The 72,089-nt window shown below is 40.0% G+C and overlaps 1 protein-coding gene across 3 annotated transcripts; it reads right to left on the reverse strand.

Annotated features, from left to right (window-relative positions):
* Nucleotides 1–16,878: 16,878 nt before the first annotated feature.
* On the reverse strand, nt 16,879–38,210 carry DDX59 (DEAD-box helicase 59). 3 transcript variants are annotated; one of them, XM_059413058.1, is made up of 8 exons: nt 38,120–38,210; nt 36,078–36,886; nt 34,897–35,064; nt 31,431–31,520; nt 25,252–25,503; nt 24,004–24,156; nt 23,376–23,504; nt 16,879–17,376 (listed from the first exon to the last, which is right to left on the reverse strand). In XM_059413058.1, the coding sequence occupies exons 2-8, from the start codon at nt 36,873–36,875 to the stop codon at nt 17,113–17,115; spliced, it is 1,854 nt and encodes a 617-aa protein (XP_059269041.1). In that variant the 5' UTR covers nt 36,876–36,886; nt 38,120–38,210; the 3' UTR covers nt 16,879–17,112. The 3 variants fall into 3 exon arrangements, with proteins under 3 accessions (XP_059269041.1, XP_059269042.1, XP_059269040.1); XM_059413059.1 differs by lacking the exon at nt 38,120–38,210 and adding an exon at nt 37,699–37,789 and having other exon boundaries at nt 36,669–36,886; XM_059413057.1 differs by lacking the exon at nt 38,120–38,210 and adding an exon at nt 37,699–37,789.
* Nucleotides 38,211–72,089: the final 33,879 nt, after the last annotated feature.

Below are 72,089 nucleotides of genomic sequence, written 5' to 3' on the forward strand. Positions count from 1 at the left end.
ATTCTTTTCTTTCTCTCCTTTTTTTCTTCCTTTCCTCCTACCTCTCTTTCCTTCTCTCTTTCTTTCTCCTTTCTTTTTCTTTCTTTCTTCTGTTTTTAAGATTTTATTTATTATTTTTTTTGAGAGATGGAGAGAACACAGGGAGAGAGTGAGAGGGAGAAGCAGACTCCCTACTGAGAAGCGAGCCCTATATGATGCGGGCTCGATCCCAGGACCCTGAGATCATAATCTGAGCCAAACACAGCCACTTAACCAACTGAGCCACCCAGTTGTCCCGCATTCCTTTCTTTGAAACCACAGACCCTTAGCCCCTTTTCCTTGGTACAAGATAACAGATACACTTCATTTAGCCTGATTGTCCTTGGAATTTTCATGTCTATGTACATCCTTCGTTTATGTAGATTCTCCATATATATGCTCTTCAATTTGATTATCTCCTGTTCATCTGTCTCATATCAATTTGGTTCTTAGTCCAGCTAAAAAGACCTTTAAAGAAACTCCCCAAATAGGGGACAAGACATTCTTGCTCCCCAGAACTGTAGATGCTTTCCCAAAAGGAATGAAAAATAAGACTAACTTATCTTTCAACCAGTATAAAAAGTGATTAGGTCTCACTAAGGATATTAAATGTGTATAAATCACTCAGCTGTCCATATTAACCCCAAAATAGTTTAAAATCCCATTTCTTTTATTGGTTCAATTGCAATGGTAGTACTGTCCAGAATGCTGAGAATGGTCTAGAATGACATAATCACTCTTCAGTTCGTGTGGTCTCATAAATCAGTTTTCCCATTTAAAAAACAGCATAAAAAGGATTGTGCCAAGTGATTGCTTCTCAGGGTTGCAGTTTTAAAAGACCAGCTGCCAAGTAAGCAGGCCACCTGGATTAAGAGAATCATCTACATCCTCAGTCTTTCCAGAGGGGAGAAGAGGGAGTGTCTCTCCAGTTTTGTAGCTTCATGAATAATTCCACACCCATCCACATGCCCTTACCCGTATGCATAAGGCTTATTTTTTAAATTTTTTCTTTTTCTTTTTTTTTTTAGTTTAGACCACAGTCTGTTCTCTGACTCACTCAGGAAAAAAAGAAATCCACCAACAGAAAGAGTTCTACAAGGTTTTTTTTTTTTTTTTTTCAGATGCAATGATCTGGGGCACAACAGAGAGTTTAGTGTTCTATTTGGATTAACATTTTCTCAGTCTCCTCTAGTGTACAAAGATGAGTAAAGGATGGCATTTTGCTGTCTTCTGTGAAGAACAGTGTTTCACAAGCCATGGTGAAGGTTTAGATGGACTTTATGAGTTTAATTCACATGGAATTATGCCCAAATAGTCTTGTTCACTGTGCCCTTTATTTCTGCCCAGCTGCATTTCTTAAATATTATTAATTAAATTTCTGTACCATGAGGCTTTCATCGGCCCCAAACATCTGCTTTAACTAACAACAGTTCGGCCTGAGCACTTCGAGATTATATTCCTGAGAAAAGAAAATGAAATCAGACTCCTCGTTCGTTTATCAGCTTGCTCCCCCCTCTCCAGAAATCTAACAAGGGGAATGCAAACTGCTACCCTAGACGTCTATTTCACTACTTGAAAATCTAAAGCAGGCTGTCCCATATAGTATAAACTACATGCGAATTTTAAATTCTTTAATAGCCATTAATTCATTTTAATGAATTATTAATGAGTAATTCATTTTAATAATACATTTTATTTAACCCCACATATCAGACTTATCACTCAAATACACAGTCCACATAAAAATTATTTTTTTGAAGGTTTAAATGTTTATTTTTATACATAAAAATTATTAAAGTAATTGTGCTAGCTTCGGCAGGACATATACTAAAAAGCTATTAATGAAATTATGTCCTTTTCTGACATCCAGTGTGTATTTCCCACTTATGGGAGCCACATTGGAGTGCCCAACAGCCAGCATACAGGACAGGGCAAGTCTAAGGAATTTCTCTTTCTCTCATTGCATATAGGAATGAGAGAGCAGGGCTTTAAAACGTGGGTTCAGATTTTATTTATTCAATCATAAGACAATTGCACTCTAACCGGATGAAAAGGGACAGAATTCTATGGCTCCCCATCTCTCTGGTCACATCTTCATGGCCTCTCTCTTCCTCTTCCTGGGACTTCGTTGGTCCCTGCTGGTGATAGGTCTGTGCTTAGAGGCTGTTTCTGGTTTCACAAAGTTGTAGCTCACTCTGCACTCATGTGTTCTTGACTGTGCTCAAATAGTGCTAACTTCAAAATTATTCCATTTCCTTTTTCTCTGCTCAAAACTCCTGCTCTCTCCCTGCAATAAATTTAGAATCCTTATCTCAAAAATACACAACAAAGTACCGAGTCAGCGAAAGAGTGAGGACAAAGCATGAAAAGAATTGTGGGGATGCCTATCCAAAACTCCAGACATCTGAACCAAAGTTTATTTATTTTTATTTTTATTCTTTTATTGAGTAAACTCTATGCCCAACATAGAGCTTGAGCTCACAACCTGAGGTCAAGAGTCACATGTTCCACCAAATGCCCAGCCAGACACCCTCTAAGCCCTGAACCAAAGTTTAAAGATTCTTCCTGCACTCAGCTCAGGAAAGGAGTGAAACAGTCCTTTTAAAATTATTATGGCACATTCCTGAGCTCCAGATCAACCTTTCCCATTGTTTCCCTCCCCCTGCAACCCCCACCCCGCTGGCCTTTTTTTTTTTTTTTTTTAACACAGTGTTCATTTTGGCATAGCTACAAGCTCAGGATTGCACCCAGGATTCTAAATGAGATATAAGAGACTCATTTACGTAGACGAACCATTGCTTCCTCTGCTCTGTGAGGAAATCCCCTGTTTGTAACTAGACTCTTGATGATTTTTTATCTAGCCCTGGGATCCTTTCCTCATTATTGCCAGCAATTCTACCGATTAAGGCTTCATTTAAATATATTACGGATTCTACTTTAATGCATGATCTTCCAGCTTTGCGAGACTGAATTTCATTAGCCTCGTTTCTGCCCATTCCCCTAAACTGTTTGAATCTTCAGTAATCTGGCCCATTCCTGGAATGTAGCAACTGATACTCCTTCATCACGGGTTCATCTGTAAATTAGCCTTCTAGCCTGAGCACACAATGCACTCAGTTCTCCCATTGTGTTAAAAGGCACCTAGCTCGGGGTAATGAGAATGCCACACAGGGGCCCTGATTTTGGGGGAGGTGGTGTGTGTGTGAGGGCTGAATGTGGGGTACCTGGTCCGGGCCCTCCGAGCTGTGCTGCCTACCTCTCCCCACTCTGCACCTGGGAGTTGTAAACAGGGAGGGGGGCCCCGCTTTTCACACTGGCAAGTACTCCCTTAATTCCAGTCTCTCCGCCCTGCTATAACCCTCAGCGCTGGCCACACTTTCATTTCTGCTTCCATTTCTAGGAAGGGAAGAGGTTTTCATTGAGAAATTAAACAGAGGCAGTGGGTGTGGGGATTCCCTCTCTCTTGGCTGTCCCTCCCAGCCCCTCCCTGGCCCTCCCTCTTCCCCCCACCCACTCAGAGGGAGGGCAGAAATGCCAGCTTTAATGATGGCTGCTTATGCCTCTGGGGATGGAGTTTGAGGTTGGTTGGCCCGGGTGCTCTGGGCTGATGCTTTGTCCGCCTCAGTCCCCAGGGCTGAGCTTTAAACCGGGGTGCTGGTCTCACCATCCTCCTCCCCCATTTTGTGTTGAACCACAATGGCTGAGTCTGTTTGGTGACAGAATAGTAAAACCAAAATTCAAATCCAGGCCTTTGGGCTCCAGGCTTGTGCTGAGATCAGACCCAGGCTTTGAAGAAGATGAGCAGACAAGCGTGTGATTGTGAGCTGTGGGCAGGAGCCCGGGGTTGGCGGGGGTGGCCGAGGCAGGCGTGCCACGGAAGGTCACTGTGTCCGTTCAGTTGGGAGGTAATGATGAGCCTGGTTGACAGCGGGGGTGGGAACCAAGCCAGCGGTGGATGAGACATCCTGAGGTTGAGGATCAATAGCATTTGGGAACAGGTTATATGAAGAGAAGTAGGAAAGAGGGGGTGAACAGCTGACACTTTAAGATCACTGGACAGATCGTCGGGAAATGCCAGGAGGCCCAACCAAATCCATTAAACCTGTTCTATTCTGTTTCATCAGTTGTAAACTGAAGGGGTTAGACAAACTATCTCTCAGTTACTTTCTAAAGCTAGAGCTCTTTGGCTTGAATAGATGTCTGTACACTTGGGCTCTCCTCAAAAAACATTAAGCATGAAGCAGTGTCCATCTTGTAAGCTTTTTTTTTTTTTTTTTTAAGATTTTTATTTATTTGTCAAAGAGAGACAGAGAGCGGATGCCCAAGCCGGGAGAGCAGCCAGCAGAGGGAGAAGAAGGATCCCTGCTGAGCGAGGAGCCCTGGTGGGACTCGATCCCAGGACCTTGTGGTTATGACCCGAGCTGAAGGCAGATGCTTAACTAACTGAGCCATCCAGGCATCCTGTCATCACATAAGCTTTGTTCTCAAGAAACCGGCCAGTCTTCAAGAAGATGTAAGCCTCATCTAAGTGATATGGTCCGTGGGCTTCCAGGAAGCGCTCACACAAGAGGTATCTCCTGCCCCTTCCTTTCTTCCTCCCTACCCTTCTTCCTTCCTTCCTTTCTTTGGTTAAAGATTTCTTTATTTATTTGAGAGAGAGAGAGAGAACACATACGAGTGGGTGAAGAGGCAGAGGAAGAGAGTATCTCAAGCAGACTCCCTGCTGAGCACAGAGCTCTACTGTTGGCTCAATCCCAGGACCCTGAGATCATGACCTGAGCCCAAACCAAGAGTCAGACGCTTAACTGACTGAGTCACCCAGGCGCCCCTTGCCTCTCTCCCAGTAGATGTTAGGAGTGAAGCTCAAAAGCTACTTAGATCTGGGCATCATAATTAACTCCAATGTGCCTCAGTTTTCATCATCTGTAAAATGGACGTGATAATAATAGGGACTCCCATAGTGGGTTGTTATAAGGATCAAATGAATAAATATGTTTGCCTGGCACACAGCATTCCATACATTTAGTTATTGTCATTTCATGTTTCTTGGTCCCTGAGATCCCACGATTTACAGTCTATCCAGATATGTTTAACTGTTCCTTCAAGGTTGGGGGGGGGGGGGGGCAGGAAAAAAAAAATAACATAAGCCGTTTTCCTGAAATCACAGCATGCATTAACTCATTAGAGTCCTTCTGATGGGAGCTAGAGCAAATCTTGATCGCAGGGAAGCCGGAATGATGGATGTGGGGCACTGGTGTTGCTCGGGCAACAGCAGGAGAGCAGCAGCCTCCGAGGAGAGAGGGAGGTCGGAAGTAACACTACAAGGAGAGAGAGGGTACAAAGGGACCTTTGCTTCTCACACACCAGCCAGGGTGTAAGAAGGTGTGTGGAGAAACGGTCGCAGCTCTTAGAAAGCCGGGGTCCCTGCGGCCTGGCCGCCCCTCCCTCTGTTACTCTGGCTGCTGGAGGACTGGCCAGTGGGGAATGTAACGGGGCCTCTTCTCTCAGTGGCTGTAAAGAGAATGAGAAGGGGCAGTAGTGATAGCAAAGGGAAAAATAAGAGAAAGGGCCCACGTGGCCAACGTCTCTGATAAGCTATGGCCTCCACCTGCCTTCCCCCGCTCCACCCAAAATAAACAGGAATAGATTGAGGGACAACACAGTAACCACAGCCCACTTCCGGGCTTCCCCATGAAACTGCTCATCTTTCGAGGGCAGGAAATAGATGTCACAGACTTTGTCAACCACAGCATCCAGAGGCGTCATTGCTGGAACAGGATCTGGCCCAAGATCTCTCCGGATGAATAAAAAAAAATAACTTTCAAGACAATTATATACAGTTCGTCACAATCATTACAGAATAGAATAAACCTTTAGCGGCGCGTTTCTAGAAACTTGGAAACAATCCTTCCAGATGTTTAATTTTTAATTACATCCATTAACAAACACCTCATCTTCTCAGATGTAGCTGCTGGTGTCTGAATTCTAGCTCATTCCGCTGTCATGAGCCATTTTTAAAATTCTCGTTTTGAGCTTGCAATTTTAAAAACCACGTAAGAACATGTGAGGCAGTAGAGAACAAAAGGCACAGGTTTCATAACCATCCAGAGCGGGGCTTCAGTCCATGCCGTACTATACCAGCTGTGTGATCTTGGAGAAGTTCCTTAACCTCTCTCTGCTCCGTTCCTCACCTACAAAATGGGATAATAATAGTTCCCACCACATGGAGCTGTTGTAAGAATTGCCTGGTCAGTCAGGGTGCCTGGTTGGTGCTCTCCATTAAGCGTGTGACGCTTGGTTTCAGCTCAGGTCCTGATCTCAAGTATTGGGCATCCAGGGCTGTGTCCGACTCCCTGCTCAGCTCAGAGCGTGCTTGGGGTTCTCTATCTTCTCCCTCTGCCCCTTCCACTTGCTCGTGCTCTCTCTCTTTTTTTCCTCTCTCTCAAATAAATAAATAAATCTTAAAAAAAACAAAAAAACAAAAAAAAAAAACACAAAAAAACATAATCGCATGGGCCACCTGGGTTGCTCAGTTGGTTAAGCAACTCCCTTTGGCTCAGGTCATGATCTCAGGATCCTGGGATCAAGCCCTGCATTGGGCTCCCTGCTCAGCAGGTAGCCTGCTTCCCCCTCTCCCTCTACCACTCCCCCTGCTTCTGTGCTTTTCCTCTCTCTCTGTCAAATAAATAAATAAAATCTTTAAACAAAAATAGTCACATGGTCAGTGAAACCATTGGCACATCTTAGGTCATTAGTAAATGTGATCTCCTTTTTCGACCACCGTACAGGTTCCCACAAATCTCAGGGTTCTATGGCAATAATGTGGTATAACAAACACCTCTAAATTTCAGTGGCTTGAAACAAAAACTCTTCCTTTTCTTGCTCACAGATCTGTAAGTTGTTGAGGTGGCTCTCTCTACCTCAGGCTGCTGGTGAGAATCAGGTCTGGTCTTTGTGCCTCTCTTTCCAGGAATAGGTTGAAGGGATAGTGGCCAGCTTGGGTGCCTCTCACGCTCAATGGCAAGGTCATAAGAGGGCAAGCCAAAAACCAGCAAGCTCATTTAAAACCTCTGCTCTCGTCAAGTCTGCTCTTGTTCCATTGGCCTAAGCAAGCCACAGAGCCAAGCCCAGAGCAAGCAGGGCAGAAAGGTATATGCCCCACCCCATGAGACAGAGGGGCAGAGAAATGGCTATTTGCTGAATAGCAACCTAATCTACCAAAACTGAGCATTTAATTTTCATAAATTTCTGAATTATATACCAACAAGTGAAGAGAGCGAAAGAACCCAGATCAAGTTTCCACTTCTATTCTTTTCCTGATATTTTAGGAGAAAAAAGCCAACCCAGAATTACATTGAAGTATAATATGGACACCTGGTTGGCTCAATCAGTTAAGCATCTGACTCTTAATTTCAGCTCAGGTCATGATTTCAGGGTTGTGAGATTGAGCCCCAAGTTGGCTCTGTACTGAGCGTGAAGCCTGCTTAAGAGTCTCTCTTTTCTTCTTCCTCTGCCCCTCATCCATCCCTCTCTCCCTAAAAAAAAAAATAAAATAAAATAAAATAAATAAATAAATTAATATATATATATAAAAATTTATTTATCTATATACACACATATATAAAAAATACAATTTGTTTATAAGTATTAAAATATAAGGAAGAGTTTGGGAACTATAAAGCACAGTCTATATATCAAAAGATTATTTTTCTATTTTATTTCATGATAGTTATTCACTTTTATGGATGTTCTCTATAAATTGCCAAATATTATAGCTAGAATTCAGCTTTCAATGATCGTTCCATAATTTTAAAAAAGGAATAGAAATACTTTGTTATTTATAGTGTTTTTATTGAGTTATTTTATGTTTTAATAATATATTAATAGATTTTATGTTTTATTTTAAGTCATAGGCTATGTACATACTTGTCTAGGCATTCACTGAGAATATAGTACAGCATTGTTCTGAGGGCTCTGGGGACTAATAAAATCTGCAAAATGAAGTCATGGAAGAAATCAAAAGACTTGGACTCTGGTCCTAACCCTCCAACAGCCCGTGCATATTCACACTTTCCCTCTCTGTGGGACGTGGGTGTGAAACAAGAAGCTGTCAACAAGGTCTCTCTGGCTTCAAATGTTTCGTTTCTAGAGGATATATGGTCCTTGCTTTGAGAAGAACTGGGACTACCGGGGCAGAGAGGAAGGAACTTGCCTGTCATTCTCTCTACCAAAACTCAGCACAGGGATGTTGGTTCTGCACAGAAATGCTAGATCCTGGCTGTCTCGGCTTGAGTCTTGGCTCTGCCACTTACCTTGGGCATTTTAGGTAACCCCTCTGAACATTTGTAAAATGTTCATTAAAAAAAATAGTACCAGGGCACCTGGGTGGTTCGGTCACTTGAGTATCCAACTCTTGATTTCAGCTCAGGTCTTGATCTTAGGGTCGTGAGTTTGAGCCCCGCACCGGACTCCACGCTGGGCATGGAGCCTATTTATGAAGAAAAAAGAAAGAAAGAAAGAAAGAAAAGCAAAGAAAAGTACCTACCTTTTAGGGCATTTGCAAGGATTAAATGAGTTAATCATCAAAAGTAGTTAAACACTGCCTGATACCCGGGAAATGCTAGAATAGCATTAGTTATTCATTGTCTCCGCTAAACGGTTTAGAAGTTTGTATGGTTATTTTGTTCCTTAAAGAATCACTAAGAATTTTAATCTACAATAGTTCCATTTCATTCCTCAGAGAAACAGGGTCTATTATCTAGGAATTCTAAGTCTATTATTTTAGAAGTAATTTAATCATTAGCACCTCCAGTAGCTTCACATGGTGGATGAGAACCAGAGTATTCAAGAGAGTAATATCACCTCAACTTCCTGCCATCCATCACAGCCCCATCTAGGTCCCTATGTTTGTTTTTCCCTCCCTACTAGTGTTAGTTAGAAAAACCAATCAGAAAGAATATCAGTAATTCTTTTTTTAATTTGTTTCTTCCTGTTCTTGACCTTTGATTATGTCTTCACTCACCTCTGCTCCCACTGACTAGTGCTTTCAAAAAGTAATTGTATCCTTGGTTTCATTTTGCATTTTTTAAAAGCTTAGAAACTGGCCACCTAAATACTTATTGATGATATTGACCATTGTTAACAATTTTATTAAATCTACAGATCCATTTTCATAATTACCCTTTTTCTTTTTAGCACTTAAAAAAATTATTTTAGAAGACATATTTATTTATTTATTTGAGAGAAAGAGCACACACGTGAGGAGGGGGATGTGAAAGAATCCCAAGCAGACTCCGCACTGAGTGCAGAGCCCCAAGTGGAGCTCAACCGCACAGCCCTGAGATCACCACCCAAGCTGAAATCAAGAGTCAGATGCTCAATGGACTGAGCCACCCAGGCTCAGTTTATTTTAAATGCAATAGGGTAATGAAATTGTGTTTCTCCATCACAGCAGAAAATTTGTCAGTAGTTGGCTCCTATCTTGCTCTTTCAACCAAGTAAGACACTGTCTTCATGTTTACATTTAGGGATTCTGTTCTCTCTGATGACAAAGAAACATCATGAGCACAAAGCCGAGCCTTGATGCTCATAAAATTATGATAAACTTGTTCTCCTTTGTTGTCGAATAATGTCTGCCCTTCCATACACACCCATACCCACCGCCAACCACAGGGAATCACCAGTTCTGTGTTCTGTGCTGCGTTCAGCGTGCTGGGATGCACTGTGAATACTAAATGGTAAGCCTATACAGCACTGTAACCAAGGAGCTCAGCGAAGCCATGACAGGGGAAATCACAGCCGCCCTAGCTTGTGGCCAGCGCACTGCTGCCCAATATGCCAAAGCATGTGAAGGGTTAACTGCTCAATCAGCATTCACTTCACCGGTTGTCGGTAAATACTCTAAAACTCCCAGCGACTTTCTTGCACAACTCAAGTAGTTATGCTGCCCAGCAGCCTTATGAATTTGTTTTTATTTTCCCATTCTGGTTGGCTTTTGTAAAGACTTAAAAAAAAAAAAAAAAAAAAAAAGGAATTCCATCCACTAAAATCCTCCAGTTACCAGCATTTTCTCAAGATCAGAAAAACAGGGGCACCTGGGTGGTTCAGTGGGTTAAGCCTCTGCCTACGGCTCAGGTCATGATCTTAAAGTCCTGGGATGGAGCCCAACAGTGGGCTCTCTGCTCAGTGGGAAGCCTGCTTCCCCTTCTCTGTCTGCCTCTCTGCCTACTTGTGATCTCTCTCTCTGTCAAATAAATACATAAAATCTTAAAAAAAAAATCAGAAAAACAGGTAATGAGACTCATGCAGATCTCAGAGACATGGTCTTTCCTTTTAAAGCTCTTGGTCTGAAGCTTTCAGAACTTTCAAGAAGCTTGACTTTTTGCCAAAGACGTGAGCACATGTTAATCCTGGGCATTAAGGATCATAAGGTCTAGAATATCATGAAATGTCACCATCATAGTCTATCCACATGGTGCTCGGCAGCAATAATATGGTCTGAATTTCTGGCAATTTGATAAATATGTAAGTAATATGATTGATTTTAAACCTGTGCAAGACTGACCATATAAATGCATTTATACATCAGGAAAAAACAATCTTCTAAAAGACTGGGTCCGTATTTTAGTATTGGAAAATTTTGTTATCAGAATCAGGTATCTGATTTTGTGTTCGCATTTTTTAAAAAATATAAATTGATTGAGTTCATTAGTCTCACAAAGGCTACCTAGGCTTTTAGTTTCTTAATAAAACTGGAAAAAGCAGTTTTGCAAAACAAAAAGAAGATTAATAACTTACTTGAGAATAAATACTATGTATACAAGATGAAACCACACCCAAAAACTAATTAAGAAAAGCTACAGAAGCTTCAATCACACATAAAAAAAATTGAAATCCTGAGAATCCCATTCTATAGATTTTTTTTTCAAGTAAGTATACAAAGCAAACAGAGCCCACTATCATCCCCAGTATGCATTGAATACAAGAGGAGATGGCAGAAAAAGTCAAGTATCTGTCCTTTACCTTGGGGCTTGGATGGACTCCTCAGTTCCTGGACTGATATGCCCAGGATACCTTTAGTCTGGTTTGTTTCTTTAAAGCCCATGCAAAATTTTCCTTGCATCGTTTACAATGATGTCTTATCTTTAAAAAAACTTACAAAATGCATCCCCACCCAATAATACCTCTCCAACAGCATTAAGCTAATTATTTAATTTGCTAGCAGTTTGAAATGAATTTTAATTTTATGTGTACTATTTCATATCTGTTAGTGAGAGTTCAAGTATATAAACGAATTTCTTAAACACAACGCTATCTTTCCCAATAAACTGAAATTGAAATACATTCCTTTTTTTTTTTTAAAAGATTATTTATTTATTTATTTATTTGACAGACAGAAATCACAAGTAGGCAGCGAGGCAGGCACAGAGAGAGGGGGAGGCAGGCTCCCTGCCCAGCAGAGAGCCCAATTCGGGGCTCGATCCCAGGACCCTGGGATCATGACCTGAGCCAAAGGCAGAGGCTTTAACCCACTGAGCACCCAGGCGCCCCTGAAATGTATTTCTTACAAAACACATACACACATAATCCACACTTCCCTACCACCCCCAAATCCAAAAGAATTTTAAGGAAATTGAACAGTCACGTATAAATAAATATGGAAACTGCCCTCTATTTTAGAAAGATACAGTTCTAGCTCTCTCCTCCTCATGGGCTCTCACATCTGCTTTCCTAATATTGTTCCAAAGATACTTCCTAAGTGCATGCATACATTTTATGTAAAATGCTATTTTTGATTAGGAATTTTCAGTCTATTTTTGCATTCATAGAAGTCATAAACTGTTCTGCGTGAAATGCCTTAAAAATCATAATAAGTCTTTTAAAATGTTGGGGTGTCTGGGAGGTTCAGTTGGTTAAGCAACTGACTCTTGATTACTCTTGACTCATGATCTTGGGGTCTTGGGAAGGAGCCCCATGTAGAGCTCACTCACAGTCAGCGGGAAGTCTACCTCAGGATTCCCTCTTCCCCTCCACCCCGTCCCCCATTGCACGTGCTCTCTTTCTCTCTCTCTCTCTTAAATAAATATGTACATCTTTCAAAATAAATAAGTCCTAATTTCCTTTCTCTAAAGCATGACATTAAGGAAATGCACACAGTCCTCTAACTCCTATATCAAAGCAACTCTTGTCAGTTCTAAAATGCTGCCTTAAGGATGTCTGGGTGGCTCAGTCAGTTAAGCATCTGCTTTTAGCTCAGGTCATAATCCCAAAATCCTGGGATCCAGTCCCTTATAGGGCTCCCTGCTCAGAGGGGAGCCTGCTTCTCCCTCTGCCTACTGCTCCCTCTGCTTGTGTGTTCTCTCTCTCTGACAAATAGATAAAACTTTTTTAAAAAATAAAAACAAAGACGTCTGGGTGGCTCAGTCCGATGTCTGCCTTTGGCTCTGATCATGATCCTAAGGTCCTGGGATTAAGTCCCACATTGGGCACCCTGCTCAGCAGGGAGTCTGCTTCTCCCTCTGCCTCACGCCCCACTTGTGCTCTCTCTCTCTCTGCTCTCTCTCTCTCTCAAATAAATAAATAGAAATAAAAACATAAAATGCTGCCCTAATTTTACAGTCCACTTTACTATTATTAACTGATTCCAAACACCTAAAAGTTCTCTGGAATTCCAAAGAAAATATTATCAGGATTCAAAATAGAGAAAACATGCGACAAACATTCCCACCCTAATTAAAAGTGTCCCTCCACAAGCAGATGCTTCGCTTTTCTTGAGCTGTGTTGGGTGATTGAGAGCTCAGCCAGTGACATAACGTTCAGGTTGCCAGCAGCTAATTACCGGTACTGTGAATGTGTCCGCGGAAGCTCTGAGGAACTGCTTAATCTTCCAGCAGAGGTGTTCAGTGCTGTTCTAGTGGGCAGAGAAAGCCATAGCAGATGGTTCGGGCTTGGGAACAGTGGGAAGAAAGCTGCCGAGTGGACTCAGATGAAGGAGGGATTCGGACCCCAGCCAGAAGAGCGCAGATTTGACGTTGCTGTCAACAGGAAACTGCTGAAGGTTTCTGAAATTCTACTCTAAAAATATGTTCCTGCTCTGGATTGGAGGAACACCAAGTGCCGGGGGCTTGCAATTAGAATGGCCAATTCAGAGGTGCAAGTAAAATTTAGATTTGGGGTGATGGAGCCCTGGTCTTTTGTGGCAGCACAAAAATGGGGGCATCTTGGGGCACCTGGGTGGCTCAGTCAGTTAAGTGTCTGCCTTCGGCTCAGGTCATGATTCCAGGGTCCTGGGATCAAGCCCACATCGGGCTCTCTGCTCTGCAGGGAGCCTGCTTCTCCCTCTCCCACACCCCCTGCTTATGTTCCCTCTCTGACTGTGTCTGTCTGTCAAATAAATAAAATCTTAAAAACAAAAATGGGGGCATTTTGAAAGAAAAACAGGTAGGACTTGGTGAGTAAGCAGATACGGAGACTAGGGAGAGAGGTGAGTCAGTGATGACACCGCAGTTCGGAGCATGACTTGGACATGGTAGCACCATAGGGAGTGGGGAAGTCTGGAGGGAATTTTATTTTTGTCAGGAAGCTGATGACTTTGGCTCTAGAGAGGCAGAATTTCAGCCAAGGTTGGGGGGAAAATTGAAGATCTGTAACTAGGGCACAAGTCAAAGGATAGGATTGGAAAGTTTATATAAATACAAAATCTGTATATGTGTGTGTGTGTGTATGTTTTAATTATGGAATATTTCAAACACATCAAACCTAGGCCGAATAGTAATGAACCCCCATGTACCCATCATCACCTGGCTTCAGTCATGACGGGCTCTTCGCCAACTTTGTTTCATCCAGACTCCCCGCCCTGCATTATTCTGAAGCATATTCCAGACATGGAAACTATGAAGTACAAAGGCACCTGCTGGCTCAGTCAGTGAAACATGTGACTCTTGATTTTGGGGTGTGGGTTCAAGCCCGTCGGATATAGAGATTATTTAATAAAAAAGAGAAGTTAGGATGCGGGGGTGGCTCAGTTGGCTAAGCGTCTGCCTTTGACTCGGGTCGTGATCCTGGGGTCCCGGGATCGAGTCCCACATTGGGCTCCTTGCTCGGCTGGGATCCTGCTTCTTCCTCTACCTCTGCCCACTGCTCCCCTGCTTGTGCTCTATCTCTTTCTCTCTCTCTCTCTCTGACAAATAAATAAATAAAATATCTTCAAAAAATTACTTTTTGTAAACATTTTATGAAACTATTTGTAAACACCTTTAAAAAGTAAACATTTGTCTTATAATCCCTTTATGTGCAATTTTGTCAATTAACACCACAGACACCATACATTATAAAATAGAACAGTAACACTGGTCCTCACACTAACCTCACAGAACAAGAGAATTGTGTTTACTTAATTATCAGTGGTTGGTTTTCATACTGTGGCCCTACAGCCTCTGGGGTCACTCTAAGTGTGCCTGGGAGACAACAAAGGAGTCCTATCTGTCTGGAGTCAGTTTACTTTTGGCTGCCAGGAAAGTCACCTCGAATGACACGTCACCTCTCGTGGCAGGCCTGCCTACATTTGTGGCGCAAACTCTGTGTGGACTGTGGTGAGCAGAAAATGCAACAAGGCAATAAGAGGTGCGTTGATATTAATCTCATAAAAGGGCGCAAGCCGAGTAACACTGACTGCCAAAAAAAGTACAGTTTTAGCAGAAAATAGGACACTTCATGGATCCAACTTAGATTTATAAAAGTGTTTTTAATAAAAAAATTATTTTTAAATTTAAATTTAATTTAATATAATATTTAATATAATTTAAAATATTTAATATAATAAATATTTTTTAAAATTTATAAAAGTTTTATAAAGATGAATCAGTGTGAGAATTGAAATACGTGGCAATGTTCTTTGTGAAGATGTGAGGAAACAAAAAAAAGAACTTCAAAAAAAAAATTCTGATTTGATCCTGTAAGCCTGGGGCTCTTGCCCCCACCATTGCCTCATTCACCTGCTGCCTTAAGGGAAGGGCGAGTTCCGAAGAGGGCGGTCAATAATGCCCAAGGCAATAGGACAGTTCAAAATGAGAGCAGGCGGGACGTCAGGTTGTAAGAAGAAAAATGAAGGACAGGAGTGCTGGTGGGAGCAGAAGCCGGCCAGCCAGCACATTAAGCTGACCAGTGAGGTTACGTTATAGCCCAATACTACTGATTTTTAAAAAAATATGGTCTTCTAGGGGTGCCTGGCTGGATCATGCATTAGAGCACACAACTCTTGATCTTGGGGTTGTGAGGACAAGCTCCACATCTGGCACAGAGGTTAGTTAAAGAAAAAATGTTAGTGCTCATTGGTGATGGTTTAACAAATTTGATAAAGGGACACCTGGGTGGCTTAGTCAGTTAAGTGTCTGCCTTCAGCTCAGGTCATGATCCCAGGGTCCTAGTACTGAAACCCCATGTCTGGCCCCCTGCTCCGTGGGGAGCCTGCTTCTCCCTCTACCTGCTGCTCCCCCTGCTTGTGTTCTCTTTCTCTCTCTGACAAATAAAATCAATCTTTTAAAAAATACAGTCTTCTAAATATGTTGACTTGCAAAGCTCTCTTATAATTATACTGCTTTTATTTATAGGCAAGTTTGAGCCTAGTGAAAAAGTGCCCTTTCTCTAGTATTACCAGCACTTTTAAGCCCCCCCCCCCTTTTTTTTGGACAGAGAGAGATCACCAGTAGGCAGAGAGGCAGGCAGAGAGAGGGGGGAAGCAGACTCCCTGCTGAGAAGAGAGCACAATGCTGGTCTCGATCCCAGAACCCTGGGATCACGACCTGAGCTGAAGACAGAGGCCTTAACCCACTGAGCCACCCAGGTGCCCCTTAAGGCCTCTTTTATACGTTGAGCACTGTGCTGAGGCTTTGAGTTCAGGCTCTAAATGCACCTCTGCTAGCTACAACACTCTGGGACCTTAATGGTTGCCTTATCCTTGAAATCAAACATGCTTATCACTTGACAGCAAACTCAGAAACAGGGTAAAGAGAGCCAGAGTCTTGAGGGTATGAACCCTCAAGACTCCTGACCCCCTGATTTCCTTTGGGTGGAGACAACATTAAGAAACTATCTACATGTAGACTCTAGTTAGTTATATAAATCTCTGCTACAGGGTGCCTGGGTGGCTCAGTGGGTTAAGCTTCTGCCTTTGGCGCAGGTTGTGGTCTTGGGGTCCTGGGATCAAGCCCCGCATCGGGCTCTCTGCTCAGCAGGAAGCCTGCTTCCCCCTCTCTGCCTGCCTCTCTGCCTACTTGTGATCTCTGTCAAATAAATGGAAAACAAATCTGCCACACCCCTTTGGGGAGGATGTTTAGGATATCCTAATGTTAAGTGTCCTAAATGTTAAATGTCAACATTTATGTAACATACTAGTTAAATCCTGCAAGTGAACTGACACCAGCAGTTTACAAAGAAAGGAAAGTAGTGATGCATCAAGTACTTATCCTTTCTTCTAGCATTTAATATTAGTTAATTCGCAAACCAAAATTAACCTAAAACTGTAAGTAGCAACATCAACATGGCTTGACATTATTTTGATAAGCTCATATTAAATATAACATAAACTTTTATTTACCAAACTGAAGGGAAAACTAAGAATAGGATAGATATTTCATATTTATCTTTTAAAAGCAGCACTGACCATTTCTTCCAGTTTCCATCATTTACTTTCTTCCTAACATTCGTTTTTTGAACAATGATCCAAGCACTGATAGGCTTGCAGCGCACGGGGGAACACTAAACAAAAGCATCACCATTCTGAGTCTGACTCCTCATTGTTCAGGTTCCTGGTTCTGACAGCAGCTCCAAAAAAATTTATTAAGGAAAAACTGAGGCTTTGTCTAGACAGAAAAAATTTTACTTTATTTAGCAATTCATTTTCTGATTTTTTAATTTATGAGAATTAAAAGGGAAATAAATACAATACTGCAGTATAAATTTGAGATACAATTTAAAAAATTTAAATTATGTTAAATGTTTTTGTTTCGTGTACATGTCTCATTTACTCAAACCATACAATTATACAGAAATTTCACTGGTAATACACAATAAAAAATTGTTCAGTGGTATCACAAGTCATTTTTGAGAATTACTTTTATCATGTTTTCTAATGATGTCCATAAGATTAGCTCCTGTAACCAGATCATTCTGTGTCTGTTTATCTTTCTGTTGTTCCTTTCTTTTTTGGTCATGAAGGTAGGGGGAATTTAACAACTGTGGGGGAAGAATGGATCCTGTGGGTTTCACTCTTTTTGCAATATCCCAGAAGAGTCTTTTTGAATTGTTATTGATGAAAGTAATCGCTGTTCCATGTTGGCCTAATCTTCCCACTCTTCCAACCTGAAATGAAATGCAAAGAACATTTCCAAAATGTTCACATAAAACCTCAATGTCGCCTGAAAGAAAATGAAGATTAGTATTTAAAGAGGCTTTACTAAGATTAACATTCATTCGCGTAGCATGTTTTTGAATTGCACATCTCAATGTAGTTTGTGAAACCAATTTAGTGGACTGCCACCTGCATATTTTTTAATGAAATAGCTTGAACAGAAAATAACAAAGCACCCACACATAATACCAGTAAGTACTGCTTGTTAAATGTTTGTTTCAGTTACGTATCCTGTGTGTGCATGTGCGTGTGTGTATGTGTGTAGGGTGGTAATGACACGAAGATGGTTCTTATCATCAGAAGGTTAGGGTAAAAGCTTTTTGAAAGCTACTGTTTTTAGAACAAGAAGACTATTTGCTTTAGAGTACTTCAGTGCCTCTGAAATGTGAGATTTAAGCAAATTCATTTTTTGCATCATTATTTCTGATTTTGATAAAATTCAATGGATACAAATTGGTGATGGAAACACACAAGAAACAAAATTTGCTCATTTCCAAATATACTGAGAAATTTTTCAGAAGGAGAGGGTAAATACACAGTCATGGGTAATTATGGCTCCTTAATTTAAATGTAGAACTTAAAATCTATTTTCAGAGTTATTTAAATGAATAGTTGCTGCCAATATACAGGACATTTTAAGGCTTAAAACAAAACAAAACAAAACATGGCCCTCTAGGGAATGAGACTGGGAACAAGTAAGGGAAGGAATGCTATTTTATTTAATTATGTTACTGAATTTATCCAATAAGGCTAAAAATTAATATAAAATATAGCTGCACTCACATACTGGAAGAAAATATTTGCAAATCATGTATCTGGTAAAGGTTTTCTAATATATAAGTAACTTTTACAACTCAGTAACAAAAGGACAACCCGATTTAAAAAGGGGCAAATAATTTAAACAGACATTTCTCCAAAAAAGATATACGAATGGCCAGTATGTACATGAAATCATGTCCATTTGTCGTTGGGGAAATTCAGATCAAAACATAAAAGAGAAGGGGGCCTGGGCGGCTCAGTTGGTCAAGCACTGAAGTCCTTTTTCAGGCTCAGCACCCAGCACAGAGTGCCGCACTCACTCTCTCTTTAAAATAAATAAAAATAAATAAAAATAAAATCTTAAAAGAACACAAGACAAGGAGGTATCACTTCACACCCTAGCACGGCTATAGTTAATAAGATAATAAGTGCTGTAAAGATTTTGAGAAATTGGAACCCTCATACATCACCGGTGAGGATGTAAAATCATGAAGCCGTGTTGGAAAAGGGTCTATCAGTTCCTCAAAACGATACACACAGAATTACTGTATGATCCAGCAATTCCATTCCCAGGTGTATGCCCAAAAGACATGAAAATGAAGAAATGTTGGCGAGGATAAGCAGAAAAAGGAAACCTGTGCTCTGTTAACTGGAATGTAATCTGGTATAGCCTCTGTGGAAAGCAGTAAGGAATTTCCTCAAAAAATTAAAAATAGAATTACCACATGATCTAGTAATTCCACTACTGGGTATTTACTCAAAAGAACAGGAAAACACTAATTTGAAAAGATAGATGCACTCCTATGTTTACTGCAGTATTATTTACAATAGCTGAATTACGGAAGCAGCCGTGCCACTTCTATGGAAGTGTCCATCCACGGGTGAATGAATAAAGAAGACATGATCTATATATGCCAGAGAGTACTACTTGGCCTTAGAAAGAATGGAATCTTGCCATTTGTAACAACATGGATGAATCTAGACAGTATAATGCTAAATGAAGCCAGTCAGTCAGAGAGAAAGAAATACTGTATGATTCCACTCACGTGGAATTAAGGAAACAAAACAAATGAACAAATTAAAAACGACAAAAACCAAAAAAGAGACTTAACCTTAGAAAACAAACTGACAGTTATGGGGGTGGGGAGATGGGTGAAATAAGTGAAGAGAATTAAGAGTGCATTTGTCCTAATAAGCACTGAGTAATGCACTGAATTGCTGAATCACTATATTGCACACCTGAAACTAATAAAATACTGTATTTTAACTGTACTGGAATTAAAACAAAAGAAATGAAAACCTACGTCCACATAAAAACTTGTATATGAATGCTTACAGCAGCATTATTCACAGTAAAAAAAAAAAGTAGAAACATGCTAAATGTCCAGCAACTCTTGAACAAAGGTGGTATATCCTTACAATGCAATATTATGTAGCAATAAAAAATGTACTGATATATGTAGATGGGTAAAACTTGAAAACATCATGTTCAGTGAAAAAAGCCAGAGAAGACCACATACCATATGATTCCATTTATACGAAATTTCTAGAAGAGATAAATCTATAAAGACAGAAAGTAGAGTAGTGGTTGCTTAAGGGATGTGTGTGTGTGTGTGTGTCTGTGTACACGCATGTGCGCATGTGTGAGAGATGAAGGATGAGGAGTGATTGCTGATGGGTTGGGTATGGGGTTTTCTCTTGGGGATGATAAAAATGTTCTAAAATTGTAGTAATGGTTGCACAACTATATGAACATACTAAAACCACTGAACTGTACACTTTCAAGTGGTGAATTATATCAACTGAGACATAATTTATTCTAAGATATTTTATACTGAGATATAAGCTTTTTAAAAAAATAACTACAATAGTCTACAAACTCTAAAAAACTTAACAAATTTAAAATTATTTCCCCAGAAGCTCTCTGCCCCTAAATTAGAAGCAGACATGCAGGGGCACCTGGGTAGCTCAATTGGTTAAGCAACCGCCTTTGGCTCAGGTCATGGTCCCGGAGTCCCGGGATCGAGTCCCGCATCAGGCTCCCAGCTCCATGGAGAGTCTGCTTCTCCCTCTGACCTTCTCACCTCTCATGCTCTCTCTCACTGTCTCTCAAATAAATAAATAAAAATATTAAAAAAAAAAAAAAGAGTCCGACTCCTGGTTCCACAACTCAGGACACGATCTCAGGGTTGAGACTGAGTCCCGCATCATCGAGCTCCATGCTCTGATTCTGTCCTTCTCCTTCTGCCTCTCCCCCCAGCTCATGCATGGCTGTCTCTCTCAAATAAATAAATCTTTAAAAGCAGGCACAGAGGAATACCTACTATAATTTAAAATACATATATCCTCGGGGTGCCTGGGAGGCCCAGTCAGCTGAGCATCCGACTCTTGGCCCAATATGGGTCCTGAGAGTGAGCCCCAAGTAGGGCTCTGCCCTCAGCGGGGACTCTGCTTGTCCCTCTCCCTCTGCTCCTTCTCCCACTCATGCTCTCTTTTTCTCTCAAATAAACAAAATCTAAAACCAATCAATCAATCTTAAAAAAGTCCATGTATCCTAAAAAAAACAAATATAAATAAAATGGAATTAAATAAAATACACATATCCTTTGACCGGGCAGGTCTCCTACACATTTACCTTACAAATACACTGCATGAGAGGCATAACTATGCAGGTGGATGTTCAGTGCAGCGTTATTATTATTATTTTTCTAAATAGGCTCCATGCCCGATACGGAGTCCAACACAGGGCTTGAACTCATGACCCTGAGATCAAGACCTGACCTGAGATCAAGAGTCAGATGCTTAACTGACTGAGCCACCCAGATGCCCCGTGCAGCATTATTTAATAACAGAATATTAGAAACATGTGATTTCCATCAAATTCAAAGGGATTCATCAATTAAATTAAGATAATCCATATAATAGGTTACCATGCAGCCATGAAAACAGATCAAGCCCTATTAAACAAATAAAACCATTTAAAGAGTTTAGAATAAGGCCTCCTTGTCATATGGGAAGCATTTCATACACATTAATATTTTTAAAATGATACCTATTATGTATGCTAATAAGGAAAGATGCCTAATACATATTTAATAAAGAAGGCAAGGCATAGACAGTTGGTGTAATATGGTCCCATTTATGTAGTAAGTGCAACTAGGTATGCATATACACGTATATTTGTGTATAAATAGGCATTTATATTTTCTGCACTGTTAACTGCAATATCTACTAAAAGGTAGGAGGGCTACCTTACAAAGACCTATTTTTTATCTTGGGGTCCTTGGGTGGCTCAGTCAGTTGGACATCTGACTAGATTTTGGCTCTGGTCACGATCTCAGGGTCGTGAGATTGAGCCCCACATAGGGCTCCATGCTGGGGAGGGAATCTGTTGTGGAGTCTCTCTCTCTCCCTCCACCACTCCCCCTGCATGCACACGTGCACGTTCTCTCCCTAGAATACACAAACCTTAAAAAAACAAAAAACAAAAAAGGGTGCCTGGGTGGTTCAGTGGCTTAAAACCTCTGCCTTCAGCTCAGGTCATGATCCCAGGGTCCTGGGATCCAGCCCTGCATCGGGCTCTCTGCTCCAGGGAAAGCCTGCTTCCTCCGCTCTCTCTGCCTGCTTGTGATCTCTGTCAAATAAATAAATAAAATCTTTTAAAAAAAGAAAAAGAGAAAGAAAGAGACTTATTTTTCATTTTATATCTTTTGTTGCTTGCATTATTTCTTATTGTGCATCTTCATACTTCACTTACTGAAGCAAGTGAACAAACAATACACTGATACAGAACCAGAAAAGCAGGAGGATATGGGGCCATTCTGAGCAGATGTTAGAAACTCTACAAACATCAAGACCCCCTGAGGACATAGCTCAGGGTACATGGTGAGTAACTGAGAGCCACAGGACTGACCTTGGGATGGCAAGAAAGAGTTAAATAATTATAATCAGCATATTCTACTTAAGAAGCAAAGGAGTTTCTTAAACATGTTAATATTTTAGAAAGATTACACCCCAAATCACTAAAAGTTTGGAAGAAAATAAGCTTCAGTGATCTGAGCAATCAATTCCTGTGTGCGAGTCAGTTCCGTGATGCACAGGTAACTGAGGCAGCACAGACAGACAGAGGCTCTGCTATATTATTACTAAGTAAAGACACAAGCAACAATGCCTTCAAGGCACTGAAAGCATTTCAGTGGGTGATCCCAGCAAATGCGGCATTCAGAGGTAATTCTACGAACATGACAGAAAGGCTTTACTTGAAGAGTCTGTAAGTGATGCCGGAGAAGGAAGACAGGTAGCAGTCAGGGAGATAAGGCGATGCTAACAGAAAGCTCTATTTCTGCTCGAAAGAAGAGCTGCTGTTATCTCTGGCAGCAAAATAAAGAAACAAAACTTTAATAGGTGAAAGTCTAGAACAAATAAGGATATGAAGAAGAGATGAAGACAAGATTTCTAAAAAAAAAAAAACAAATACTTTTAATGGATCAGTTTTATTTTGGCCAGATATATTAACTTAAAACAAAGCCTTTTTTCCCCTTGGTTATAAAAGCCACTTAATATGCTTACTGAATAAGAAATACAAAGGAAGGAAAAATAACCCCAAAACTAGCTACTTAAAATTTTTTTACACTAACATTTTAGGTTATTATTTCTAATAATTTTAACCCATTTTAGGTATACATATAGTTTTTTAAAACAAAATTTAGTTTATATCCATATATACCTATTTTTAAATATTTTATTTTAAAGTAATCTCTACTCCCAACAGGGGGGTCGAACTCATAACCCTGAAATCAAGAGTCACATGCTCCACCAACTGAGCCAGACTGGCACCCCCATACATAATACGTTTTATTTTTTTATTTTTTAAAAGATTTTATTTATTTATTTGACAGAGATCACAAGTAGGCAGAGGCAAGCAGAGAGAGAAGGGAAAGCAGGCTCCCTGATAAGCAGAGAGCCTGATGCGGGGCTCGATCCCAGGACCCTGAGATCATGACCTGAGCCGAAGGCAGAGGCTTAAACACACTGAGCCACCCAGGTATCCCTACATATACGTTTTAAAAACAAAATGATGTGAGAGTTTTTTTATGTCTATGATAAAACTTTTTTATCTTTTTAGTTACCATTCTACTGACAATGCCTCACCCAAGAAAACTCACGGTGGAAACATATAAAATCTCTTTACCTGATGCACGTACTCGTCCATACTTGAAGGCATATCGAAATTGACAACCAGCTTGACACTGATCAAGTCCAGGCCTCGTCCCAGGACTCCTGTGCTCACCACAACTTCGTAGTCTCCTTCAAGTAATCCCTTCCCGACAAAGCAACACAATTCATTATTCAGAATTTATCTTACCTGCTTTGATACAATTCAGACATCTTTTCTTTTTTCAAAGCTTTCTTCATCAATATTGTTGTTGCCAAATCTTTTCAATAAGTTAAGGTCTTAATATAACTGAGGAACATGTGTAGTTTAATTCTTCCCAAACCCTCCCCATTCCTGGTATCAATTTTTTTTCTACTAATGTATTCTGGCAAACATTTCCAAGGGTGAATTTATTGCTCTCCCCCAGTCTAAACTGACTTGATTCCAGAAATGGTGGATTCTGAATTAGTAATCTATGTAGTAATCTACAATGTTCCCCCATAGGGAACAGACTTATTGCTCCCAAAACACAGAAGCCTGAGCAAGAGGAACAATTAGCTCACAGTCCTGCCTGCCTGAAATTCTTGCAGTCATTAAAAAAGTCTGCTTTAAAAACCTGCTGGTAATATGGGGTCCCTTAAGAAGAGAATGCTGAGTGTCAAACCTTCAATATGTTTTTCCTTTCTGTTTGTGATTTTTCTGAATGTATAGATACGCTTTTTAAACCTGTGATTTTCTGCACTGCCTCGCTTAAGAGATCTGCTCCCAGCTTGCAGTCCACAAATACTAACACTGGAGGCTTGAAGAGCTTCTTATCCTGAAAAATGAAAAACATGTATTTAAAATTATTCATAGAACATAAATCAAAATGGGAAGTTTTTCTGAAAGCATTAGTATAAGCTAGTTATCAAAAGGTTTATAGAGGAAAAATGAGTGTTAAAATGAGTGTTTTCTTTAAAACATGCACAAACAAAAGCACAAAACTCTACTGCCCTTCATGTTTCCTCCATCATTTCATTAATATTGCAAAAACAATTTTAAAATTTTGAGTGTAATTTAAAATTATAAATACTGTTTATAAGTAAATACAAACTGTATTTAACTTACTACTTTATTTCTTTAATTAATTTTTTTTTAGAAAGAGAGTGCCCAAGCAAGCTGGGGAAGAGAGAGAGGGAGAGAGGAAATTTTAAGCAGGTTCCACGATGAGCAAGGAGCCCAACATGGGGTTCAACCTCAAAACCCTGAGATCATGACCTGATCTGAAACTGAACCCAATGCTTAAGTGACTGAACCACCCAGGCACCCCCTTTCTACTTTAAGTAACTGTGCTTACACATTACGACCCACTTAATAAATTTCTGTTTAAACAAGTTACTGCTGGGACAACCTGCGTGGCTCAGTCAGTTAAGCATCTGCCTTCAGCTCAGGTCATGATCTCGGGGTCCTGGAATCAAGTCCCGCATGAGGATCCCTGCTCAGCAGGGGAGCCTGCTTCTCCCTCTGCCTACTGTTCCTCCTCCTTGTGATCTCTCTTTCTGACAAATAAATAAATTAAATATTTTTTAAAAATGAGCAAGTTACTGCTAAAAAAAATTATATTTCTCAAGGACAGAATGGCCAAGAAAGAACTTGTCTTTATCTAATATATAAAACTACTAAAAATTTTTGAAATAAAAATATTATTTAGGAATAATCTTGATATTTATGTCCTTCTATAATACAGAAAATGAAAAACAACCCTGCATCCATACAGTATTTATTTGATCCCCACAGAATTCCAAAGTAAAGCAATTTATTATTAAATATCTAGACAAATTACCCAAAAGCTGTATCTAAAAATCGTTATCTTAAGAATTGTAAAAGATGCAAACACTGTCTACAAAACAGTGTTGCGTGGTTCACTACTCACATTTAAGATTTCAAATAATTTCTTCTTTTTGGCTGGTTCTTCCACCCACAAAATAATCTGGCGCACACTGGAACAGGGCAGGTTCTTTTCCCCAGTGATAATTCTCACAGGATTCTGCAGAAGCTGGCTTGCTAGTTGTTCTATGCTAGCTGGAATTGTAGCTGAAACCAAAATGGTCTGACAATCATTAGGAACGTTTTCCAAAATGTCAAGCACTTGCTGTTGAAAGCCCATCTTTAACATGGTATCGGCCTAAAATGAAATCATTTTAAAGTTAGTCCTACTTGACATTAAAACCCTGAGCCACCCAAGGAAAAAAAAGATATGATTAAGAACATGAAAAATTAAAAACTTCTTCACAGAATATACTACAATGTCAAAATATAAAGAATTGGGAAAATATATATTTATATAAACTTATACATTGTATAATTACATGTTTTTAGTGATATACAAAGATTTTTATGGCATTATTAATACTGGCAACAAATGTATAAACCCTAAATATCCATCAATAGGGGATCTGGGAAATAAAATATGGTAGAGCCATATACTACAACACTGTGCTATCATTAATTATGAGAAGAAAGTCCTTTATTAAATGATACTCACTGCTAGGAGGAAAAAAGCAAAGTGCAGAACACTATGTATAACGTGGTACCATTTGCATATAAACCCAAGAAACTCAATTGCTAACTCTGGGGAAAGGGCCTGCAGGCTGTGGAAGGGAAGGCAATAAAATTTTTCATTTTATAGCTTTTAGCAAAGTTTGGGGTTTTTTTTTTTTTGTTTTTTTGTTTTACCATGGACATATATTTATAAAATATTAAATAAATTTAAAAAATTTAATGTTGAGGGCTTTTGCTTCTGTATATATTTCTGCATTGCTAGTTTTCAAAAACGATTTATGTATTACTAAGCAAACAAGAAAAAATTTTGTTAGTGCTGCTTTAAAATAATGAAAGATAAAGGCTATCTTGATTTTTTAAATACAATCCAGGTGTCTATAATTTTGAAAATTAAGATATTAAACTATTTCAGTGTATTTAGACTAAAGCATTGTATTTTTGTTGTTATTTCTTTGTTTTGTTTTTTATTTTTTAAGTAGGCTCCATGCCCAGTGTGGGGCTCAAACTCATGTCTCTCAGATTCGGAGTCTGATGCTCTACTGACTGAGCCAGCCAGGCATCCCTAAAGTACTGTATTTTTAAGTGTCCATTAATGTGGAAGTTTAAACACTCACTTTAATATTATTCATTCTATGATATTTAAAAAATCTAAAATAAACATGATGGTCTAGGTTTGATCCTGGCTCTACCTAGGACCTTAAATTAAGCATGTTAATGAATGGCTATACGCCCTAGTTTTTCCTTTTACAAATGGGAGTGATAATGGTTACCACCCCATGGGGCTGTTATGAGGATTCATGAGATAAAATACTTAAGACCCTTGAGACCACACTCACAGCATGGTCTCTATGTTTCAATTTACCATGAGACACAGAGCATGTGCATATGCACATGGCAGTATGTCTTGCAAACATCCCCTGCTTTTCCTCAATAATCCCACTAAGCCCCTCTCATTTTAGGAGATGGCCTCGCTTCTCCCAGTTCAGAAAAGAGAGAAGCCATCAGAAATAAGTTCGCCCTGTTTCTTTCACCCAAGCTTCCCCACATCTAACCTGTTCACACTAACATGCCCCAAATCCAGCTGTTTCTCTCCAGCTCACAGTTGTAAGACCCCCCCCCTCATCCTGTCACCCCCATAACAGAAGCCATCCACCTCAAGCACCCAGCTTGAACATAAACCGTATCTTCTAGTACAGAAATCATATCCGCTACTCCTCTGCTGAAACCCTCCAGTAATTTCCCATCACATATAGACTAAAACCCAACAGCCAAAAGTCCTACAGTTTTCATCTTCATCCACTTCTCCGACTTCATCCCCTACCATTCCACCATGTCACACCCCACGACCCTATCACACCAGCCTTCTTTCTGTGCTCAGCTACCTAATGCTCGCTCCCACGTTAGCTCCTGCACACTGGCTGTTTTGTTTGAAGCAGCCTTTCCTCCAGATGGATCTCTGCGTGGCTGGCTCCTTCTCATTCAGGTTTCAGCAGAAATGGCGTTCAGGGAACCCTCCTCTGATACTAACCTGTGTACCAACATTTGTCATGGCTTATCTCGCCTTCCACTGTATCCTCAAAACCAAGGATAGTGTCTATCATGTAAAAAGCCCTAAAAAGGCATCTGATGAACAAATAAACACTCATTAAATCTGAGCACTGAAAAAGCATTGTCAGGCAGCATGCTAGTCAGTGTGTCCCAAATCTCCCTGAAGACAAGAATCACCCAGAAAGAGTTTTTACATATTCCTGGACTCCAACTCAGGCCTACTGAATCAGTATACCCAAGGAAGAGGTGTGGACTTCTATTACATTCACTGAACACACTGGATGATTCTTAACCATTAGAGAAACTTGGACCAACACGGTGCTTGATTGTAGGGATATAGCAAGGAACATAACACAAGAGAAATGATAACAGTCTATATCCAGGTCAACAGAGCCTAGAGGAAAGAAGGCCGGAAGTCTATCAGGAGAACTGATAGAAGGTTTCAGAGCCATGGACACATAAAGAAGGAAGAGGGGACAGGAGAGAATTCTAGGCTAAAGGACAGATATGTGGAAGACACAGAAGAGTAATAGAGCAGATTTTTCTAATTCTAAAGGAATTCTCTTAGTCTCCATGCCTGACCATTTCGGTATCTTCACCCTCCTCTCGAAACAGTGGCTTCTCTCTTCAGGGATATTACTCATTCCCAGTTCCTGCTTGGTCTCTCAGACTACTTCTCTGTTTACTACGGACTCATCTTCAAACTTCACAAGCAGACACTTAGCCCCAGACCTTGTCCCTCCCTCTCATCTTTCTCCCTTGGAGAAACCAGTGTGGCTCACATGGGTGCTGATGCCACACGGTATTTCCCCTTCATGCACCATTCATAAGAAATTCAACATCTCTAAAACCAACTCAAATATTGTTAAGCCCAACCCATACCCACTTGTCCTTTACTTAAAATTAAAGGCACAACCAGAATTTATAGAGTCTCCTCAACCACCTTCTCCATCTTCTCTCATATTCAGTCATCAGAAGATTCATGAATGATTGATTTACAGTGATTGTCAAATGTACTCATGCCTCCCACTGCCTCCGCCCTGTCCCTGACCCTGCTCACCTCTTGTCTGGGTTGCTAGCCATTCTGTCCCACAGATTCTTTCTTCTTTAATTTCTCTTTCATGGAGCAGCAGAATAACCTTGCTAAACCACCACTTTCCACATGTGACACCCCAACTCAATAATTTAGAAAGCCTCATTGTTTCCCACATCAAATCCAAAATCCTCTGCCTCTCTTTCAAGGCCCTCTATAATTTGGCCCCACCCTAACTACCCAACTTTACTTCCTATTATTTCTCAGGACGAACGCATCAAGCTGGCTGGTCCCTCCGTGCTTTGTGCTTGGCCTTTCTGGCTCTGCTCATGTTAGCCTTTTCACCTGGAATACTCGATATGTTCCCTAATTTTCTAAATCCTATTCCATCTGTGGATGACCAGGTAACACCCCATGACATCGGAGAAGCCATTTTTACGGTGCCAATCCACACATTCTCTCATTTCTCCTTTTCACCTTAATTGTCTTGAACAATTAGCATATCATACACAGTGCCATTATTTTACTAACACTTCGTATCAGGAGTCAGCAAACTAAGGTTCTTGAGACAAACACAGGCCTTTATGTGTTTTTGTAAATAGAGCTTCAGGAGAAAGCAGTCACACCCGATTATTTACCTACTGTCTCTGGTTGTACTGAGACGTAGCAGCAGAGACCATGTGGCCCCCAATGCCTACAATATTTCCTGTCTGGTCCTTTACAGAAAGAGTCTGCCATTCCCTGGCCTGCACTACACCTTTTAGCAGCACTTCTGGGTGTCAGTGTAGGTGATAATGCTCTTGCCTTTACTTCAAGTGGTTGTGTATTTTTCTCTAGTAGGTCTTCAGCACTTTGGAGGTCGTAATAATATTTAAAATTTCTTTGTGATGCCATCCGAACTGATCCAGAGTTGGTCAGTCTGTACCTAAATAGCACTGCTGGGCCAAAGTCAGTCTCAGTACATGATCAGTTATGTAGCTTACCAGTTCATTTCCTGCAATGCTGGAACAGAGGCTGCACAGGACAAGCACTTGGCACAGGTTTGCTGAATGAATACTCCTTTTGTATTCTGAGCACAGCACTGAGGTGCCCTGTGGTGGCTCATTCATTGGCAAAAGTGAAAATGTCGTGGGGAGAAGCAAGCAGAAATGGGATCTCACTTTAAAATCTGAGGATCATTTCTCCGGCTCATAGCAGGGTGAGGACGTCAGAACACATGGACTGAGCAACAGCGGGAAGCCCACCCGTACTTGCAGGTGGAAATCAGTCCGACGATAACCGGATGCAGTAAGTCAGCTGACACTAAAGACACACCAGGCAAGTGCTGACTTAGCAGTACTTTTTAAAGGACTAAATAACAGTTCACAATAGCCAAGGTAGAGAAACAACCCAAGTGTCCATCAGCGGATGAACAGATAAAGAAAATGAGTTGTATATATACACAATGGAGTATTATTCAGACTTAAAATTCTTTCCTTTTTTTGTAACGTGGATGGACCTGAAGGACACTATACTCAGTGAAGTGAAGTAAGCTAGACAGAAAAAGACAAATATTATACAGTAACACTTACATGTGGGATGTAAAAAAGTTAAAAATAAGAAAATAAAAGTCAAATTCATAGAAATTAGGAGAAGAATGATTGCCAGAGGCTGGAAGGTGGGTGAAACAGGAAGAGATCTAGGGCTAAAGGGTAAAAACTTACAGTTATAAAACAGATAAGGTCTGAAATCATAACAGTTACCATAGTTGGTATCACTGTATTGTATAATTGTAATTTGCTAAGGGAGTAGAATTTAAATGCTCTCTCTCACATACACAAAAATAAATATGTAAGAAAAAAACACAAAAAACTAATAAAGGACTGAATAACATTACATTTACACAAGACTTTCCAGGTCTATGAGACATGTTCACAATCATTACTTCATCCTTGCCACAACTCTGGGAGATTAAATGACTTGCCCAGCATCCCATAGTGGGTGGAGAAAAGGCTCAAATCCTCATTTCGCGGATCTTACTTATGTGTTCTCTCATATCCTCTGGTACCCTACTGCTACCTCCTGGGACCCACAGTAGGGGGACCACGTTACCATCACTGGTCAGCCCCTGGACCCCACATTTCTGATCACTGCTGGGCCCCTGCTCTGTGACTGCTGTTGGGACATGTGTGAAAGTGGGCATGTGATGTGTATCACATGCAGGCCGAACCAGCCCTTGCCCAGGCTGGGCGGACACATGGCTTTCTGTCCTCATGCCGGTTCACGTGCTGGAATATCATCAGATAAAAACATATTTATTTCACCTTACTAAGCAAACCAAAACAATAAAAACGCCTATATGCTCTATGTCACACTGAAAATCACAACGACAGACACCTATGTCCACACAGAAAAAAATGCAAAAGGTCATCCAACTAAGCATGATGAGTTACTTCCAAACTCCCTCTTGATAGTTATTGGCCAAGGACATGTTTATTTTTATAGGCAAATGACAGCCAGTGTCAAATGTTTAAAAAACTTATCACTGAGGGATGCCTGGGGGGCTCAGTTGTTAAGCGTCTACCTTTGGCTCAAGTCATGATCCTGGGATAGAGCCCTGCTTCGGGCTCCCTGCTCAGCCAGAGGCCAGCTTCTCCCTCTCCCCCTGCTGTGTTCCCTCTCTTGCTATGTCTCTCTCTGTCAAATAAATGATAAAGTATTTTAAAATAAATAAATAAATAACTTATCACTGAGAGTATAGTAGATGTTGGATTTGTGTTTTCTGTCAATTAGGAAAAAAACAGCTGGTTGTATTTGTTAACGTGGTTAAATTTGGGTGCACTACAGGTTAGGGGCAGTGCCACACAGGAGCCAGCTTAAAACTGACTACTGCGACTGAAAATGCCTGAACACACGGTGAGTTTATAGAAGAATAATATACTTTTCATAAATTAAACTATATGACTATGTTCTAAACAACAATTACTTACTTCATCTACTACTACAATTTTTATACCACGGAGTTCTACAGAGCTCTGTTTTATTATATCCAGAAGTCGCCCAGGAGTTGCTATGATAACCTGAAGAACAGAGAAAAAGAAAAAAAAGTTAGATAATACTCCTTCCTTTCTTCCTTCCTTCCTTCTCTCTGTCCTTACTGAGTGGCTACTATGTGCCAGCCGCTGGGCTAAGTACTCAGAATTCAATGATGATTAAGTCACACATAGTCTCTGCTCTCATGAACCTTGCAACATAAAGGAACAGAAAAAACAAACAAATACCCATGAGGTCAGTAGAGTAATAAATGGAGGCATCTATCCAGCCCTAGCTAACATGTAAGTTAAAACCTAAAGGAATAGTGGAAGCCAGTGAGGAGAAGGCAGAGGGAAAACATTCAAGAACCTTCTGAAGCTGGAAAACCACTGAGGTTTCCACTGGGTAAAAAAGGGGGAGAAGACCTGGGTGAGGCTTGAAAGGAGGCAGAGGCCAGACCAGAAAAGGTCTAGCAGGCAGGCTGACTGCTATCTGGTCTGTAAACAAAAGCAAATCCCTGAATCCTTCTGGGCCTGCTATTCTGTTTTTAAATTAAAAGGTTGGACAAAAGGATTTCTAAAGTTGCTTAAGGCTCTTAACACTTAGAACATAATAGTTGAAGCAGTGGTAAAAAGTAGGGCCTGTTTGGTCAAACTTCAGTAGAGATCTTAGCTCTAGCAATTGATAATGGTGTGAGTCTCTGTTCTCACGTTCATAAAATGGAAATGATAGTAATTACTGTGAGGATTAAATGAGACCGTGCCTGGTGTAAAGTATAGTAGTTACAAATGATCTCATAAATTTAATTGTATTCCACTTTTCAAGGACACACCGACACAATGGTGAGACAGATCATGGAGAATGATAAAATTTCAGGGTTGTAGTAAGGATCTATATCTATAGAACTATAGAGTTCCGCTTAGTTTCTTCGGAAATACCATAAACATTTAAATCTGTTGTAGTTATTTTGAACTGAGCTCATCCCTTCTATTTCTATTTATTTCCCCCCCCCCTGCTTTTTTTTAATAAACCTTTCTTTAATGAACTCCCCCCCCATTCTTTTAGTGTGGGAATTTTAATAAATTTATAATAAACTTAATAAAGTCTAAAGTAAATCGATATATTTAGCTTTTTCTTGAGCAACCAAGGGCAAATGATTTAACACCAATCACAACTTTCCTGCACTTACATGCTACAGTCGGCCAGTATTTTACTTCTATTTTTTTTTTTAAACCCACAGATTGTTCATTATTACTTTTTATTTAGTCAATGTTTGTTCACATTTACCCACATTCTTAGGCTTTTCTTTGCTTGCCATTCTTTCTTTGATCCCACACCTTCCTTTCCAGAATCATCTTCTTTAATGCAGAATATCTTAGTTTCTGTTCTTTTAGATAAGTCTACTGGTAATAAACTCCCTCTCAGTTTTCTATACCTGAAAAGGTCTCTATCTTGCCCTGGCTTTTGAAAGATCACTTTGTTGAACAGACAGACTTTTTCTTTCTTTTCTTTTTTTTTTTCCCAGGGGGGTATATGTGAAGGACACACCCTGACAAGGCACAGGGTGATGAGGGGCCTCTGGAGAAAGGTGACCCTGCACGGGGTGTCGCGGTCTAAGGGGGTGAAGAGGATGCAGGGTGGAGTCTGGGAAGGAAGGCATCACTGGGGGGCAGGGGACAGAAATGAGGACGGGCGAATGGTTACATATAAGATGGCTGGTCAAGTAAATAAACATATAAAAGATAACAGGTAGCAGGTTTCTCACTGCCAGAATGATAAATATGGAAACAGGAAGCGCCAAAATGAGTCTCGCTGTGTTGAATTAGAGTTGGAAGTATCGACATGAATTCATGGTCTATAATAAATGTAGATCAGAAACACACACTTATGGAACATTCTCTCCTTCCATTCACTGACAGGTCCTAGAAGCAATGGTACCTTAACAGCAAAGAGCAATAGCAATGAGCCCAACCAAGAGCCCAGCTCTTGATTTCTAGCTACTATCCTCTACCAAAAAGAATCAGGGCAGCTTGGGGAAAGGCAGGATTCCAGGGCTGAGTCAAGGGAAGAACAATTTAAGCATGAACATCTTCTTCAGATAGAAAGAAAAAAAGTGCTCAAAGAATGATTGGGATATAATAAAAGGCCACAGAAACCAACTTCACAGTGCTTCCACCGCTCAAATTGGGGACAACTGGAGAACCAAAGCAAATCATGGTAATAACGCATTATAATCCTTTAAATATAGTAGGTAATTCTGAGTCATCCTGGAAATTTGGTAAAGCACAAGAAAAATATAATATCAAAGTACTCAAAATATTTAACTAAATACAAAGGCAAAAAATAAACTTTACTTTTACTTTCTAGAAAATATCACCAGTAGAAGGACAGACTGAAATGGTGTATCACCTAAAAGGATGTAATGAAAAGAACAAAGCATCTCTTCTTCCATGATATTCCTTTCAAAGATGCATAACTTGAATCTAATCAATTGAGGGACGTTCTTCAAAGCAAGCAGTTTATAATCCTTAAAAGTGTCAAGATCATGGAAAAAAAGGAAAGAATAAAGAACTGTTCTAAACTGAAGGAGATGAAAGAGATATGGCAACGGAAGGCAAAATGTGATTCTGAACTGCGTTCTTGTGCTACTGAAAAGAAAAGTTGACAGAATGATTAGTAAAACATGAATGGGCTTTGAGGAGTAAATGATAGCAATGTTTACTCCTGAAGCATTCCAGTGTATCCATGTTAATTTCCGGATTCTGTAACTGTATTGTGGTTATGTGGGATAATGCCCTCGTTTGTAGAAATCACACTCTAAAAGTGTATCAGCTATAGATCCTTAAATAAATGCCATCTTTCTGAGATTTAACTTCTGAACCATAAGACGATATGCCCACAGACCTTCAAGAGCAAATGTGAGGGGCACCTGGGTGGCTCAGTGGGTTAAGCCTCTGCCTTCCGCTCAGGTCATGATCTCAGGGTCCTGGGATCGAGCCCCACATCTGGCTCTCTGCTCAGCGGGGAGCCTGCTTCCTCCTCTCTCTCTCTGCCTGCCTCTCTGCCTACTTGTGGTCTCTGTCTGTCAAATAAATAAATAAAATCTTTAAAAAAAAAAAAAAGAGCAAATGTGATTAAATGTGGTAGTGCACAGGAGAACATCCAATAGCATTTGACGTATGACAGCTACTCAATAAATTGTGTTCCTTTCCTATAGAAAACAACCTTAAAAATAAAATTAAGTCTTACGTGGTAAGAATGTAAAGGTTAACCTACAAAAACAAAAATAAAAATAAACAAAGGGTAACCTAAAAATCACACTTACAAGTTCCTCAAGGGCAAAAACAAAACGACACCAAAAAACCCTAGCTCCCACATTGCTTATAATACTTTTCAAAGGCATTGTATCAAACTGGTGCTTACCTTCACATGTTGTCGCAAACGATAAAGCTGTGGGGGTAAGGGTAAGCCCCCTACCAGAAGCACGGTTTTCATGTGTGGCAGACCACTCATCAGTTCTTTAGCTTGGCTCTCTATCTGAATGGCTAGCTCTCTTGTTGGTGTAAGAATGAGAGCAGATGGAGTTTTGCTCTGCAAAGATGTGAAAAACAAGTCTAAAAACGCCGGCAATTAATTCCTGCTGATGTGGACTAAATGTTCAAAGTGATTCTGGGGATGTTCCCATCAGCCCAACTAGTTAGGAACCTTGCCTTTTGCTCCCTGCAAATTTTCTCTCCAAAAACCACCGTAAATGGAACCCTTCCTTATATAACAGATATACAGTGAAAAGGTCAAAACTGGGGCCAGGGAGAAACACCCACAATAACCAGGGTGGGAAAACTGAAGGCCAGTTGGACCCTGAAATCTCGAGCCACTCTCTTCAGAAGAGAAAACCAGGAAGATCTAGTTTTCCATCAGTGAGTTTCACTTGTATTTTGAACATCTGGTGTTTTATTTTTTTTCCCTCACATGATCTACAATTCTTTAGTTTTCCAAATTTTCCTCCTTTACCTCTCCTCTCTTTGCCTGTGTTTTATAGTGGTTTCCCTTCCTATCCTACCTCAGACCTCATAAACTCATTAGTCCTTGGCAAATATGTCAGCGAAATTAATTACGTGTAGGAGTGCTTTGCACGCTATAAACTAACAAGTAAAGTAAGGTAGCATTATTTTAAGATGAACCACGAATCGCATTGAAGGATGTATTTTGAACTCTATAATAACTTTCCAACTTTGGTATAAATCCTTTTTTTCAAAACACAAAATCCAAGGAGGCTAAATGGACACAAAAATTGCAGGTCATTCAGTCGGCAGGATTTTTTTTTCCCCAAAGCAAAAGTATATTTCTTGAAAAGAAAATTTGTTGAAAGAAAATATATTGTAAGGAAGGCGATTTTTAAGACCTTCAATGAAAAGATCTTTGGTTCAATCTGATAAAAGAAAAGTTCCCTAAAATTGTGTTTTTCATAGAAACTATCAGAAGCAAAATCACCAGGAGCAATAATGACTGAAGTCATAGTTTCAGCTTGCAGTTTTAATATAGTTAAGGATGAAACTTTGTCTATACCCGACTTGCTTCTGAGAATAACACCTGAGAATTCTTACCTCACATAAAGCTCGGGTGATAACAGGAAGAAGAAAAGCAGCTGTTTTTCCTGAGCCAGTATCAGCACTGGCCAGAATGTCCCTTCCCAGAAGTCCCACAGGAATCATCTGCATTTGGATGGGGGTTGGAACTTCATAGCCTGATTTCTTCAAGTTGAGATTCAAGGCCTCAGGGAAACCGCAGTGCTCAAAGTCAATAATGGGTCTGGTGACATCTTGCCCTTGAACTACAATTCCTAGCTGCCTTTTAAGATTTTCAATTTGGTCTTCCTGAAGGTTCGAAATAAAGGGGTGCTCTCTATATACATAAAAAGCATTAAGTGGAGACTCTGGCCCAGAATCCACTTTGTGTGGATCACTGAGCTTTAATCTTTCTTCCTTTTCCTTTACTTGCAAAAGATGTTTTGCTTTACACTCCAAACTACACACATCCTCATCTGTCTTATCACAGATGTACTCTCCATAACGACCACAAACAACACAGACAGGTTCCCCAGGTTCCGGCCACCTCTGCGTTTTGGAAAATGACTTAACAGGCTCTTCAGAAAGATCGCTATCCTTCGCATCCTGCTGGGGTCCAACCAAACCAACCTCGGCCAACTGACCAGTTGTACTGGGGAAAGGGCATGGTTCCACGCTACGCCCTTCGGCTTCTTTTGTAACTAACGCATCAGCTCTATCACCTCTGCCTTTAGCCAGCCGCAGGTCTTCTGCATCTGGTTTAATTTTCTTAGCTGTACAACTTTTGCCATCATCATTAGCACTCCTCTTGATTTTGAGAGATCTTGGAACAAACATCCTCCAGTATTCTGTTGAGGAAATCACATAATGAGATGTATTTTACCCTCAAAAAAGTCCACATGTAAAGTACCATATGGCTATCCTGCAGTCAGCCTACGGTCCTAGGGCTTTGCCTGCAAGGAATCAAAGAAGGCATCATGACACTACTTAATAGCAAGCTTTCCTTCCATTCACAAATTTCCTCTAGTGGAAAAAAAAAGAATCCTTTTTCCTTATACATGGGAATGGTGAACCTTTGCACTCTGCTTAATACAGCCTTGTGCATGCAGGCTGCTTCTGCTGACTACTTGCACTTTGAAATACCAAATATTATAGAAATTCTGGAGTAAATCCTTCTATTACATTTTTCACAAAACAGAAGGGATACTTCACAACTGGGATCTTTAAAATCAAAACCAGAAAGCATAGAGAAAAATGCTATTTTAGTAACACGTAGGTATTGCTACGTTCCAAGCACAGTGCTTAGTGCTTCACAAGGGAACCCTCACAAGCCCGTAAAAGGGGCTTCGCACCATCCCCGCACAGATACGCGCTCGCACACTATGCTGTATTATGTACTGTAATTTTTCACATGAGGAACGTTGGCCATTTAGAGATTAAGCGGCTTGTCCAGGCTCACACCCTTACTAAGTGTCAGAACCCGAGCACGGTGGGCTCCAGAACGCAAGCTCTCAAGCACTGCCATGCCTGTTTCCACCAAGAATGTTTTTGCAAAATGACGTGGATTGTGAAAGGCCTTTAACCTAATTTGGGGACTACTACATATACTAATAACCATTTCTCGCAAAAAAAAAAAAAAAAAATTCTTAAGCTAAATTACCAGATTCAGTTCTTCCAGAAAAATTCCAACAAAAAGTGCAACTGAAGATGTAGAATTACTGCCCTAAGTCTCCGGGAACGTCAAGGAGGTTGGGGGAGGGACGGCTCTGTATCAGCAGGAAGCACTTGGGACTGAGGTCCTCGAATGGCGAAACGGAGCAGGCTCCAGCGGGGCGGGCGGCTAGGCCTCCGAGTCCCCCGCGGCCCCCGACCCCTCCCGTCCCAGGCTCCCGGATCCTCCCCTCGGGCGTTGCCCCTCACCGCGGCCCCGCGGCCCCCCACCCAGAGGCGCGTGCACGTCACGGCGCTGCTAGGAGACGGGGCGGGCGGGGCACCGCGTTCCGGCGGGAGGCCCGGGACGAGGCGACAGCAAGGGTGGGAGGGGAACTGCTCACGGGGCGGGGGGAGGGGGTGTATCCTACCGCCGCGGCCTAGCGCCCCGCGTCCCAGAGGAGAGGGAGCCCGACGGGAAGGAGGCCGGAGCTGCCGGGGCCCGCGGCCCGCTCACTGGCGCAGACTTGGGGCCGCGTCCTCTCCCGCTCGGGGCCGGTTTCCTCCTCCCAGCCCTGGGCCAGCCTTCCCTCCGGCAAGCCTGGACTCGCTCGGCCACACTACGGTTCCGAGGGAACGTGCGGAGCGCAGAATCCACTTCTCCGGGTTTTGGGAAAAGACCGCGGCGCGCGTTAGCGCGCGGGGAAGGCGGGGCTACCGTGGGAGGCGGAGCTTGGCTGGGAGCTGGCGGGGGCGGGGAGCGCGAGGGAGGGGCGGGGCCTGGGAAGTTCCGAGCCTTTCGGTGCCCTCTTCCCCGCTCCAGGGCGCTGGTAAGTTTCGGATCCTGGCTGGAGCTGGCCAGGTTCTGCAGGGCGGGGCGGATTTGGGGAGCCTCTTGGAAGAATTTACGTAATCGAGTGGGCCGGGACTGCTGAAAAACAGTTTGACCGCCCGGAAAGACTGAAGCTGGTGGCGCGGGAGCCTGGTACCCTTAGAAATTGGGAAGTCTGAGTGTAAAAGGGAGGGGCAGAGACTCCAAAGGCCTGTAATCCCAATCTGCTTTTAGTTGGCAGAATAACTCTGAAATGAAATGGAGTAAGTTTGATGCGGTGCATGTGACATACTGGATCATATTTCCATACTACCACACCCCACCCAACACCCAAAAGAATATAACACAAGTCACGGCTCTTTGTGCCTGTGGATTGCCTTTTCTGTTTTGCTAGACTCTGGAGCCACGTGCCCCAAGCAGCTGGTGGTTAAGAAGGGCTGGGGATGGGGAGAAAGCAGGGAGAGAGGGAAGAGGAAAGCAGAGGTTGAGGACTTAAATATTTTAGATTTTAACTACTTAAAAATATTTTCAGTCTAGTATTTGATGCATGAAAATAATATTTTGAACAAATACGTTAAATTTTAAAGCATACTGATAATGTGAAAGTCTGTGACTCCACCACATTATTAATATAAGCACATATTCTTCATTTCTTGGATTCTTCCCTTCAGTGACCACAATCCTGAATTTTTCCCTCTCCCTGACATTTTTTTTTTTATTTTTAAAAAAGATGTTATTTATTTACTTAACACAGAGATCACAAGTAGGCAGAGATACAGGCAGAGAGAGGGGGGAAAGCAGGTTCCCTGCTGAGCAGAAAGCCCAATGCCAGACTCCATCCTGGGACCTTGAGATCACCACCTGAGCTGAAGGCAGAGGCTTCACCCACTGAGCCACCCAGATGCCCCTCCCTGCCATTTTTAGTAGTTTCATCATAGTGTCAACTTTGGGATCCCATAAAATAGTCCATAAGTAGCTCATAATACTATGATCCCATAGTATCAACTATGGGATCCTAATAAAAATTATATTATAAAAATAATATATATCTAGCCTTCTGGGATCCTTTTTTTTTTTTTTACCATTCAGCATGTTTCTTTGATTCCTCAAAGTTAAGTGTAAACAAGCAGTAGAACATTTATTTTTACTGCTATAATATTGTATGTCCATAAAGCTATTTTTGTGTAGTTATTTATCCATTTTCATGTGGACACTTGAGTTGTCTCCAATATTTTGTGCATGTTAGAGGCAAATTTGCCATGAAGCTAATGAAATTTGAGCTTCGGAGCCCTACAGTCCCTTGCATCCCATCCATATCCGTAAAAAAGGACTCTTGTCAATGTGTTCACGTTGTTATATGTTTTTGTAAAATCTTCAAAAGAAGGATATATAAACCACAATGGATTAGGACCACTTTTTCTTTACACTCCAGCTTCCACTCCTTTAACACTTCTTAAGTTGGATGGTGATAGATAGCAGCAGGCATTTGGGGATTGAGCCAAAGTGGGTTGAGTTGCAGATACATTTTCTTGAGTTCAGTGGGATGTATTTTATGGGTTTGCAGTCTGTTAATATTAGACTATTGCTTTCCATCCCATGGTAGGAAGGTGTAGGGACAAATATCACATCAGGATCTGAATGTGTCCTACAGCATCCAATGCCAGAATTATACACATGTTGAGGAAGAAATATAGTTTGAAATGTCAGGAGCTAGAACCTGGTCTGTAAAAATGTGTTAGATCTGTAAAACTGAGTAGAGGATCGAGTTCGGACCAATACATAGTCAAATGGAAGTTCTCCCATTAGGAATGTATCCATGATTATATGATTATAAATGTATTTTACATTTTTTCTTTATTGATGGGAATCATACAAAGTAAAATTTATCAGAATCCCTGAATTTGTAGATCACAGACCTAGAACAGATAATACAGTGATTCTGTCCAGACGTTTTTTTAATATCCCAAAGGTTAATAATTTTAAGAAGCTAAATAAACCATTGCTAAAAGAAAGACTTTGCCTTTTTATTCTCGCTATGTAAACAGTATATTGTCTTAAGAAGAGGGGAACAAAGAATATGCAGCAAAAAAAGAAAAAAGTATAGAAGTGCATAAAATATAAAACATGGCATGGTACTTTCCTGGGTTTTGTCACTTTTCCAACTTGTTCTGATTTTTCTCCAACTATATAATGTCATGCCTTACAAAACCCAAATCTGCCCCTGGCAATTACTAACAAGGCTGGTAGGAGCTTTCTCGGCACACTTCCTGTGGATGTATCCCAGTCTCATCTAAACTCAGAACACTGCTAGGTAGGGGAGTATGGGGTGTTCAGCTTTAAAAGATAACACTGGGGCCAGCTAGGTGGCTCAGTCTGTTAAGCATCTGACTCTGGATTTGGCGCAAGTTGTGATCTGGGGGGATCATGGGATCAAGCCCCATATCAGACTCCGTGCTCAGTGCAGAGTGTGCTTGAGATTCTCTCCCTCACTCTTTCTCCCTCTGCCCCTCCCTGCCATGCTCACTTGTGCTCTTTCTTTCTTTCAAATAAATCTTTTAAAACCCTTGAAAAAAAAAAAAAAGATAATGCTGTAATGTTCTCAAAGTGGTGGTACCAGTCTATACCACCAGCAGCACCCATAAGCCCTTTCCTGTTACTCCACATTCCTGCCAAACCTTGTTCTTGTCAGACTTCTTAATTTTCCTCGTCTACTGATAATAAATCACAGTACCCTCAGTTTGAGCCTTTTTGCATATGCTGGTTGTCTGTTCATGTTTCTCTTCTACTTCTAAGAGTTTTTCTTAGAAATATTTTATTGATACTAATATTTTATTAATTGTACGTGTTGCAAGTATTTTTTCCCTGTTTATAGCATGTGTTTTTTCAAGTATTAAAAATATTTTTTACTCTATTTTGGAAAAAATAATCAAACTGACAGAAGAGCTTCAGGACTAATACAACAAACTCCTGTATACAATACCCTTCAGTTCACAGTTTGCTCTATTTGTGTATAAAATAGACAATCTAGGGGCACCTGGGTGGATCAGTGGATTAAAGCCTCTGCCTTCGGCTCAGGTCATGAATCCAGGGTCCTGGGATCAAGCCCCGCACCAGGTTCTCTGCTTGGCGCTGGCCTGCATCCCTTCCTCTCTCTCTCTACCTGCCTCTCTGACTACTTGTGCTTTCTATCAAATATATGAATAAAATCTTAAAAAAATAGATAATCTTTACATTATTTTGTTCATCTATTTGAGAATAAGTTGCAGCATGTATCCCTGAAAACAAAAATATTCTTTTAGATACCCATTTTCAAATTTAGGTAGTTTAACATTGATATAAGACTAGTATGTTACACGTAGTCCCTATTGAAATTTGACCAGTTGTTCCAATAACATACTTTTTTTTTTTTTTAAGATTTTGTTTATTTATTTGTCAGAGAGGAAGAGAGAGAGAGAGAGCACACAAACAGGCAGAGAGGCAGGCAGAGGCTGAGAGAGAAGCAGGCTCCCTGCCGAGCAAGGAGTCCATGAGGGACTCAATCCCAGGACACTGGGATCATGACCTGAGCCGAAGGCAGAGGCTTAACCCACTGAGCCACCCAGACATCCCTCCAATAACATTCATTAGAGCAATTAGCTGGGATCCAGTCCCAGATCTTTTCACTGTTTTTATGGAGACTTTCATGAATAAAAGTTAAGTTTTATATAGTCGAATGTGTCAATTCTTTCTTCTGTATTTTGCAACTTTCTTCTGTATTTTGCATCTAAAAAAATCCTTGCCCTGCCAGGGGTTGAGGGGATTGGGGTAGGGATGACTATGTGAAACACGGGTGAGTTTTCAGTCGGTGAAAGCATTTTGTATGATACTATAATGGTGGATACGTGTTGCTAAACATTTGTCCAAACCCACAGAATGTACAACACCAGGAGTGAATCCTAAATAACCATAGACTTAGGGTGAAAATGATGTACCAGTGGAGATCCATCAGTAGTAGCAAGCATACCACTCTGGTGGGGGATGTGGATAACAGGAAAGGCCTTACATGAATGGGCAAGTCGGTTTATGGAAAATCTCTGTAGTGGCCTCTCAATTTTGCCGTGAACCTCAAATTGCCCTTAAGGGGGGAAAAAGGCTTAGAAAAAAATCTTTGCCCACCCTAAAGTCAGAAAGGCACTTCCTTGAATTTGGGAGGAAACTTTAGAAGTTTTGGCTTTCACATTTAAACCATTAGTCCCTACAGAGTTCGTTTTTGTTTGGTATGAAATGGAAATCTATTTCTTTGTTTTCCAAATGGCCAGCCAATGTTCCAAATACCATTTATTGAAGAATACTTTCTCCAATGATCTGCAATGTCATGTTTGGTCATACATCAAGTTTCCATGACATACAAGTCTGTTTCCAGACTCACTATTCTCTCCCAAACTGTCTATCCCTGTGATAATACCATTCTGTCTTAATTACTTTACCTTCGTAAGTTTTGCTATCCATTTGAGCAAGTTTTTTTCAGGAGTGTGTTGCCTAAGGATTATCTTCCTCCCTCTCTCTTTGCCCCTGCCCCTACTCCCATGTTCTCTCTCTATCTAAAATGAATAAATAAAATCTTAAAAAGAAACATGTTTTTGAATTGTTCATTGGTTTATAAAATGAAATTTACATATTTTTAATATATTTATATAATTTCATTTTTACAAATTTTATAAGTCACCTTGCTAAATGCTCTTCACATTCTAATAATTTTTCGTTTTTGTTTTCTAAAAATAACTAATCTTAAGTAATGATAGTTTTGTTTTTCTTTTCCTTTACTTTCTCTTACCTTACTATGCTGGCTGGAACTTGATTATGGTGTTGAATAAGTGTAATGTTAGTGGACATTTGTGTCTAGTTCCTGATATCAAAAGACAATAAGTTAAAAATAAATATATAAATAAATAAATGCCTTTATTTTTTTAAATGTTTTATTTTTTATAAACATATAATATATTTTTATCCCCAGGGGTACAGGTCTGTGAATCGCCAGGTTTACACACTTCACAGCACTCACCAAAGCACATACCCTCCCCAATGTCCAAACCCCACCTCCCTTCTCCCAACCCCCTCCCCCCAGCAACCCTCAGTTTGTTTTGTGAGATTAAGAGTCACTTATGGTTTGTCTCCCTCCCAATCCCATCTTGTTTCATTTATTCTTCTCCTACCCCCTTAAGCCCCCATGTTGCATCACCACTTCCTCATATCAGGGAGATCATATGATAGTTGTCTTTCTCCACTTGACTTATTTTGCTAAGCATGATACGCTCTAGTTCCATCCACGTTGTCGCAAATGGCAAGATTTCATTTCTTTTGATGGCTGCATAGTATTCCATTGTGTATATATACCACATCTTCTTTATCCACTCATCCGTTGACGGACATCTAGGTTCTTTCCATAGTTTGGCTATTGTGGGCATTGCTGCTATAAACATTCGGGTGCACGTGCCCCTTCGTATCACTATGTTTGTATCTTTAGGGTAAATACCCAGTGGTGCAAAACAACATGGAAAACAACATGGAGGTTCCTCAAAAAGTTGAAAATAGGACTACCCTATGACCCAGTAAATAAATGCCTTTAATTCACGATTCCTCATTAAGAGTGATGTGTGTTGAAGGTATCTCAAAAACACTTTTTTTAAAACAGATTTTATGTATTTATTTGATAGACACAGTGAGAGAGACAGCACAAGCAGGGGAAGTGGGAGAGAGAGAAGCTGGCCTTCTGCCCAGAAGGGAGCCCAATGAGGGGCTCCATCCCAGGATCCTAGGACCATGACCCCAGCTAAAGGCAGACATTCAACAACTGAGACACCCAGGCACCCCTCAAAAACACTTTAAGAGATTTTTTTCTTCCCTGATCTATCAGTATTAAAAATTATAGGTTTTTCAAATTTTAACATCTTTGCACTCCTGAGATAAACCTTATTTGGCCATGATTCAGTATCTTTTATATACCTGACGTTTTACGTTTAACCTTTTGTTTAGAATAAATTGATGCTTATCAGTGAGATTGACCTATATTTTTCCTTTGTCACACTTTCCATGGATATATAATCATCAAACACTCAGTTGCGGAATATTTCCTGCAATCATTTATATAAGACCTAAATAATTCGGGAATGTCTGGCTGGCTTTGTCAGTAGAACAGCTGACTCTTGGTCTCTGGATCATGAGTTGGAGCCTCATGTTTGGTAACGAGGTTACTTAAAAAATTTTTTGTTGTTGTTGTTTTTTTTTAAAGATTGAAATCGTCTGCTGGAAGTTCAACACACTCCCTATAAATTATCTGGGTCTGAGGTTTATTTTGTGTATATGGAAAGATTTTTCCCTTTAGATTTATTGTCTTTAGTATCATAGGACCAGATAGCCTTTCTCAGGGAATTCTTGAATTGTTTCGTAGTTATATTTTTTAATGTCCTTTTTAACTGTTTTTATATTTATTTTCTCAAAGTTACTCATTTTATCTTTTTTTTTTTAAGATTTTATTTATTTATTTGACAGAGATCACAAGTAGGCAGAGAGGCAGGCAGAGAGAGAGAGGGGGAAGCAGGCTCCCTGCTGAGCAGATAGCCTGATGTGGGGCTCGATCCCAGGACCCTGGGATCATGACCTGAGCTAAAGGCAGAGGTTTTAACCCACTGAGCCACCCAGGCGCTCCTCATTTTATCTTTTAAAAATATGTTTAATATATAATTATGCCTCTCTTTCATTCCTTTGACCTTTCATTATTTTCTTTTTAAAGATTTTTATTTATTTACTTGAGAGAGAGAAAAAGAGAGAACACAGAAAGAGAGGGAGAAGCAGACTCCCCGCTGAGCAAGGAACGTGACGTCAGACTCTATCCCAGCACCCCAAGATCATGACCTGAGCCAAAGACAGACGCTTAACTAACTGAGCCACACAGGCGCCCCTCTCTCATTTTTTTTTTTTTTTCTTAATCAATTTCACCAGAAAGATCATCTTGTTGTATAGTGTTTTGGGTTTTTTTTTTTAAAGATTTTATTATTTATTTGATAGACAGAGATCTCAAGTAGGCAGAGAGGCAGGCAGAGAGAGAGGGAGAAGCAGGCCCTCCACTGAGCAGCCCAATGTGGGGCTCGATCCCAGGATCCTGGGATCGTGACTTGAGCCAAAGGCAGAGGCTTTAAACCACTGAGCCACCCAGGCGCCCCAAAGAATCAACTTTTGACTTTGTTGGTCATCCTCTCTAAAGTATGTTTGTTTTTTTGTTTCACTGATTTCTGTTCTTTTCTCCCACCTCCCACCTCCCTATCTTTTCTACCCTCTTCAGATTATTCTGTTGTTCTTTTTTAATCTCTCTCAATTAATGAGTATATTTTCAACCTCCCTATTTTTGTAATATAGAAATTAAGGCTATAAGTTTTCCTCAAATTACAATTTTTCTACATCCCACAGTTTTGATCTATAGTATTTTTATTTAGTTCTGGTATTCTAAATTTTATGTTATTATTTCTTCTTTAAAATGTAAGTTAAAATATTTTTAATTCAACATATATTTATATGTATATTTTTTACATATACATTTATTGCATTATGGCCAGAGAATAAATATGACATCAGTTCTTCAAAGTATCTTGAGACTTCCTATGTGCTATGTGTCCCTGGTCAATGTTTACAAATGTCCTAAGCCAGAGAAGAATGTTTATTTCTTCTAAATAGATAGGTACAATGATGTATATCAAATCAATCAAAATGAGTAGATCAGATTTGCTACATCTTTACTAATAATGTTCATGTTGGTCCATCAGGGGGCCTTTCATCCATGAACATATAAAAGAGATCAGTCAGTCTCTCCTTACACTGGTGGATTTGTCTACTTTCCCCTGTAGTTTCTGCAATTTTAGCTGTGTGTATTTTGGGGCTGTTTTATTTTAGAATCAATATTTGTAAAACCATTTAACCACTAACATGTCACAGAATCTTAGATTCGAAAATGTTCACCAGAGTGCAGTCATGACCCCTGACACTCGCCTTGCCCAGACAGGAGGAATGGCTTTATAGCACCCTGCTACACGACCAGCTGACTTATTGAAGACCTTTATTTATTTTTTAAAGATTTATTGATTTATTTGAGAAAGAGAGAGGGAGAGAGCACATGGCAGAGAGGGGCAGAGGGAGAGGGAGACTGTCTTAGGCAGACCCCGTGCTCAGCGCAGAGTGCAAAAGAGCGGTCCATCTCATAACCCCAAGATTACAACCTGAGCCCAAACCCAAAGTCGGTCACTTAACCCCTTACTGAGCACTTTTAGAAGCAGTAGGCTTCCTACCGATGGGCAGCCCAGTTTTTCATTGGACATCTGTGCTTGATCATAGTTACCATTTAATTAGATTTCAAGAACCAGGTATTACATAAAGCACTTTACAAACATTATCATGTTTAATTCTCAGTACAATCTTAAAAAGTAGGTACTTTATTCAGATTGTACTCGTGAGGAAATAGAGGAATTAAGCAACTTGCTCAAGGTCACACCAGCAGTGGTTGAGCTGCAGGAATTTAACTCTAGGTCTGTCAACTAAATTCCTAGACTACACTTCCAATCTTGTTCTTTTTTTAAAGTAATCTCTACCCGCTACGTGGGACTCAAAGTCAAGACCCTGAGACCAAGAGTTGCATGCTTTACTGGATGAGCCAGTCAGGTGCCCTCACACTCCTAAGTTTGCTTGTTTGTTTTGTTTTTTAGGGGGGCAGGGCAGAAGGATAAGGAAAATCTCAAGCAGACTCCCAACTGACTGTAGAGCCCTGCACAGGTCTGAGATCATGATCTGAGCTAAAAACAAGATCCAAGCACTTAACTGACTAAGCCACCCAGGTGCCCCTACATTCCCAAGTTTTTAATGTTAGGTCTACAATCACGTCACTCTAACCACCATTTTTAATGTTCCCAGCACTTTCCAATTCCTTGGAAATAACTCCAGCTAATATGCGTTCTATAACCCTACCCATCTTTCTTCAGTTTTCTCATAGAACCTTTGGCCCTTTGCCATATGCCTTTGTGTATTTTTATTGCTACTTTCAGAAACCAGTCCATCTTTATACGTGGAATGCTTCATTCTTCACGCACAGTCTAGTGAGTTACAACTCATTTCTGCATGTGAGTTAGGCCTGCTGGATGAAGTCTAGTATTTAATATCGAGTCCTTTATCTTTCAGGGTTTATAAGTCAAACCTCAGAACCACACAGGTCTCACATGTCTATCCTTTAATAAAGAGCCCTGATTCAGATTTCTTCTTACGTCTCCCAGCGCATGGTCTAATTAGCTTAAGCTGCTGGTTCTCTTTTCTTCACCAAAAGTCTTCGCTGACATGGTTGTATCATGGCCTTTTCATTGTGGGACCCCAGAAAACCTTCCCTATAGTAGCTCACATGGAAGTCACAGATGGCATTACTAACACATTCCTGTTTTGCATTATGCTTTACGGCAGGGAGGGACAGGAAAATATCCAGGGTGACTCAATCAGACAAGAGTCGTGGAATGTATACATCCTGCACAACCATTCTGAGAGTTTGCCTGAAGCTGTGTCTTAGAACAGGAAATGCTGCAAAACTGTGAGCTGACCTGTATGTTATTCTTCGGTGCTGTTGAGACATGTATAGGAATAATAATGCCTACCATTCTTTCATCCCAGGAATCTTTAGTCTCACACCTATTCGTTTATAACTACTCCTTACTCTTTATATGTGAGGCTTGGAAAACCTGTCTGAGTATAGGTCAAGGTGAGGAGACTCAAGCACAGGGCCACACATCTGGCTGCCATTGATCTTTTTTTCACTTGTAGCATCATCATGGATCAGACCACAGCTCTGACCCTACCACTTTCTGCCTTTGGTATCTGTTTCCGATAAGTCATGTGACAACACCTTCAAATTCTAAAAATTGGATTATTTAATCATTCAACATATTTGTGGCATCTACCATGGGGCAGACCTGGGGATATCATGATGAACAAGAAAGTCACAGTCTGTTCTCACTCAAGCTTACAGTGGAGGTGGGGAGACAGTTACAAGGGTAGTAAGGGCTCTGACAGGGGAAGTACAGGATGTCCTAGGAAGGTATAGTGTGGACACGTAATCCAGATCTGGAGGATCAGGGAATACTTCCCAGAAGAAATACCCTCTAAAGTGAGATCTGAAGACTGACGAGGAATTGGAACAATTAAAACAGGAAACAGAAAAGAAGGGAAAGACCCAAAGTGAGAGTGTGGCCCATCCAAAGAATGAAAAGGAGTCAGGTGTTACTCTGCTTAGGTCAGATTATGCTGCAGCAACAAATGGCCCCATCTCAGGACCATATAACAACTAAGGTTTCTTTCTCATTTGTGCTGCAATGTAGAGAAAAGATTGTAGGGGATGATGTAATACGGAGAAAAAAATGTAGGGAGGTAAAGCTGAGATAAGAAGGCTAAGGCAGTAATTCAAGCAGGAAAAGATGGTAGGTTGAACTAAGGTAGTGAGAGTGGAGGTATAGGGAAGTGGATAGAATCCACAGATTTGGACAAAGTAGAGTTAATAGCTCTTCCTGATTGATTGAACATAAAGGGTGAGAGAGAAGAAGTCATAGTTGACACTCAAGTTCAATATATACTATGTAGCTTTATATTACCCACAAAACATACCCTGAAGATCAAAGCTTTTATAGATGAACTTAATACAAAGCATGATATTTTATTATCGATACTTTTAGAAATGTCTTCCTACTAATCTCAAACACATCATGACGTTTTTGACCTCCGTGATTAACACTATTCTTTTTGCCAAGCTCCTGGTACAGATAAATTCACAGAACTACAGAATTCTTGACAGTGAAGCTTGTGGGATGCCAAATTGGGACTTGTCTTGCTAAGAGTAGGTCTATTTTACTCTACATTCATCTTAAAACCTAAACTCACAAAGACGTCATTGGGTGGTTAAGAAAAACATGTGTGCCAAGCTATAAAGTCTACTTTTGCAAACCTTAGCAAAAGAAAATACATACAAGTTTTACTAGATACAACATTGTAAGTCCATCGCACTCTGAAGACACCATTTGAAAGGTATGACCAGCAAAATGCTTAGAAATCTACTGTCAATATGCATTGATTTTCCAGCAGAAAAAAAAAAAAATGTTGTACCAGATTCTCCTTTTTGAGATTAGGCATGTTGCTAGGTCATTAAATTCTCCAAAGAGAAGGAGAAGAGCATCTTACATTTTTCCAAGACAACTCGAAATTTCTCAGCAGTGGACAAATTGAGAACACCAATTCAGATACATATATTTTTAAGTCTGGCAACAGCCTCCTTTCCTTCTGGCTTTTCTTGTCCAGCTTCTCCCACCCTGATTATTTCTCAACCACACAGTCACCGAGAGTCTGTTAATTTCTCTATTTTCTTCCAACATTTGTGCCATCTCTGTCCTCCTTTTCCATCTTATGCAATTTAGATTCTGTATCACAAGGGTTAATTTCAGCATGCCTACGATAAGCCTGAGCTATTTCACTGAGATCAGAAATGTACCAGAATTACACACACTCCTGTCAAGGCATGAATGTGCTGATTAATAGTGTTGCTTTATAACCAAGAGGCTGATAAGTTGACTCCCTGGCATCCTCCAAAGACGACCTTAAGAAGGTTGTTTTGTTTTTTTAAATCTCTAGGAACTCAAACATTTTAATATATTTGACACATTTCAGTTCATGTCACTAATTTTTCTTTCTGAAGCTAAAATGTCATCTTTGAAAAGGGAACCTCTTCAAGTTGGCTTCTGGGTCCTTCAGACAGTATCAGTCCCAGTTTCTCTGCTTTCTGGTTTGACAAAGCCTAGTTCAGGATCATCTTGAATATTTTTCCCCAGACCAGGAAGTATTTCTGCCAGGAGCCTGGTTCCTGGGTTCCCTTTAATGGAAAATGGTATTTAATGGCCATGGTTTAAAGTAACCTGGGTGGCTCAGTTTTTAAAGTGCTAGACTCTTGGGGCTCCTGGGTGGCTCAATGGGTTAAGCTTCTGCCTTCAGCTCAGGTCATGATCTCAGGATCCTGGGATCGAGTCCCACATTGGGCTCTCTGCTCTGCAGGGAGCCTGCTTCCTCCTCTCTTTCTCTCTGCCTGCCTCTCTGCCTACTTGAGATCTCTGTCTGTCAAATAAATAAATAAAATCTTTTAAAAAAGAAAGTGCTAGACTCTTGATTGTGGCTCAGATCATGATCTCAGGATGGAGCCCCACCTTGGGCTCTGTGCTCAGCATGGAATCTGCTTGTCCTTCTCCCTCTGTTTCTGCCTCCCACTCACTCTTTCTATCTTTAAAATAAATAAAATCTTAAAAAAATAAAAATAAGTAAAGGCCACAGTCAAGGCATTAAGAAGGTTAATTGCTACTAATTTGTTTTTGTCTTCTAAACCATTTTAGTGGGCAGAGCTAAGACTTTCTTTCTTTCTTTCATTTTAGGAGAATAAAATCATGAGTTCATTCAATTCAAATTTAGAATTACAAGATTTTTATTTACCTCTTTGATTTTATGCTGGTATCATTTTTATACTGAAAATCTTGGTTTCTAAGAATATTAAGGTAATTATTTATTATATATAGAATAGTTTCGGAATAACAACCAAAATTATTACTGACATATAACTACTGAAAACAATTTAAAATGTCTTTCAAGTTTAAAAAAAGTTCACATCTATTCCACTAGGTATGTATAGTCAAATCATTGTATTTTAAAGATGTGAAATAATTCCTTTCTGTGTGGTTGAGACATGAAATCAATGGACAGGTAGGCTCATTTGTTTCACTTTGCTTTTGGTTTTTGGAAATGCTTTTCTCTTCCATTTTGATTTAATACTGTTTTGTACTTATATAAACATTTACATGGTTTGAAATCAAATCTAAATAATAGTGGATATTCTGAAAAAGTTAGCCTTTACCTTGGGGTTTTCTGCCTTATTCCTGCCTTCCTCACAGGTTATTGTTAAATTTTATTTATATTTTTATTACAGGTTTCTTTCTTTTTTTTTTTTTTAAGATTTTATTTATTTATTTGACAGAGAGAGACACGGCGAGAGAGGGAACAGAAGCAGGGGAGTGGGAGAAGCAGGCTTCCCGCTGAGCAGGGAGCCAGATGTGGGGCTTGAACCTAGGACCCTAGGATTATGACCTGAGCTGAAGGCAGATGCTTAACGACTGAGCCACCCAGACACCCCTACAGGTTACTATCAAAATAAAAATTGTCTATTTTTACAGTTTTGGAAGTATAAGCAAATATTTTATATATGTGCACAAACATATACATCTGCCCTTTAGATAAAGAGAAGCTACAATGGACACTTTTCTCTACATTTTTTTTTTTTTTTTTTTTTTTTTGCTCAGCAACATGTCCTGGAGATCACTTCATAGCAGTATATAGAAATATTCTTTATTCTTTTCTCTTACTCAGGTGCTTGCTCTATAGCCCTAGTTTCCTGTTGATAAATATTTGGCTTATTTCCAGTTCTCTGTTATTTTAGCAATTTTAATAGCAGAGAACTGGATGCAATAGCCTTCCAGACACTTTATGAAGCATTTACAAGTCTGATCATATTTCTCTGAATCTGGAACTCCGTTGATTGTAAGAGGCACCATTACTTTAGTAACAACAAGAAAGAAAAACATCCTGTTGATTAATCATAAGCTAAGTTCCAGAGATGTAAAATGGGGAGAGAGTGTACATCTTAATACTGATAACATTGGAATCTTGTGTAACCCTTACAGCAACTTTTTTTTTTTAATATTTTACTTATTTATTTGACAGAGAGAGACACAGGGAGAGAGGGAACACAAGAAGGGGAGCAGCAGAGGGAGAAGGAGAAGCAGGCTTCCTGCTAAGCAGGGAACCCAATGCAGAGGTTTCATCCCACGACCCTGGGATCATGACCTGAGCTGAAGGCAGACAGTTAACAACTGAGCCACCCAGGTGCCCCTCCCTTACAGCAACCTTAAAGGGAGATACAACTATCATGAGCTCCATGATTGAAGATGCTTTTTCTTGCCTTTTACTCTGTTCCTTTTTTTTTTTTTAAGATTTTATTTATTAATTTGACAGACAGAGATTACAAGTAGGCAGAGAGTTAGGCAGAGAAAGAGGAGGAAGCAGGCTCCCTGCGGAGCAGAGAGCCCAATGTGAGGCTTGATACCAGGACCCTGAGATCATGACCTGAGTGGAAGGCAGAGGCTTTAACCCACTGAGACACCCAGGCGCCCCTACTCTATTCATAACCCCAAGAACTATGCCTGGCACATAGTCGACCATATATAGTTGTTGAATGAATGAATGAATAATGAATGAATTACCACTTTATGAGTAAGGAAACGTTGAGGTACGAAGTTGATCTAACTTGCCTGAGATCAAACAACCATTTACTGGCAGAACCTGGATGTGACAAAAGGAAGTCATGACTCATCCCAGCAGCACTCCATCCTATAAATTTATGATCACTAGCTACAACTGGGCCATCAACAATTCTATTGATTCTCCCTCTTCCACTCATAGCAAAGATTACTTTTATTTATTTTTTTCAAGGTTTTATTTTTAAGTAATCTCTACACCCAGCGGGAGGTTAGATCTACAAACCCGAGATCCAGAGTCACTCCACTGACTACGTCAGCCAGGTGTCCCAACAATTATTTTAAACCATCTCTCCCTCAAGGCCTCAAGGGTCTCCCAACTTCCGCGGTCTCACTCTCTGAATAGAGAAAGTTTTCTCCTATTTCATATATAATATGAAGCCACCACATTAAAAACTGCTTCTGATTCCTTTTTTTTAGATTTGTTTATTTATTTATTTATTTGAGAAAGAGAGAGAATGCAATGGTAGGGGTGGAGGGAGAGGGAAAGAGAATCTGAGAATTTCAAGCAAACTCCCCACCCAGGGGGAAGCCCCACACAGGGCTGGATCCCACAACCCCAAGATCACAACCTGAGCCAAAATCAAGTCCGTTGCCCAACTGACTGAGTTACCCAGGAGCCCCAGGAACAGCTTCAGATTCTTATCAAATACATAACCGAGCTGTATCTATTGATTCTTAACTCCTTTACTCTGTGCCAACGGAGTATGTGGTCCTTCTCCTACCAAAGGTTGATTCCTCCCCTGGGACTTTGGATCCCATCCTTCCTGCCTTCCCAGAAACCTACACTAGTAGTTACCCTTATTCTGCCCTGCAAATTCAATCTGTCCCTCTGTAGAGGCAAAATCAAGCTTGGCTGGATACAAAGAAGACCCTAATTAATTGTGACTTAATCAAGAAAGAAATTAGTTTCTCTGTCATGGATTTATTTAAATTTTTATTTGTCTGAATATGTAATAGTCATGTAAAAGTTAAAGGCACAATTTGGTGTATAGTAGATAGGCAATATTCCCCCACCCTTCCCTAGCTTTCTAGCTCTTCCTTTTGCAAGATTATAAATGGACTTTAAAGCCATAGGACTGGAAATGGTCACTAGGGAGCATGTGTATATAGAGAGAGACCTTTCGCACTCTAGCATTAAAAACTGAGCAGAACAATAACCGGCAAAGGGTGTAAGAATAAACTTCATTGAAAAAAAGAAAATCCAGAGATTGTTTTGACCTAGAAGCCAAAAGAAGAAAGCATTTCAAGAAAAACAGAGCATGTCCATAATGCTCAGAGATTCAAGACAAGAACAGAGAAGAGACCGTTACGTCTGGCAAGATGAGAGCTATTAATGACCTGGACAAGAGGAGTGTTGAGGGGAAAAGGACTGTTGAGAAAATGTGAGGGAAAAAGGTAAGTCAGTGACTATAGTTAGTTAACTCATTAAGTTTTGTTCAGAGGAGGAGCAGAGAAACTGGACTAAGAACGAAGAGACAGATGGGATCAAGATAATTTTTCTTTCTCTTACACAAGGTATTATGGCATATTGTTGTGTGTGGAAATAAACCATTAGAAAGGAGGAAATTGCTGATATATGTGAGAGAGAGAATGATTGCCAGAGCAAAGTCTTTGAGGATGGAAAAACTACAGGTGATCCAGAACACAAGAAGAAGGACTGGCCTTTGAAATGAACAAAGACCTTGGATCCATTGAATTAGGAGGTAACTCATGTGGTTATATATGAAGGTAGTGCTTAGAGTTGGAGTTGGAGTTGTCTGCTTTATTTTTTAAATTTTTATGACCATAATTTAGGAGATTTCAAAAGAGAGAAGGTGTGAAATAGTCCTTTGAAGAGTGGGAAAGAAAACATCCCAAGAAACATGATAGGATTGTCAACACTAAGCACCCAACTGAGATTTTGGGGCCATGAGTTTAAGGATGTTTAGTGGATATGGCGAGTAAGACCAGCTGAGTTGTAGTCAGCTGCTCTTCTGCACACCCAAATAGGGCAGCTTGTTGGGTATAACCAGAGTTGGGGACTTTCCTAATGAGTATGACCAGGGAACTCAGAGAGAGAGTGGCAAAGATTTTAAGGATATCTTCAGGAAGTAATTATAAATGTTAACTATAGACTTTAGGTGGGGTGAAGCAGGGGATGTGAAGATATGGGTAGAAGATTATAGTTGAGAAAATGATAGAATTTATGGATGGGAGTTCTTGATGAGATCAAGTGAGTGCTGGACCAATAGTTCTAGAGAAGGGGAGACAGAAGGATGGGTGATGGTGGTCAGAGAGTGGGATTCTTGAAGTCAGAATCCCAGAGTCAGTACAGTGATGTCATGACAAAGCCAGGAATGTGACTGTGGATGAGTGAGGTCTGGAAGAGGATTAGATTTTTAGAGGTCAGAACACTGAGGAACTGAGAGGTCAAGGTGTCAAATGGCCCATCCATGTGAAAATGGAAATTACTTAAAAAAGAGAGAAGAGAAAAGGAGAGCAGTGAGCGGGTGGGATGTGGACTCTTTATGCCTTAATTAGAGGCAGGCCTGGGCCTTACACTCTTTGGCTTCCTCAGGGGAAGGTATCTCTCAAAAAGAAAAGGGACAAAACAGAGTATGGAAGGAAAAAGCCAAGAGAGTTTAGTCCCAACCCAGTCTTCTAGCATGGTAGCCTGATCGTGAACTTCAAATACATTTTACTCTTGACTAAATCTGAGCGTCATTTCCATAGAAGGGCAAAAAAGAGAGGAGGAACATACAAGAAAAGAGAGAGATTTTGGCCCATAAAATTCTTCATGTCTACACATGGTCTTTCTACCTCCATCCAAACCTGCCCCCCGCTAAAAGTTTCCAAAGATTTCATGAGATTCTCAAAGTGAACATGACCCCAAAACATCAAGAGCCACCATAGTGATCAGAAAGTGTTACCAATAAGGGCACCTGGGTGGCTCAATCAAGTGCCTGACTCTTGATTTCAGCTCAGGTCATCATCTTAGGGTTATAAGATCGAGCCCCAACCTGGGTTCTGTGCTCAGCACAGATGGAGTCTGTTTGAGATCCTCTCTCTCCCTCCCCCTCTGACCCTTCCCCCACTTACTTTCTCTAAATAAGTGAGTAAATAAATAAAATAAAATCTGTAATAACATCAACAAAAGAATATGTTACCTATAAAGGAGAGACAATAGCAAATAAGATTCTATTGCACTGTAACAATAATGATAAAATAATAATAATAGCAGTAATAACAGTGGCTGACACTTATTGAGCACTTTCTATGTGCCAGGCCTCATGCAAGGGAAAATGCCCTGAGCAAACATTGTGAGCCGTCTGGTCTGTGTCAGTGAGATGACTCACAAGAAATTCATAGGTGGGAATTCTATTTTAAACACCAAGCCTTTGTTGAGTTGGTTATCACAAAATCCTTTCACAGAGACCAAACAACTCTATATATTGAGGTCAAATTTACTTTCTGGATGTATACGACCAACCTCAACTTTGATGGCCACATCAATATAAAGTAAGTGAGTGAGGCCCTACTGGGATGGCTCACTGACTTCATTTGAAATGTTTTCTTTCAATGGCAGTTTACTCTGTGAAGCAAAATAAATCAGTACTTCAAATGGGAAATAAGATAACATTAAACTTTAAGATTTTTAAGACATGGAGCAAAACTTGTTATTTGACTTTTAGTCAATGTATCCCAAATTTGTTAGTTTTAAGATTCCCTCCTATAAGTCCACAATAATATGTGAATGCAAAATTGGTCAAGATTTCAAAATGATAGTATCCATCTTTAGTAAGGGGGTAGGAAAGCTGATGCTCTTGTACATTTTCTGGTCAATTAGTACAAGGACAGTATGTGTCAAGTGCTTAAGAACAGCCATATGCTCATACTTACCCACTCCCATTCTACATTTTTTGTTATAAAGTAATTCCTGATACAAATATAAGTGTATGTAGGGTGTGCTTATTACATTATTTGAAAATAATATTCTTCTGGCTTCAACCCAAATATATAACAATAAAATTCATTCAACTAACTGTGGTACACGTATACAATGGAAAATAATGCAACCATTGAAAATCATGTCGAATATTTAATGATATGGGAGTATAGTAATCTCTTAAGGAAAAAGAATAGGTCAAAAACTGTTTACTTGGTATGATCTGATTGTTTTGAAAAAACAACATGTGAATAAATACATGGAGAAGAAAAAAAGACAAGGAAGAATTCATGGCAAATATTATCAGCAGTTGCATAAGAATAGACATACGGATCAGTGGAAAAAAACTGAAAGTCCAGAAAGAGATCCTTACATTTATGATCACTTGCTTTTCAAGAAGAGTGCCAAGACATTTCAACAGGGGAAAGAATAGACATTTTAACAAAGGGCGCTGAGACAACCAGATATCTACATGCAAAAGAATGAAATGGGATCCGTACTTCACACCATACACAAAAATTGACTGAAAATGGATAGACACAAATGTAGGAGTAAAAAATTTAAAACTCTTAGAAGGAAACATGAGAGAAATCTTTGTGACATTGAGTCAGGCAAACCCTTCTTAGATATGACATCAAAACCACAGGAGACAAAAGAAAAAAAATAGATAAATTTAAAACTTTTTGTCCTAGAAATGGTGCCACCAAGAAAGTGAAAAGACAGCTCACACAATGGGAAAAATGGGGACGTGCGGGTGGCTCAGTCGTTAAGCGGCTGCCTTCCACTCGGGTCATGATCTCAGGGTCTTCAGATTGAGCCCCACATCAAGCCCCACATTGGGCTCCTTGCTCGGCAGGGAGTCTGCTTCTCACTCTCCCACTCCCCTAGCTTGTGTTCCCTTTCTTTCCGTGCCTCTCTCTCTGTCAAATAAATCAAAAATAAAATCTTAAAAAAAAAAAAAAAGAATGGAAGAAATGATTTGCAATCCATACACCTAATAAAAGACACTTAGATCCGGAATATATAAAAAAGTCTTAAGACTAAACAATAAAAAGAAAAACAACTTAATTCTTTAAAAGGGCAAAGGGTTTGAATAGGCATTTATCCACAGAAGGTATACCAATAGCCAATTAACACAGGAAAAGAAGCTCAGCATCATTAATTATTAGGGAAATGCAAATCAAAACTTCAATGTTCACTTCACACTAATTAGGATGGCTGTTAAGGAAAAAAACAGACAATAACAAGTGTTAACAAGGATGTGGAGAAATTGAAACTTCACACATTGTTGATGGGATTGTAGGTGGTACACAGTCATTTTGGAAAACAGCCAGCAGTTCCTCAAAATGTTAAACATGGAGTTACTGTATGATTCAGAATTCCACTCCTAGATTCCAAGAGAACTGAAAACAGGTGTTCAACAAAAACTTGTTTGATATGATATTCATAGCGGCATTATTCATAACCGTTAGAAAGTAGAAACAACCCAATGTCCCTTACAAATGGATAAACAAAGTATGGTACATCCAGACAACGGAATATTATTTGGAAATAAGAAATTAAGTATTGATACATACTACAACTTGGATCTTGAAAATATTAAGCTAAGACAAAAAGGTCAATCACAAAATGCAATTTCACTTATATGAAAAGTTCAGAATAGGCAAATGGAGAGAAACAGAAAAACGGATTAATGGTTGCTTAGGGCTGAGTTGGCGGGGGGCGGGGAGGAACATGTGGTAAAGAAAATGAGAAGTGACTGCTATTGGAGTGATGAAATGCTCTAAAATTATATTGGGATTGTTCTTTTTTTTTTTTTTAAGTAGGGTTTCCACCCAACATGGGACTTGAACTCATGACCCAGAGATTTAGAGTCGCAGCTGTTCTGACTGAGCTTTGGCCAGGTGCCCCCCCCCCTCAAATTATATTTAGTGATGGTTGGACAACCCGGTAAATATACTAAAAGACATTGAATTGTGCACTGGAAATGGGTCAGTTGCATGATATGTGAGTGGCAATAAAGCTTTTAAAAGTTTAAACAGTATCTATTTCCGGATGGTGAGTTTATTGTTTCGTTCATCTATTTCTTCTGTAGTGAACAAGTGTTTCTGGTTGTAGGAAAACAAAATTATTGGTGGAAATCTCAACATGGTAACTTCTTAGAATTAAGTATAGAGGTTCATGGGGCTAAGGCCATTCATTCTTAAGTTAAATAATTGTCCCTGGAAGAAAACTGCTCCATCCTCCCATGCCATTGTCCCCATCTTTTTACTGTTCTCTACTGTAAAATAGAGGAAGTAAAGTTTTTTCCCCCCCTTCAAATAATGGAATCTGTGGGTGTTTCTATTTTTCTCACTTTGTGTGGTGATTCATTTCAGGCTGGATACTTTCCATTTTTGACTTTTCATTGTTTGCTGCGTTGCAAGAACCTTCTGCACTTTAAAGTCTTAATTTAGATGGTAATACATTCAATGTGATTTTGCAAATTGAGTTTAATACTTTAAGCCACTTTAGCAGATTGCATTCTTATTCCTTCCTTTACCCCATGACCAGTTATCATTTGGTTATAATCCATTAACAGTGAAAAATATAAACAGCAATGAATGAATGTTAAAATTTTTTTTAAGTTACAGTTTGATAATATAAAAATGTACTGTGAGAATTAAATAGATGTGTTTACATAGATTATAAATAGTCTGAGAGATTGTCTAAAAGTATTTTGAAAGAATTAGGGATTTTCTCTTTATTATAGCATATATTAATAGGTTGATTAATTACTATGTTGCAAGTGTGTGGATTAATCAGTATTTGATGATTATTGGGCTTAAAGAAAATAACTGTCAATTCATACTTGCTGAGAAGAGATCTAGTCAGTTGAAGGGCAATATCGCTTAAGCAGAAAAATCCACAAATATATTATGATGCCAAATGGCTCTCAGAAATAGACCATGAAATTAGAAATGACTACATTAAAACTGGAGAGGGCACGGACCACAAATCTGAGGTAATTTGTTAAAAAACCCTTCCCAAAATCAAAAGCATTATAAAATACAAGATATTATTACTACTACTATTATTATTACTACATGAAACAAGATAATGTATATTCTTTTTTATTAATTATTTTTATTAACATATAATGTATTATTTGCCTCAAGGGTACAGGTCTGTGAATCACCAGGTTTACACTTCACAGCACTCACCATAGCACATACCCTCCCCAATGTCCCTAACCCAAACACCCTCTCCCTATCCCCCTTCCCCTGGCAACCCTCAGTTTGTTTTGTGAGATTAAGAGTTTCTTATGATTTGTCTCCCTCCTGATGCCATCTTGTTTCATTTTTTTCCTTCCCTACCTCCCAAAGCCCCCACTCTGCCTCTCAAATTCCTCATATCACGGAGATCATATGATAATAGTCTTTCTATGATTGACTTATTTCACTCAGCATAATACCCTCTAGTTCCATCCACAGCATTGCAAATGGCAAGATTTCATTTCTTTTGATGGTTGCATAGTATTCCATTGTGTGTATATATCACATATATCTTCTTTATCCATTCATCTGCTGATGGACATCTAGATTCTTTCCATAGTTTGGCTATTGTGGTCATTGCTGCTGTAAACATTCAGGTGCATTTGCCCCTTCGGATCACTAATTTGTATCCTTAGGGTAAATACCCAGTAGTACGATGGCTGGGTCATAGCGTAGCTCTATTTTCAACTGTCTGAGGAGCCTCCACGCTGTTTTCCTGAGTGGCTGCACCAGCTTGCATTCCCACCAGCAGTGTAGGAGGGTTCCCCATTCTCTGCATCCTCACCAGCATCTGTTGTTTCCTGACTTGTTAATTTTAGCCATTCTGACTGGTGTCAGTGCTATCTCTTTGTGGTTTTGATTTATATTTCCCTGATGCCGAGTGATGTGCAGCATTTTTTCATGTGTCTGTTGGCCATCTGGATGCCTTCTTTGTAGAAATGTCTGTTCACGTCCTCTGCCCATTTCTTGATTAGATTATTTGTTCTTTGGGTGTTGAGTATGATAAGTTCTTTATAGATTTTGGATACTAGCCCTTTATCTGATATGTTGTTTGCAAATATCTTCTCCCATTCTGTCAGTTGTCTTTTGGTTTTGATGACTGTTTCCTTGACTGTGCAAAAGCTTTTGATCTTGATGAAGTCCCAATAGTTCATTTTTGCCCTTGCTTCCCTTGCCTTTGGCGATGTTTCTAGGAAGAAGTTGCTGCAGCTGAGGTCAAAGAGGTTGCTGCTTGTGTTCTCCTCAAGGATTTTGATGGATTCTTTTCTCACATTGAGGTCTTTCATCCATTTTGAGTCTATTTTTATGTGTGGTGTAAGGAAATGGTCCAGTTTCATTTTTCTGCATGTGGCTGTCCAATTTTCCCAACACCATTTATTGAAGAGACAGTTTTTTCTCCACTGGACATTCTTTTCTGCTTTGTCGAAGATCAGTTGACCATAGAATTGAGGGTCTATTTCTGGGCTTTCTATTTTGTTCCATTGATCTATGTGTCTGTTTTTGTGCCAGTACCATACTGTCTTGATGATGACAGCTTTATAACACAACTTAAGTCTGGAATTGTGATGCTACCAACTTTGGCTTTCTTATTCAACATTTCTCTGGCTATTAGAGGTCTTTTCTGGTTCCGTATAAAATTTAGGATTATTTGTTCCATTTCTTTGGAAAAAAAAGGATGGTATTTTGATAGGGATTGCATTAAATATGTACATTGCTTTAGGTAGCAGAGACATTTTCACAATATTTGTTCTTCTAACTTATGAGCATGGAATGTTTTTCTATTTCTTTGTGTTTTCTTCAGTGTCTTCCTTTGTGTCTTCTTTTCATGAGTACTTTATGGTTTTCTGAGTACAAATTTTTTGCCTCTTTGGTTAGGTTTATTCCTAGGTATCTTATTGTTTTGGGTGCAATTGTAAATGGATTGACTCCTTACTTTCTCTTTCTTCTGTCTTGTTGTTGGTGTATAGAAATGCAACTGATTTCTTTGTGTTGATTTTACATCCTGACACTTTACTGAATTCCTGTATAAGTTCTAGCAGTTTTGGAGTGGAGTCTTTTGGGTTTTCCACATAAAGAATCATATCATCTGCAAAGAGTGAGAGTTTGACATCGTCTTTGCCGATTTGGATGCCTTTAGTTTCTTTTTGTTGTCTGACTGCTGACACTAGGCCTTTTAGTACTATGTTGAATAGAAGTGGTGATCGTGGACATCTCTGCTGTGTTATTGATCTTAGTGGAAAAGCTCTCAGTTTTTCCCCATTGAGAATGATAATCGCTGTGGGTTTTTCACAGATGCCTTTGATGATATTGAGGTATGTACCCCCTATCCCTACCCTTGAAGACTTGTGATAAAGACAGGATGCTGTACTTTGTCAAATATTTTTTCAGCATTTATTGAGAGTATCATATGGTTCTTTTTTTCTTTTATTGATGTATTGCATCACATTGATAGGTTTGCAGATGTTGAACCAAGCTTGCAGCCCAGGAATAAGTCCCACTTGGTCGTGGTGAATAATCCTTTTAATGTACTGTTGGGTCTTATTGGCTAGTATTTTGGTGAGAATTTTCTCACATCTGTGTTCATCAAGGATATTGGTCTGTAATTCTCTTTTTTGATGAGGTCTTTGTTTGGTTTTGGCATCAAAGTAATGTTGGCTTCATAAAATGAGTTTGACAGTTTTCCTTCCATTTCTATTTTTTCGAAAAGTTTCAGGAGAATAGATATTAATTCTTTTAAATGTTTGGTAGAATTCCCCTGGAAAGCTTTCTGGCCCTGGGCTCTTGTTTCTTGGGAGATTTTGGATGACTGCTTCAATCTCCTTCCTGGTTCTGGGGCTGTTCAAGATTTCTGTTTCTTCCTGGTTCAGTTTTGGTAATTTATATGTCTCTAGGAATGCATCCATTTCTTCCAGATTGTTAAATTTGCAGGTGTATAGTTGCTCATAATATGTTCTTAGAATTGTTTGTTTATTTCTTTGGTGTTGGTTGTAATCTCTCCTCTTTCATTCATGATTTTATTGATTCGGGTCCTTTCTCTTTTCCTTTTGATAAGTCTGGCCAGGGTTTATCAATCTTATTAATTCTTTCAAAGAACCAGCTCCTAGTTTCATTGATTTGTTCTACTGTTCTTTTGGTTTCTAGTTCATTGATTTCTGCTCTGATTTTTATTATTTCTCTTCTGCTGAGTTTAGGCTTTCTTTGCTGTTCTTTCTCTAGCTCCTTTAGGTGTAGGGTTAGGTTGTGTACTTGAGACCTTTCTTGTTTCTTGCGAGAGGCTTCTATGGCTATATACTTTCCTCTCAGGACTGCCTTTGCTGTGTCCCACAGATTTTGAACAGTTGAGTTTTTGTTATTATTTGTTTCCATGAAATTTTTAATTTCCTGGTTGACCCATTTATTCTTAGTAGGATGTTCTTTAGCCTACATGTATTTGAGTTCTTTCCAACTTTCCTCTTGTGATTGAGCTCTAGCTTCACAGCATTGGGGTCTGAAAATATCCAGGGAATGATCCCAGACTTTGTGACACAGGATGTGATCTATTCTGGAGAATGTTCCATGTGCACTAGAGAAGAATGTGTATTCTGTTGTTTTGGGATAGAATATATCTGAATATATCTGTGATGTCCATCTGGTCCAGTGTGTCATTTAAGGCCTTTATTTTCTTGTTGATGTTTTGCCTGGATTATCTGTCCATTTCAGTGATGGGGGTGTTAAAGTCCCCTACTATTATTGTATTATTGTGGATGTGTTTCTTTGATTTTGTTATTAGTTGGTTTATATAGTTGGCTGTTCCAATGTTAGGGGCATAGATATTTAAAAGTGTTTGATCTTTTTGTTGGACAGACCCTATGAGTATGATATTGTGTCCTTCCTAATCTCTTATTATAGTCTTTGGCCTAAATCTAATTTATTTGATATAAAGATTGCCACCCCAACTTTCTTTTGATGTCCATTAGTATGGTAAATTGTTTTCCACCCCCTCACTTTAAATCTTTGGGTCTAAAATGAGTTTCTTGTAGAAAGCATATTGATGCGGTTTGTTTGTTTGTTTGTTTTTATCCATTTTGATACCCTGTGTCTTTTTATTGGGGCATTTAGCCCATTTACATTCAGGGTAACTATTAAAAGATGTGAATTTAGTGCCACTGTATTACCTGTAAGGTGACTGTTACTGTATATTGTCTCTGTTCCTTTCTGGTCTACTACTTTTAGGCTCTCTCTTTGCTTAGAGGACCCCTTTCAATATTTCCTCTAGGACTGGTTTGGTGTTTGCAAATTCTTTTAGTTTTTGTTTGTCCTGGAAGATTTTTATCTCTCTTTCTATTTTCAATGATAGCCTAGCTGGATATAGTATTCTTGGTTGCATATTTTTCTCATTTAGTGTTCTGCCTATATCATGCCAGTTCTTTCTGGCCTGCCATGTGTCTGTGGAAAAGTCTGCCACCAATCTAATATTTTTACCATTGTATGTTATAGACTTCTTGTCCCAAGCTGCTTTTGGGATTTTTTCTTTGTCACTAAGACTTATAACTTTTAGTTATAGATTATTAGATTATTATTAGATAGATTAGATTATTAGATTATTATTAGATGATGGGGTGTGTACCTATTTTTATTGATTTTGAGGTGGATTCTCTGTGCCTCCTGGATTTTGATGCCTGTTCCCCTTACCATATTAGGGAAATTCTCTATTATAATTTGTTCCAATATACCTTCTGCCCCCCTCTCTCTTTCTTCTTCTTCTGGAATCCCAATTATTCTAATATTGTTTCATCTTATGAAATCACTTATCTCTCAAATACTACCCTCGTGGTCCAGTAGTTGTTTGGCTCTCTTTCGCTCAGCTTCTTTATTTCCCATCATTTGGGCTTCTATATCACTAATTCTCTCTTCTGCCTCATTTATCCCAGAAGTAAGAGCGTCCATTCTTGATTGGACCTCATTAATTTCTTTTTTGATTTCAGCTTGGTTAGATTTTATTTCTTTCATTTCTCCGGAAAAGGTTTTTATTTCTCCAAACAGGGTTTCTCTAGTATGTTCCATGCCTTTTTTGAGCCCAGTTAGCACCTTGAGAATCATCATTCTGAACTCTAGATCTGACATATACCAATGTCTGTATTGATTAGGTCCCTAGCTGTCAGTACTGTATCTTGTTCTCTTTCTGGGGTGAGTTTTTCCACTTCGTCATTTTATCCAGATAAGAATATAAGAATGAGAGAATAAAATACTAAAAGAGTGGCAAAGACTGCAGAAAAATGTATGCTAACCAAATCAGAGGAGATCCCAAACTGGGGGGAGAAGAAAGGGTGTAAAAAGAAATTAAAAAATATATATATACATATATATATATATATATATATATTAAACTGGTGAATAGAACAGAGCCACCCATTTGATTTTCAGTGTATTTTGGTCTCTTAGAATAAACTACCCCCCAAAATTTTAAAGAAAGAAAAACTTATTTATATACAAAAATAAGGTAAATATGATGAAGGGATGGAATATGACTGTAAAAATGAAAATTTTTAATAAATCTAAAAAAAGCAATTGATAAGATAAGTTGTTTGGAAAAAGAAAGAAGAAAAATAGAAGGGGGAGAGAGAATGTGCTCAGGCTGAAGATTAGAAAAAAGCCCTGTGCTAGATTTAGGGTATATTTTGATCAATTAGAAGAAGTTGCATCCCAAAATTTTTTAGGAAAAAAACCCCCTTATATGTATACAAAAAATAAGGTAAAATACAATGAAGGATAAAATATGACTATAATAATAAAGGTTTAAAAAGATTTTTTTAGAAAAGTATTGTTAAGATAAACTGGTTTAAAAATGTTAAAAGAAGAAAGAGGAAAAGTTAAAAATTAGAATAAGAAAGTAAATAAAATTTTGAAAATGTAATTTAACTTTGCAAGACCAAAGGATCATGGGGAGAAAGCCATAAATTCCTTGCATTGCTTTCCCCTATGTCTGGAGTTCCTCTGTTCTCCTTGATCAGTGAGCTTGGTCTTGGCTGGATATTCTTGCTAATCTTCTGGGGGAGGGGCCTGTTGTGGTGATTCTCAAATATCTTTGCCCGAGGCAGAATTGCGCTGCCTTTGCCAGGGGCCAGGTTAAGAAATCTGCTCGAGTTTGCTCTTGGGAGTTTTTGTTCCCTGAACGCTTTCCGTAGAGCTCTGGAGCAGGGGAATGAAAATGGCACCTCCCAGTCTCCAGCCCGGAGGAGCCAAGAACTCGGCGCCTGACTCCTCAGTGCACCCTCAGAGAAAAGGGGTCAATCACTCCCATCTGCCTGGTCTCCATCTGCACTCTGGGCTCACCCGGCATATGACTGAGCATTTCTGTCTCTGGCACACAGCCCTGTTTGGAGTCTCCCAACCCAGCACATTTCTGCCTCCAGAGGAAGAAGGTGAGTTTCCCTGGATCTGCCACTTGTGGGGTCCCTGCTCAAAGAGCAGTTGCCCAACTGTGTTGTGGACTGTGGTTTAAGGTAACCCGAGCTGAGAGCTCACTCCTTGGCTCTGTCTCTATAGTTTGCTTCCTGATACCTGGAAGCTCTGCCACACTCAGACACCCCCAGTCTTTCTGAGACCCCATGGGACCTAAGTCTACACTGTCTCTGCAAGGGCTCCACCCCCACTTAGCCTCTGGAGTGATGTCCCTCGGTGGCGGAGGCTTCTAAACATTCTGATTTTGTGCTCTACTGTCCCACCACTTGCTGGGAGCCAGACCCTTCCCCCATGGTCTATCTTCCCATTGCTTCAGATTTACTTCTCCACACGTCCTACCTTTCAGAAAGTGGTCAATTTTCTTTTTCTAGAATTGGTGCCCTTCTCTTTGATCTCCTGTTGATTTGTAGGTGTTTGGAATGGTTTGATAACTATCTAGCTGAACTCCTGTGACCTGATGTCATTTCAGTCCACTACTTCTCCGCCATCTTGATGATGTATATTCTTGAGGAGCATAAACATAAGCCCTTGCAAAAAACTTCAGGTTTAAGAGTTTTGCTTATGTTTTAGTTATGTTGTAGTCAATGCTTTAAAAAAAAGAAAAAAAAAACCACTGGATTTCTACAGAGTTGCCTATAAATTGGGAATGGCACATTTTTATGCCAAGGGTTGATTTCATTTAAACACAAGGTCTGGAGCTAAAGAAAGTAAAATTTTAGAAAAAGAAACCGGAGTGAAAAGAAGGGCCATATGTACCTGAATGTTCATAGAGCAATTCCACAATTGCCAAACTGTGGAAAGAGCTGATATGCCCTTCAACAGATGAATGGATAAAGAATATATGGTCTATATGTACAATGGAATATTACACAGTCATCAAAAGGACGAATACCCAACTTTTTTTTTTTATCAACATAGATGGGACTGGAGGAGATTAGGCTGAGTGAAATAAGTCAAGCAGAGAAAAGTCAATTATCATATGGTTTCACTTCCTTGTGGAGCATAAGAAACAACATGGAGGATATTAGGAGAAGGAAAGGAAAAGTGAATTGGAGGAAATCAAGTGGGAGACAAACCATGAGAGACTGTGGACTCTGAGAAACTGAGGACTGTGGAAACTGAGGTTTTTGGAAGGGGGGTGGGGGGATAGATGAGCCTAGTGGTGGGTATTAAGGAGGGCATGTATTGCATGGAGCTCTGGGTGTGGTGCATAAACAATGAATCTTGGAACACTGAAAAAAACAAGATTAAGATGTTAAAAAAGAAGAATCAGGGGGATGCCTGGGTGGCTCAGTTGATTGGACAACGCTTTCAGCAAGGCAGAGGGAGTCCCAGGATGGAGTCCCGCATTGGGCTCCCACCTCCACGGGGAGTCTGATTCTCCCTCTGACCTTCTCCTCGCTCATGCTCTCTCCCACTGCCTCTTTCTCAAATAAATAAATAAAATCTTAAAAAAAAAAAAAAAAGAATCAGGAGAGGATGGGAAAAAAGAGATATACATGGAAGGCAATAAAAGGCAAAATTGTTCTATGCCATATAGACCTAAATAGAAGAAGCTGGTGTTTCAGGTGGAATAAATATTTTTAAGTGGAAAAAAAAAAAAGACACTTGAAACCAAGTGAATTTCTAGTGACCACATACACAAGTGTTTAATTTCTTCAATATTACTTGATCAATTGCAACTTTACAAATATTTCTGGATTAAGATTAGATTTTGAGAAATGGGAAGATGCTACATTTCCTGAGTCCTCGTGAGTGGGATTAATATTCTTTTTTTTTTAAAGATTTTTATTTATTTGTTTGACAGAGCTCACAAGTAGGCAGAGAGGCAGGCAGAGAGAGAGGAAGGGAAGCAGGCTCCCCGCTGAGCAAAAAGCCTGATGCAGGGCTCGATCCCAGGACCCCGGGATCATGACCCGAGCCGAAGGCAGAGGCTTAACCCACTGAGCCACCCAGGTGCCCCTATGAGTGAGATTAATATTCTTAAAAAAGAGACTCTACAGAGATCTCTTACCCCTTTCAGGAAATAAGGATACAGCGAGAGGGCACAACCTATGAACCAGGAAGGAGACCCTTACCAGGCACTGAATCTGCTGGCATGATAATAACCTTGGACTTCTCATCCCCAGAACTGTAAGAAAAAATTTCTGTTGTTCATAGTCTACCGGAGTAGACTATGATATTTTGTTATAGCAGCCAGATTGGACTAACACACCATAGCGTCTTACGAGACTGACTCAGGCTCTTCAGATTATGGACGCCATAGTATCTTAAATGGGTTAGACAAGAGAATGTGAAATTGATTTCCTTTTACAATGTCAAAATTGAAAATAAAAAGTATACTAATAATAACTTTACCTAGCCTTACTTATGTTCATCTTACTGGTAGATAGATTTCATGATGATAGAAAAAAAAAAAGAAGAGACAAAAAAAAAAAAAAAAAGAAATCCCCAAAAGTCACCTTTGGTAGATGTTAGGGAACTGTGATATAATGGGAAATATTTGGGGGCAGCTGTGTGGCTCAGTTAGCTAAGCGTCTGACTTTGGCTAGGGTCATGATCTCAGGTCCTGGGAACGAATCCCACATGGGGCTCCCTGCTTAGCTGGGAGTCTGCTTGTCTTGCTCCCTCTGCCTTGCTCCCACTTGTGCACACACACATTCTCTCTCCCATAAATAAATACAATCTTTAAAAAAAAAAAGAAAGAAAGAAATATGTATTTGGTCTCTGCGCCAGGTTCCTGGCACAGAGCTTCTAAAACCCTAGAAATTTACTAAGCGATAAGAGCAAAAGAAGTATCTTTTGCTATTTATAACAAGTCCTTTTCAGCCACACCTAAATGGATGTTAATGACGTGGCTTTGACAAACCCCCTACCTATGGGATTTAGGAGGACTGGTTGTCAGGGGAACCAACCACTTGATTAGAGGGTCGGAGCATTCAGGACCACCTCCGGCCTCTGGGGATGAGAGAGAGGCTGGAGATGGACTTACTCATCAGTGGCCACTTAATCAAGTCTGCTCACAGAATGCAGCCGCCATTTAAAACCCAAACAACAGGGTTCAGAGCGCTCCTGGGCTGGTGAACACAGCTGAATGCTGGGAATGTGCTGGGTCCGTGGAAGGTGCAGGCTCCCTGCCCACACCTTGGATTTGCAGCTCTTCCAATTATCTCTTCCTCGGTCACATCCTTTATAAAGAAACTGTACCAGTAAATGCTGCCCCGAGGTCTGTGAGTCATTCCGGCAAACTATCAGACCTTAGAGGAGATTGTGGGAACCCCTGATTTGTAACCAGTTGGTTAGAAGCACAGGTACTGTAACCAAAGGAATGTGAATTCTCTCCTTGGGGAGTCACAGATGGCAACTATACCTGGTGACTTATCGCACAAAGGAAACAGTTGGCCGCAAATAATGAGATCCCTGGGAATAACTCCCGAAGCTGTGACTCTCCAGAGATAGAGGGGTTCCTTTTACTTGGGGTTAGGATGAATCTTTAGATAGGGGAGCCTTGTCGTTGTATGTAGAAACAGGCATACGGTTACACCTGAGCCTTAAGGAAACATGCCTGTTACATACATTGTATGTTATGTAAATGAGGTTTGTTCTCCTCTTTGGGCAGAGATTTTTGTACTATAATAAGTTAAAAGAAATTGTAGGTCATTCCGGAGGTCACTCCTGGTCCATCCACACAGGCACGAGGTGGGGGTTAACTCAAACTCGTCTGGGAGGTCCGGGCCACTAGAGTCCTTCCTCCTGGCTGTCATTACTGCCTGAGGGATAGTTTCACTTTCCGTCATGGGATGTTATGCCCATAGGGTCCTTTCCCTGAGGTAAGAGATAAGGGGGGAAAGAAGAGCTTAAGGAAGAAAGTGGGACAAAGGTTGGTAGGTACGTGAAAGTGAGCAATAAAGGTTGAGTCTTAGGATTTAGCTGGTGACGTACCTGAAATTTACACTGAACATCTGAGTTTGGGGGCAGTCTTGTGGGGCTGAGCCCCCTACGTTTCTGACCTAACTCTGGGTAGTTAGTGACAGAATTTTCCCCCACACATTTGGCCTTGTTGAGAGTAAAGAGAAATTCTAGTATTTTTCTTTTAGAAACCAACTTGTAATTCTAAAAACCTTATAAATAAAGCATCAAACAATTGTCTTTCCTGTACAAACCATACATGAAAGCAACCATTAGTTGTTGAAGTTTCCCTTTATAGAGATATTCTAGCCGATAAGTGAAGCCAGCGTAATAGAATTAGAGTATTACTGGTTGGGGACCTCTAATTGAAATAATGGACGTAAGCAAAGATCATCAATGGCTCTTAAAAGCATTAGGTGGAAAACTGACAGAGAACTTGATAGTATTCAGGCTTTGCCTGAATCCACTGATTAATCTTAGCATTACAGAAAGAGACAATCAAATATTTCGCGCCTCCTGATGAAAATATACAAATGGTCACAAAGTACTCATGCCAACAAGTTGAACCTAAATCTGACTGAGCCTCCAAGTGTTTCAGTTTACAGCCTGTCCTAAATCTTAGAAATGATGGTTTTATTAAGTGCCCAGAAAAGGGGAAATCATACAAAGAAAGGGAAAACTCTGAAATCAAGTATCACCTACTTCGCAAATTTACTGACATCCCTGGGCTTTAGACATTTAGTTTTCGTTGTTGTTATTGTGGTTTTTAAAGATTTATTTATTTATTTATTTATTTATTTGACAAACAGAGATCAAAAGTAGGCAGAGAGTCAGGCAGACAGAGAGGGGAAAGCAGCCTCTCTGCTGAGAGAGACCCCTCGATCCTAGGACCCTGAGATCATGATCCGAGCCAAAGGCAGAGGCTCAACCCACTGAGCCATGCAGGTGCCCAAGATATTTAGTTTTTTATAAGGTCAGTTCCAGATCATAAGGTAGTGGAGGTGGACTGTAGCACAGCTTGGACGAAGATGGTGACATTTGTGTTTTTGGTTTGTCCTTGGGTTTTTTTTTCCAGTATATTTTAATATGAATGATTGAGATTTTCAAAACCAAATATTTTATTTTATTTTATTTTTTATTTTTATTTTTTAAAGATTTTATTTATTTGTCAGAGACCGAGGGAGAGAGAGCGAGCGAGCACAGGCGAGCGAGCACAGGCAGACAGAGGCAGAGGGAGAAGCAGGCTCTCTGCCGAGCAAGGAGCCCGATGTGGGACTCGATTCCAGGACCCTGGGATCGTGACCTGAGCCGAAGGCAGCTGCTTAACCAACTGAGCCACCCAGGCGTCCCAAAACCAAATATTTTAAACCAAACAATGAAACAATTTTGTACTGTTTTGACTTCAAAGTAACAAGAGAGCCTCCTGGCCTCGCAGCTTCATATGCCCCAGGAACCCTTTTCAAATGAATGTGAATCTGGAAATCCAAATTAGAGGTGGAAAGACATCAGTCCCTTCCATAGAATCTCTAATAAATAATCATCCACTTTCTCTTTAAGCACCTCCAAAAACAGGAACTCTCAGTCACATTTCATATTTGATGTGGTTTGTTGTGGAGTTTTATTATTGTTGCATAAGAACAAGCCTGCCCATCTCCCATGATAGCACTTTAATTCTAGACCAGCTTTCTTATCCCCACTAAGTCAGTGACTCTTACCTGGAGTGTAGTGAATGGGAAAGCAGAATGAGAATGCCCTCCTCTTGGGCAACATCAGCACCTTAAAGCAGGAAAGGCGAGTAGTTTGGTAAAATGTTAAGTAATGTGATGCCCCACTGAGGTTAAAAAGTAATTTCAATGG

This window comes from Mustela nigripes, chromosome 10, assembly GCF_022355385.1.
Source record: "Mustela nigripes isolate SB6536 chromosome 10, MUSNIG.SB6536, whole genome shotgun sequence".
In the NCBI taxonomy this organism is placed as follows: Eukaryota; Metazoa; Chordata; class Mammalia; order Carnivora; family Mustelidae; genus Mustela; species Mustela nigripes.

Bases quoted from the DNA above. Each gene is read 5' to 3' on its own strand.
- DDX59 (XM_059413058.1), bottom strand. From the start codon at position 36,875: ATGTTTGTTCCAAGATCTCTCAAAATCAAGAGGAGTGCTAATGATGAT. The intron at 35,065-36,077 runs GTAAGAATTCTC...ACATCTTTGCAG, and splicing joins TCACCCGAGCTTTATGTGAG to AGCAAAACTCCATCTGCTCT. The intron at 24,157-25,251 runs GTGAGTAGTGAA...TTCATTTTTCAG, and splicing joins AATTATTTGAAATCTTAAAT to GATAAGAAGCTCTTCAAGCC.